We start from the raw sequence: 70,964 nt of genomic DNA, 5'->3' as shown, positions 1-70,964 counted from the left end.
GTGTGTGTTTTCAGTCGTCAATTTCCGTGAAGGGAAGGGCCCCGGGTGGGTGTTTTCAGTAAGTGTCAACTGACTCACTGGTCCAGCGTGACTAAGCGGCCACCTCATTCACTCCATGGTCACTGCCTTAGGAGGCGTTATTCTGACCACTAACAGGTAAGAAAGCTGGAGGATGGGGGAGAACTTAGCACTCCCCAGATCCCTCAGCCGGAAGCTTAGAGCTGGATCTCACTCCCCCAGCCCAGTCTGCAGAGGCAGAGTCTCAATGTCCTCACTCACGCCCCTCCATCCCTTCCAGGTGCTCCCCCTGGGCGGTGGCACATTCTGGCCAAGGGGAGCCAACACACAGCAGCCCTTTCAGAAGCACTCCAGGGGACCCCAACACACGGGGCCAAGGTCCTGGCTACCTCAGAACATCACTGTGTTTCTGAAGGGCTGGCTCAGGAGCAAAAAAGTAAATGACGGGCTTCCCTGGTGGCACAGTGGTTGAGAGTCCGCCTGCCGATGCAGCGGACACGGGTTCGTGCCCCGGTCCGGGAAGATCCCACGTGCCGCGGAGCAACTAAGCCCTTGCGCCATGGCCGCTGAGCCTGCGCGTCCGGAGCCTGTGCTCCACAACGGGAGAGGCCACAACAGTGAGAGGCCCGCGTACCGGAAAAAAAAAAAAAAAAAAAGTAAATGACATCAGTAGGATCTGGCAAAAGACTTTTTATAAATGAGAGCTTTTCCTTTCCACACCCACAGTCATTTCCATAGAGTTGCTTCAACTGATTCATTAAAAATATGGTTGTATTTTGGTATGATATGGTCTACAGTGTGAATCCTTTCCAATAAGCTCTTTGGTACAGATGCTGTGCACAGTTACATGGAAACCATGGTCAGCCTTAATATTGTTCTGGTTTTTTTAAACCTATTTGGGAGATGGGAGGGAAGAAGAGATTTTTATCCCAGGTTATAAAAAGTCAAAGAGAAGATCAGGCTCAAAGCAAAAATAGGCTCTTCCATTTAGGGAGGCTTCTGCCTGTACATCTGGGCAAGAAAGCTTGAAGGAGGTAAGGCTTGGGGAGCAAGACAGGTGCAGGTGCAAGCCTTGACTGAGATAATTAAAAGTAGCTTCTCTGGGTATGAAGGGAACCCTTCTTTACAGTTGATGGGAATGTAAACTGGTGCAGGCACTATGGAGAACAGTATGGAGGTTCCTTAAAGAACTAAAAATAGAGTTACTATATGATCCAGCAATCCCACTCCTGGGCATATATCGGGAGAAAACCATAATTTGAAAAGTTACATGCAGTTCAATGTTCATAGCAGCACTATTCACAATAACCAAGACATGGAAGCAACCTAAATGTCTATTGACAGATGAATGGATAAAGATGTGGTACATATATACACAACAGAACACTACTCAGCCATAAAAAAGAATGAAATAAAAAAAAAAAAAAAGAATGAAATAACGCCATTTGCAGCAACATGGATGGACCTAGAGATTATCCTACTAAGTGAAGTAAGTCAGAGAAAAACAAATATCATACGATATCATTTATATGTGGAATCTAAAATATGATACAGATGAACTTATTTACAAAACAGAAACAGACTCACAGACAGAGAAAACAAACTTATGGTTACCAAAGGGGGAAAGGCATGGGAGAAGGATAAATTCGGAGTTTGGGATTAGCAGCTACAAACTACTATATATAAACTAGATAAACAACAAGGACCTACTGTACAGCACAGGGAACTATATTCAGTATCTTGTAATAACCTATAATGAAAAAGAATACATATGTATAACTAAATATATGTGTGTGTGTGTATATATACATATGTCTGGATCACTTTACTGTACACCAGAAACTAACATAACATTGTAAATCAACTATACTTCCATTAAAAAAAAAAAAAAATCGGTTTCTCCTAGACCCAAACAGGGGTTCCTCATAGATAAAGGGAGGGTGTGATGGAGACAGGAGACAACATCTACTTTCTGATAATTATCCAGAACCTGTAACTGCAAATAAGTTCCAGAATCACCCTGTTAAAAAGAGAAGGATTTGGTGAGGCACTCTGAAAACAATGGAGTTGAGTAACAAGGAGAGTGAATGTGTTTCTATGCGATTGTTTATTCATTCAACAGTCACCGGCAGGATTTTAGGCACTGGGAATACAGCATCAACAAAACAGACAAAATCACATGCCCTTGTGAGCTGACGTCCTAGTGAAAGGAAAGAGACAATAAGCACATATAGAAATAAAATATCTGGTTCATTGGATGGCAATAAGGTTGGGACAGACTAGAGGATATAAAGGGTCACAAGTTTAAATAGGAGAGTCAGGGAGGGTCTCACTGAGGAGGTGACTTGAGACCTGAAGGAAACACAGGAGTGAGCCATGCAGTCTCCAGGGAAAGAGTATTCCAGGCACATGGAACAGAAGTTCAAAGGCCCTGTGGCAGAGGCATGCTTGGTGAGCTCAAGCAACAGTGAGGAGGCCTGCAGCTAGAGGGGCATGAGCCAGGGGATAATAGCAGATGAGTGCAGAGAGGTAGTAAGAGGTCAAGTCGCGCAGTACCTGGTGGCCATCTGAAGATCTTTGGCTTCTACTCTGAGGGAGATGGAAAGCCAGAGAAGTTTCTGGGCAGAGAATTGACATCATCCAACCTATGTTTTCACAGAATCGCTTTACTTGCTGTGTTAAGAATACAATGAGGTGGACTTCCCTGGCAGGTCTAGTGGTTAAGACTCTGCGCTTCCCCTGCCAGGGGCACGGGTTCAACCCCTGGCAGAGGAACTAAGATCCCACATGCCACGTGGCATGGCCAAAAAAAAAAAAAAAAAGAATACAATGAGGAGGATGAAGTTGGCAGCCAAGGATGGAAACAGAGACACCATTAGGAGAAATGTTCAAGGTTTGGACCAGGAGGCTAGCTGGGATGTGGTAAGAAGTAGCCAGATTGCAGATCTATTCTGAAGGTAGAGCCAGCAAGATTTGCTGATTAGTGGGGTGTGAGATGTGAAAGAAAGAGAAAAGGCAAGGATGACTGACAACTCCCAGGTTTTGACCTGAGCAGCTACGAGAGATGGGAAGACAGCAGACAAAGCAGGAGGTGCGGAGCAGGTGTGATGGATGGCAGGGGTTGGGACTGGGTTGGAGATCAGGAGAGACAACTATTACGAATGCAAAAGGAGACTCTCCCGCAGGCAGCTGCATATCTAGAAGTCAGGCCCGGAAATACACAGCAGAACATCCGTACGAAGTCAGTGTGGCTAGTGAGAGGGGAGAGACCCAGGCTGCGGCCAGGAGTCTGCAAGGTGAGGAGACGGAGGGGAAGGAAGAGCGGCCAGCAAGGGGGGATTTTTTTTTTAAAGAAGCAGCAGCAACGTGTTTTCATGCTGCCTTGAAAGATCGGTAGAGAGGGGAAAATTAATGATGTGGGAGAGAAAAGTGGAAAGGTGAGCAACAACTTTATTGGAGACCTCGTGCACGCGGGGACAAGTTGGCTCGAGATGAGAGCAGGGACACAATAACAGAAGGGAAGTCAGAGGACCTGGGCACAAGGCCGGTAACTGGTTTGAGGAGAAAGGAGGAGGTGTGAAATCATCATCCACTTCACGCTGAAATAAGAGTGAGGGGAAGCAGGAAAGACGGGTAATGGTCAGGCAGCATTTTGGGCCCCTCCTGAGAATAACGATCACGAATTTCAAGTGAGACCACTTAACCCAGGTGCAGAACAGGTAAAGAGATGGGGTGTGCTTTTGCCTAGTGACTGCAAAGGAACGAAGAGGGATCAAAGGAGACGAGGATTAGTGCAAGAGAATGATCATAACTTGACCTTGTATATCACATTATCAATCAAAGGTAGAGATTTGTTTAAATATGTGTGATTCATTTAAGAGTATGTTTTATACCATATGCATTCATTCATTCCTAACTAACTACGTGTATCCTTCCCGTGGTTACACACAACTGAAGAACGCCCAGTCTTGGGGCAGATGCACCTACAAAAAGATAGCGTGGTTCACCCTATTGGTGAGATTGGGGGTTTTTTGTTTGTATGTTTGTTTGTTTTGTTTTTAATTTTTATTATTTATTGGAGTATAGTTGATTAACAATGTTGTGATATTTTCAGGTATACAGGAAAGTGATTCAGTTATACCTATACATGTATCTATTCTTTTTCAAATTCTTTCCCCATTTAGGTTATTACAGAGTATTGAGCAGAGTTCCCTGTGCTATACAGTAGGTCCTTGTTGGTTATCTATGTTAAATACAGCAGTTGGGTTTTGAAGCCCTTGAGACCTGGATTTTAATCTCAGGCCTATTACAAACAAGTTGGGTGGCCAAGGGCAAGTTTCTTAGCCTCCAAGTTTCTTCATCTATAAAATGAGATGTGAATGTTTACCTCACAAGGTACATAAGGAAAGCACCAAGCATGCTGACTGACCCACAGTGAGCTCATAAGCTGTTAGGATGTCCAGGCTCCACATCTGAACAACTTTGGCCTGAGGTCCAAATGCGTCTCTCAATAGAAGACACGGACAGAACATGCTAAGACACGTGAATCCCTGGATCCAGTTCCTGAACTAAATTAGTGCATGTGGCGTGAACTTTAGCAAGTAAATTTTTTGTTCCATGCGGGTTGGTCCAGTGTTTCACAATGTCCCCTGAAGGCTCATGAGTCCGGGGGCTCGGGGAGGAGGGGCTGGCCCCCCTGCCCGAGGCTGGCCGGCGCAGCAGACCTTCATGCAAGGCCATGGGGGAGTCTCTGGAGTCCCCTGATCACACCGAGTGGTCCTTGTGGGCATGTTCACAACCTGAAGAAACAGCCGGAGCGTGGGCTGGGTGTGGAGCGTTAAGTGAAAAAGGAAGAAACAAATCGGCCTAGTTTTACACCAGGCAGAAGACACACAGAGTCAGTGATCTTAACGACACTGTCACAGCAGCCTTCCTGCCCAAGGCTCCACACTCAGGTGGTGCCCAAGAGGGAGTGGGATCCTTCTGCCCGTCTCTGGCCTCCCCACCCCGTTCGCCTCTCTCCCTTCTCCCTCCGAGAGGGTGCAGCTGCTAACAGCTGTCCAGCGGGAGGATTCAGGCCTCAGAACTGTCAGCCTCACGAAGACTGGGCCGCCCAGAGCCGCTTATAATCGCTCACAGCGAGGACGGAGTCGAACTTAAAATGACCTCATACATTTGGGAGATGGCGCAGAAGGGAAAGGAAGGAAAAGCAGCAAAGCCTGAACTGGAGAGTCTCCAGGGATGCTCTGTTTTGTTGTTTTAATGCCTAGTTTATTTTTTTATTTATTTATTTATTTGCGGTATGCGGGCCTCTCACTGTTGTGGCCTCTCCCGTTGCGGGGCACAGGCTCCGGACGCGCAGGCCCAGCGGCCATGGCTCACGGGCCCAGCCGCTTCGCGGCATGTGGGATCTTCCCGGTCCGGGGCACGAACCCGCGTCCCCTGCATCGGCAGGCGGACTCTCAACCACTGCGCCACCAGGGAGGCCCCCTAGTTTATTTTTAAAATCATTCCAAAATATATATTGAGACTGCACTCGGTATATATATTGAGCTCTGTGCAGACACTGAGGTCAGAAGCATAAAATTCATTCCCTCCCAGGAGCCAGCAATAGACAGCAAGACGTGAAATGTATAGAAAGGATGCAAGAAGAAGATAAAAAGAGAATTAAGGAGATGGAGAAGGAGCACAGCAGTGTACGGCGGGGTCCCAGGGAAAGGCTTCCTAGGGGCACAGGGCCGCTCTTCTAACGACGTGGGAGCCGGTCTGGTTTAAAGGTCTGCGTGTGTACCTCTTGGAGTTGGTCAGCTCTTGGTCGGGTCATTTGCATTCTGGCAGGGTCCGGCCTCTGTCATTATGGACAAGGACATCTGGAGTGGCTAGTCGTTTAACTTCTTACCTGAATGTTTCGACGTGGGCAAGACACAGCTTATCTCTCGCCCACCACCGGCAGCATCTCCAGTGGGGATGAATCCAGGTCTCCAGACCTAGCCTCATGCACAGGAAGTCAGACACGGGCAGCTGCCGAGACGCCTGCCCCAGAGCTGGCTGCACGTCACAGCCCAGAGGGCCATAAAAGCCCCTCCCACACACACACACCGTCAAAGCAGCCACAGCAACGTGAGGGGTACCCGTGGAAGGTGGGAAGAAGGGGGAAGGGGTCCATCTGTGAGACTCCGGTGCTCCCCACATATACTTTCTGAAGCAATGATCAGCCCTAGTCCAGAGGCTGAATTGTTTTTTAACAATCTTCCCCAAACTGTGTTATTATTTTAAAAATTATGAGAACAAGGCCTCCTAGAAGCAACATTTCCATTATTAAGCCCAGCTTTGCATCAGGAAGTATTTTCTTCCCAACTCTTGAGAACTAGGGGTCCACCAGGGGTGTGCATGTTAAAGGAAGTAGCTGTTCGCAGAGAAGCAATTGAGTGAAGAGCGTGTAGGTCTGGCCTTGAATAACTTCCCGGGAGGCAGCAGAAAGGGCCCTGTGCCAGGACCGTGTTCCCTCCTATCCCCTTCACCTGCTGCAGTGTGAATATTTTTAAAGGGAACAATACCTTTCACTTCACAATAACAGAGAAGACATAAAGGAGTTGCTTGAAAAGGGGTTTCATGGTAAGAAGGAATAGGCCGCATCTTGGTCCAGGACCAGTTCTGGTCCTAGTGTCACCTCCCACCAAGGAGAAAGTAGGGTCAAAGTACGCCCCTCCTTGTGCCGCCACTCTCGTCTCCGAGAACACGAGGGCCTTGGTCTCTTCAGATGCCCCTATAAGGCCTCATCGGATGGGAATGAGCTCTGAATTCTAGCCGGGCACCAGCTGCTTGGTGGTGGGTCTGGGTAACCCAGTGGTTATGGACACTGCCTGCCCGTTGTAACACCAGGGAGCTGTCAGAAGTCCCGATGCCTACATCCACCCCAGAGATGCCCATGAACTGGCCTGGGAGGCGGCCTTGGGTGTGTAGGTTTATAAAGCTCCCAGGTGACTCTAATGCACAGTCAAGGCTGAGAAGCATTGCGCTAAATCGGGAGTATCCACTCAGCAGGAACAGCTCCTTCTACACAGGCTTGGGTCAAGCACCTTCTGACTGGCAACCTAGGCTGCCATTAGAAGTACCTAGGAAGCTTTCAGAAAGTTTACTGTCTCAATCACATCCTAGTCACTTAAATCAGAACTACTGGAGCGGGACCCACACACCCTGGGTGACTCTAATGTACGGTCAAGGTTGTGAACCTGTGGAGTAGGAAGGAGATGCCTCGCCCTCCTGAGCTCCACCTGAGACCAGAGGCAGAGGCTGTGAGTGAGCAGAGGCTAAGGCCTTCTCAAGTCCTAAAATCTATGATTCTGTGGGAAATGGGCACTTTTCTGGCAAAGAGAACAAATCCTGCTAAAATTCTGGGCCAGGAACTATTGCTCTGGAGTTTGTAGGCTCCATCCCCCAAGATGGTCTGCAGAAGCAGGGCTACCCCTCTGCCCGTCAAGGCCCCCATCAATGCAGGGATGCGGTCTGCCAACAACTGCACCTTGTGTGCACCCTGGAAACCTGCCAGGCTATGCTGTACAGGGATAAACATGAAGGCACATTGATCCAAGCCCCTGAGGAACTGGTGGGCTAGATAATAAACGGATTACAGAGAAAGCAATATCACAGCCAACCAGCTTTTCCGGGAGGTGGGAGATGCCTACCAGTGTCCTTTACGTTGAAGATGTTTCATTCTTATCACTTCTAATAGAAATCCTTGCTTATGCAGTTCCCTTCTTCAACACAGTACTCTGGACATCACTGGACACTATCTTGATGGCCCACGGGAGCCATTATCAAGAAGCAGAGCTGTCACGTATGGTTACGTAAACTGTGCTTTGCACAACTTCCGGGGGCCCTACTTACCTCGAGGTCTCACCAGTTTTTACAGTTATTGCCCAGTTTTCTGGTAAATCACAACCAAGTGTCTTAAAGAAGCTGCCCCTTTTTCTCGCAGCTCCACCACCACGTGGAGTCAGTCACTTTCAAGACTGGATGGCTAACCTTGGGGTTCACCCACGGGAGAAGCCAGTGCACGCTGCAGCCTGGCGAGCTCACTCTTTTTCTCTTTCAGCCGTGCTCTTCCCTGCCGCCCACCGGCCAAAGAGATCCTCGTCGGTGCCCTTGAACCCCGTCCTGCAGAGCTCCCTGGAGGACGTAGAGCTGCTCTATGAGGTAGGCAGAGGGGAGAGTGGGCCACTCAAGTAACTCAAAAGGCATTGCTCCTTCTCTATATTTTTTGGAGAAGTGACCTGAGCCCCTGAAAATGAGTGACCTCTGTTGCCCGGGGAACTGGCCTAGACTTGTGTGTGGAGGTAGTGGAATCCTGCCCATCCCAGAGGAAAGTGTTCTTCGCACCCCCTTCTCCTTTCCCGCATGCTGTCCCAGGGAAGGTTGGCATTAGGGGTTTAGTCGAGGCAAAATTAGAGATTTAGGCTTGGCCCAGAGGCGCCTCTACCTGCACCCAAGCAACAGAGCGGGGCAATATTCCCCAGCCAGAGCTTTAAACCAGGACTCACCAGCAGTGCCCAGGCAATGCCAAACCTATCGTCTGAGTGGAGTTGTGTCTCAGTAACCTCATACTGTGACAGCCCCATTTTTGAATCTGGGGCCGCCCCAAAGGCTCTCTCCCTCTGCCTCTCATACCTCTGGCACCAAGACGCCATTTCTCCTCCAAACCACAGGTAAATTTACCCAAGGCCGCTTGGTTTGGTTCAGTGAAAAAATTCCAGGTTCGAGACCTAAGCTTTAGTTCTGGTTCTGCCGCCCATCAGCTATGTAACCTTGCATAAGCCACCATTTCTCCCTGGGCCTGAGTCTCCTCAGCTGTTAAATGAGGGACTCCAAAGATCGCCAAAGTTCCCCTCCTGTCTGGACGCCCTCTGACATCCTGCATGTACTAGAACTGTCTGACTAAGAAGGAGATAGCCTGCCATGGCCAAGCAGCTGAGCCAGGCAGAAGATTTCAAATCCTGCCTTGGGGAACAAACTGGAAAATGCATAGCCTCTGCCAGGTCATGAATATGGGAGTCAGAGCAAGAGACCTGTTTTAGGAAGATAACAGACAGTAGCATGCAGGATGGATTAGAGCCGGGGGAAGCCGGAGACAGAGGGGAGAGTTAGGACTCAGTCTAAATTGTACTGGTTAGGTTCCTGATATGAGCCTGGCACCGAGCAGGGGGTGCCTATGACAGACCTCACCCCTACTCTTAAAGAACAGTCAAGAAATGAGGACAAATCTCTGTAGCACACTTAATTCCTAGCACAATTCTCTGCATCCTTCTAATTCCCAGCTTCTGATTTTAAATTATCCAAAATAGTCAGTCTGCGCTTTAGAAGATCTTTGGTGGGTGGGAGGGAGGAAGGAGAGAAGGGGGTGATTCGGGACACTAGAAACAACAAAGTGTCCCTTAATTGTGGCTTTGTACCAGGCACAGTGATAGATGTCACTCATATTTGTCTTATTTACTCCTCACAATATCCCAGTGAAGTATTGTTGTTATTAATCATTCCACAGAGGAAGAAAAGGAGGCTGAGAGAAGTTAGGTGACTCATCCGAGGTTACACAGGTAGTGGGAAAGTCAGGACTCGGACCCAGGTCTCTTGATTCCAAAGCTCTTTGCAAGCCACCTCCCTACATGAACGCACGTGATCATGAATCCAGTGATGTCTTCAACAACGAATGCCTCATGCTTTTCCACACCCCATGTTTCCCCCCAGTTCCTTCTGGCTGAACTTGAGATCAGCCCTGACCTGAAGATCTCCATCAAGGACGAGGAGCTCTCCTCCCTGCGGAAGGCCTCGGACTTCCGCACCATCTGCAATGATGTGATCCCCAAGAGCATCCCAGACATCCGGCGGCTGAGCGCCAGCCTCTCCAACCACCCAGGCATCCTCAAGAAAGAGGACTTCGAAAGGACAGCGCTGACCCTGGCCTACACAGCCTATCGCACAGCCTCGTCCCAAGGGCATCAGAAGGATATCTGGGCCCAGTCCCTCCTTAGCCTTTTCCATGCCTTGAGGCATGACTTAATGCGGTCCTCATGTCCCAGAGCATCTCCCTGAGAGACTGGCTGGCACCAGGACCAGGGAGCAGGGACCAGCACACAGTAAACCAGAAATTCTTCATTCTCTACTCCATTTACAGAGACCAGCCACAAAACACATACCACCAACTCAGAGCAGCAAAGATAAAACAAGAAACACCGATGCTCTTTGCCCCTTGTAACTTCTTGACAAGCGTAAGACAGTGATTCATATCATAATGTGACCTGAGCTGGAAAAAAGGGCTGGAATGGTAATTCAAGATGCCTCCAGAGGCTGAATGTTTTGCCTGGTGAATTGCAGGAGTCTAAGATATGCTTTAACATTGAGTGACTGTAACACAAACACCCAAGAGTGAGGACAGAGCCAGGAGAGACATAACAGAAGTCTGGGCATGGTGGGAAAGTGGGGGACAGATTTCTTTGGTCCTAAGGGATCAGGGTGCTGGATTGAATGAACACCTTTCCAAAGTTCTGTAGTAAGATATAAAGAAACTAGAGCTATAGCCAAATAAATACATTGTTAACCAAGGACATACTTCTCAACTTTTCCAAAAGTCCCCAAAAAGAATCAGTCAGAAAATCAGTTATGACCTATATATCTAGACTCTTCTTTCCTGAAGGCTGGTCTAATGTAGAGGAGAAACATGAAGGGGGCCAACAGAAATGCTACTGTCATGCCTTGCCTTTTGAACAGAGAAACCAAGCTAATGCAGAGAGGGTCATCCTAACGAAAGAGGTGGCACCAGTGCCACGGCCTGCCTATCCTAATGCTAAAATTATTGAGCATCATCAGAGAGTTAAGTGCTCCAAACAAAAATGATTTTCAGATGACAGAATTTTACCCTTTCAAATGCCAAAACTTTCATTTTAGCAATACTGACTGGATATATATGAAAGCCAGTAAGGTTGAATTTAGTATCTTGGAAACATTCTAATGAAGGAGTTAGATGAGATGATCTCTAAGATTCCTCTACTTCTGAAATGTTCACAAGCATTTAACTAACTGTGAGATATCACAGGGAGGACACCTGGACCAGAGATGTCTCTGCTGGACTGTTTGTATCAACCTGAAAGGTCCCAGGCTTTCTTTTCTTTTTTTTTTTTTTTTTTTTTTTGCGGTACGTGGGCCTCTCACCGCTGTGGCCTCTCCCGGCGCGGAGCACAGGCTCCAGACGCACAGGCTCAGTGGCCATGGCTCACGGGCCCAGCCGCCCCAGCGACATGTGGGATCCTCCCGGACCGGGGCACGAACCCGTGTCCACTGCATTGGCAGGCAGACTCTCAACCACTGCGCCACCAGGGAAGCCCAGTCACGGGCTTCCCTAACTCTGAATCCGGTGTGAGTTTTTCTGTTGCCTTCCTCACTGTCAGGCGATAAAAGTAGCATTTTCTTTGCTACCAACATAACTCGCCCTTTGCAATTTGTTCTTTCTTACTGGGCATCGCCTGAAAAATAAGATAGCAAGTCTTGTTATAATTCCACATTAAATAAGAGTTAATAGATGAAGGTCCCTGCTAGGAGTAAAGCACCTGGGTCCTAATAAAGATTCCTCACAAGCTCAGAGATCTTTCCAGCTTCTCTGAGGTTTACAGCTGGGTTCTGGAGGCTAAAGCTGCAGGAAGTCTGATCTTTGAATAAACAAGGATTCACTGGGCTAAATTTTTTATTCTGAAATGGGAATTTAACAATTGTCCCTGAATGAAGACGAAAGCTGGTCTGGACTTCTTTAGGATCTTTGAATAAGTGAGCCTCGCCTAGCAGCCCACGCTGCATGATCTTTTGTAGTAACACCAGGATGCAGGAACAAGGTGTTTACCATCAGAGAAAAATCCCACTTTGCATCCCGATGTCCTCAGGCTCAGAGGACTAAGCCTCTCTGGTTCTCACTCCCTGTGGCTATATTGCTCTTTTACCTCCCTCAAATACAGACTCTGATATATGCTTTTGTGTTCGATTTTTCTCTTTCTAAGATTGCATGTTCTCTTTCATGCAGTCACTCCACTTGCCTCTTTCTTTTCATTGCACTTGGTGTCTCTGCTGTTCTGTCTTTGGGTCCGGTTCTGATTATCTTTATATCCATTCCTCAAGGCATCTCCCAGTTTCTCCTGCTTGACCTCTCGCTGCCTCTACTTGCCCGTACTCTGTTGCTCACTGACTCCTTTGGGGATCCCTGTCTGATTAAAACAAAGTCAAGACAGAGGTACAGACAAGTTTGGGATTGCCCAGAAAGCAGATAAGCCTCACGGCCTACCTTCAGTATTTGTGCTTTTCCTGGATGTGGGCTGGAGAGGGGGTCAGCAGGGCCTCAATCCTTAGACACTGGGCAATACTCTAACAGTCAGAGTCCTGCATACACCCTGGCGCTCCACCCCTATCAGAATGGATCTGAGAGCTTTCTTCTAGGCACCAGGAGGAAAGACCCACCCTTGTCGTCCCTGCCTACCATGTTAGGATACACATGCTCCCAGGGGTAGGAGATCCGTGAATGGGAGGGTGGTTCCCCGGACCAGTGATAGCAATGGTAGTTCATTCACCCTGCCACAAAAAATTAAAGGCACTTTTGTACTGATAAATTGGGTCCATACTTAGGTGGCAAGCAACTGAAAAAATAAAAGAAAGAAGGGCACAACCTTTTTAAAGACAAATGAAAATTTCATGTTTAGTAACTAGATACTTCAACACTATTTTAGGCTGAATACAAATGAATTGTTTACCCACAAAAAGTTTTATAGCACTGACTTCATTTACAGCAAAATCAAACATTCTCCTCACCACCACCACCCCAAAACCCGACTCTGCCCAGTGAGCAGTGAGGGAGTAGCCTGGACAGCAACGGACTCTCCCATTTTGCCTCATTAATGCCGCACCGTACACACCCCCATCACACCCCAGTCCCATTTTGTCGTATTTACTCAAAGAATAATTCAGAGTGTGACATAGCAGTGGAAGCTCGCCTGTGACTCAGTGGAACCCTTCTGCCATTTCTAGACTGCCGGGAAATTTTAGGATCTAAAAATTCTGGAAGTTTCCTCTATAGTCGGCATTCTCATGGCTACCTCTGGTGTCACTCAAGAGACACTGAAAAACATCTATATGCTGAAGCCTTCATAAAGGAGAATCACGTAAGTGGTAAATCACATAAGTGGTAAAGGCCAGAGCACTGGCCTAAAATTAAATGCTTGTTAAATGACTTTACATGGTGCCCCTGACTTTCCTAACCCATTTTAATATCTTTCATTTTTTTTACTGTGGTTAAAAAACACATCATATGAAAGTTACCATCCAAACCATTTCTAAGTGTACGGTACCGTAATGTTAACTACATGTACGCTGTTGTGTGACAGAGCTCCAGAACTTTTTCATCTTGCAAAAACGATACCTATGAAACCACAACTCCGCTTTTCCCTCTCCCCCCAGCCCCTGGCAACTACCATTCGACTTTCTGTTTCTAAGTGTTTGACTACTTTTGTTACCTCATATAGGTGGAATCTGTCTTACATTTCTTAAGCAATGTATAAAATTTCCTTAGGAAAATGTTTTCTTTATCTAAAAAGTGGATAGAGTCCTGAAGGAGAACTACTGGTCTTACTATGTCACTCACATAGTTTTATTTAACAAATATTCACTTATGGTGTAATAAAAATGTCATGATTGAGTTTCCAGGCTTAATGGAATCTTTATTATCTCATACTATCTCACCAAGGAATTTGAAGTGGCTCATGGGTTTAACAGAGAATGTTGACTTCCACAGCTGTTTACTTGTACCCTGCCTCTTTAATATTTGCCACCAAAACATCACACATGTGCTTTTGCCCATTCTGAGTTTCCAAATCATCCCAAAATGAGGACTGAATGTAGTAAATACAGTAGCCAGTCTTTAAAATGCACTTACAGAGATGAGTCATTGTAGCGCATCCTACAATGGCAAGAAAATTTCAAACTGGGTCGTCCACAGTTGCTCCTGCTTTAGAGGTCAAGAAGAACTGGTTTTCTAGAGTCACCTTTTTGGAGTCACTTTGCCTTTAGCCTGGGGATTATTTCCAACTGGCATAGCTGCAGACCCTAGAATGCCATTCCTTGCGTTCTGTGAATTCAAGTGAACGTGAATTTCATAACCCTTGACTCTGCTCAGCATCTCTCAGATGAAGGCAATGCTGCCAAGGACCACCAAATATAAAAGTTTGGGGGCTTTCTCTCTCTCTCTCTCTCTCTCTTTTTTTCTTTCTTCCTTGCCCCATATCCACATGACTTTTCAGAGAAAAGAGAATGCTTCTCCTGGCCTGTAAGCAGCAGAAATTCCAGCGTCCAAGGGCTGCAAAGGCCCTCTTCCTGCACCCATCCATTTTTTCCCTGCCCTCCCACCTCCTCCCTGCACACCAGCCAAAGGAAGCCTCCTGCTTCTTTTTTGGTAAAGAGCCTCAGAGAGGGACATTGGAACACCTACTCCAGCCAGAAAGACCACAGATGTCTGGGCTCCAAGGGCCTCTGAAATGAGACTGGCATCTAGATTTTTCCAGAGAGGCAGTACCCTTCCCATTCTCCCTAAAAGGGTCTGTGGTCTTTCTGACAGGCTAACATCCTCTGTTGACTCATGCTTTGTATTCACCCGGGTGCTGAAGCAAACAACTTTGCCACCAGGGAAATCTAAAAGACTTAATATTCTATACTCTGGGGTAAAGTTCTCCAGGATTAATATTTCATTTTCTCCCTGCCACCAGACATTTCATCTTCCCAAGGACTAGGTCAGCAAGTGGCCCTCCCAGAGAAAACTCAGGGTCCTATGCTTTGCAACGTTAAAGCAGTGCTTGAGGAAGTGGGATTCTGTTTACGGTGATGGTCATCACTCCAGCCCCTAGGATGTTTGAGAAACAAAAACAAGCTTTGCACATTGCTTAGGTTCTGCAGAATCAGCAGGCCCCTGCTGGGACCAATCCTGAACTGCCTTTGGAAGAGATACTGACTCATTCTTTCCAACGTGCTGATTGGCTGTGAGGAATGGGCGTGGCTACTGCCTCTGTCCTGCGTCCCATAGGTGAAGAAAAGTTAAGGTGGGCCTCCAGCAAGAGTTTGTCCCGTGACAAAAAGGAATGTCTTGGGGACTTTTTTTTTTCTGCTTTGGAGGCCCAGGCTCAAGGCAAATTATAATGGGAAACCAATTAGAAGGAGAGCAATTTGAACAGAGTTAAAGTGCCAGGTCCTGGGAGGAGAGACCAGCCCTATTTGAAGTCTCCATGGTCTGCTGACAAACTCGGGGGTTTGTTTTAAGGGAAGAGGGGGGACTAGATTTTTTAAGGAAAGGGGGTACAGCCAGCACAGGTAGAGAGCGAAAGTGGTACTGCCCAAAACAGGCCATCCGAGAGAGGAAAAATGTTGGAGGGCACAATAGACGGCAGCCGGACAGCTGCAGCAGAGGTGCAATCTTGATTGATTAAGGGGGCCTTTGCTGAGCTTTGGAATGAAGTTACTCCATTACTGATCAAGCAAAGAGAGAGCCATTATGCCCCCGTTTAGCATCCTTTCCCGCTTCCTTTTCGCTGGGCATGAAACTATGCTCACCAATCCCACCTAAAACCGAAGGCGAGGAGGCCGGCCTTCGTTGCAAACAGAGGCTCTACCTGCCCTCCTGTTCTGCTCTTAAGACGAGAGAGGACTCTTGGAAGCCGAGAAAGGTTGAAGGAGTGTTTCTGGAGGGAGGCGAGCGTCGCCAGCAGCACAGGCACTTGGCGGGCGCGGGCTCCAAGGGGAGGAGGTCCAGGATGGGCTTGCTGAAGGGCCTCCACCGAGCCAGGAAGCTGCTGCTCGTCATCTTCGTGCCGCTCCTCCTGCTACCTCTGCCCATGCTTCACCCCAGCAGCGTGAGTACCAGCCGGTCCCCTCCTGGGGCCAGGGGGTCAGGTGGGAGGTCAGAGGGGAGGTCGGTGGAGGGAGCGGGGTGCTCGTGCAGCGCCTCAGCATTCTTCTGTTGGTGTAAAGAAATGGAAATGCTTTCCTGGAGGAGGCTAACATACTTTCTGCCTAAAAACCGCCATTTTCATCCCTTCACCCCATTCCCAGTCCCCCAGCCCCACGGCCCCTGGCCAGGACTGAGATAAGAGGAAGGGCCGATGGCTGGAGTGGCTGATCTGTGTGACACAGAGCAGTGGGCCAGCCTGCTCGGGGGCAGGGGCCAGGCGGACACCCGATAAAGAGAAGGGCGCTCTGGAGAGCCGGTATTTGCCAGGAGTCAACATGTGACCGTCCATATGGGAGAGCAACTGGACATGCAGGAAGACCTCCCAGATGGGGGAGGGAGGGGACTGTGGACCCCAGCCTGAGGTGCACTGCGGTGGGGGTCCCCGGCCGGGCTCTTGTGCATCTAGCCAGGGTCTGTGGGTGACCACGGTGGGCTCTGATAACCAGGACTTGAAACTCTTAATCCCTCAAGTTCCTTCTGAACTTTAAGTTGAAAGCGCAGCTTGGCAGCCTGCCCTGGTCCCATGCATGTGGCCTTTTGATTATTTGTATCCTCTGTGTTTTCTTCTCTGTGCTCTTGATGGAGAGACAGCAAATGACTCGATAAAACAGAATAAGAGCCCCCAACTCTAGACTGTGGCCCAATTTTTTGTCCAGGTTTGTGTGAGCAGAAGAGCCTGGGCTCTGCTTCTGAGACCGTCATTTGCCTTCCTTGCCTTCCTCCAGCTCCTTTTCTCCCTGCCCCCCCCCCCTTCCTCCCAGTGGCTTTACCCCTTACCCTAGCTGGCACTACCCTTGAGACTTTAGGAAAAATAAGCTAAGAAAGGTTAATCTTGTTTGTGGGAGGGGAAGGGTGTCTTCCACTCAGCTCCCAGAGTAACTTCGTAACCAAGATTAAATTACACAGTTAAAGGGGATTAGGATGGTTTCTTAAAAACAAACTGGTTTAAATCTTTAGTAGAATAAAAACTCAGAGCACCAGGGAGCTGCTGATGAAAACCGGGCTGGGATTAGCAGACAGTGATTGGTGCTGAAGGTTTCCCGGCGTATGCACTAGTCCATTTCCGGCTTTGTCCCAGTAGGCTGATTTTCTTTCCTTTTCATGTTTTTGTTTTGTTTTACTGGGTGTCAGATGGGTTAAGGGAATGCCAACCAAGTGGCACCTGCTCTTCTCATTAGCAGCATCAGGCACCCCCCGCCCCGTGTCCCCTGAGTCAGCCCCATCTCTGGTGACCATGACTCTGGGGGGGTAGTGCTGCCATTTAATTCTGGGAGCCTGTCTTGGAGCTTCTCAGTTACCAATGACTAGTGAGAAGTATCCACATGAAGAAGAAGACAAAATAACAAATTACTGAAGTAGACAAAAAAAATCTATAAATGTGACAGAAGAGGGAGGTTGTGGAGAAAAAAGAAGAGAGGAGCGACAAGGGAGGAAAGGTAAACCTCTGCTCTGTTGAGGTCTATCAAAATTCTTGAACAGGTTTTTAAAGATGGACTCACTGAGAGCAAGAGACCTTGCCGTTCCTTGAACTAGCGCCTTCTGTCCAACTGAGCTTCACCTTAGGGCGGGGTTTCTCAACAGCCACACTAGTTACATTTGGGGGTGGGGGGAGAGGGTTCTCTGTTGTGATGGGAGGGCCGTGCTGTGCTGTGCATTGTAGCATGGTTAGCAGCATCCCTGGTCTCTACCCATCAGGCGCCAGCAGCACACAGGCACCCCCTGCAATTGTGACAGCCAAAAATGCTTCCAGATATTACCAAATATTCCCTGGGGGGCAAACTTGGCTCCAGGTGAGAACCAGTGCCTTAAGAAAAGAGAAATATGCTACCTCAGAGCTTCCCAGTCTGTGCTCATGGGTAGCCCTCGGGACAGGTAGATGGAGCCTGGGTGGCCAAAGCCCTCAGACCTGGATGCAGCCTGCTCACCACTCGCCCCAGTGTGCCCTGCAAAGATGATTCCTCCGTGTGTCCCAGTGTCAGTAAGATGCTTCTTCTCCTTCCTCTGCAATGACGCAGAAGCACCTTGAGGTCACAGTAGGCACAAACCACCACGGGGACTGGCTCTCATCTATTTGGCCCCCTTGCATCACACTTAGATTCTGATATTTAATCCTTAAGATCCCTAAATAGCCTTGTTTGTTCTGGGCTGGAACTGAGAGAAGTGATCTGGGCAAGAGCTCCTGGCCTGCGGTTCTGATGCTTCTTCAAAGTGACAAGCTGCAGCCGCATTTTAGGAAGGATTAGTGTGACCTCCCGTTTTTTCCTGCCCAGCTCTCTAAAGCCAGGGGCCCAGACTTGATTTCCCATACACAGAAGAGGAAGGTCAAGAGCGGGGCTTCTGCAGCTAAGCCCAGCTTCAGCATCCCGGTGGGATAAAAGTTACACCCAACTCCCAAGCTAAATTTTCAAAAGCCCTTCCAGTCATTTATGACACCAAATGACGTGACCTCAAGCTCCTTCCAGTGGAGTCTGAATGGTATTTCATCGGGGTGGTCAGACTGTAGGGAAAGAAGCAGATGCAAACATCAGTTAGTAGCAGGGTCAGGGAGCATCCGCTGTGGGGAAATGCCACTTTTGAACTCGCTCCTTTATTTGTCAACAGGAGCAAAAAAGAACTGACAACACTATCCCTTAAAGGCACTGCCCGAGTACACGCTATCCCTTAAAGGCACTGCCCGAGTACACACTATCCCTTAAAGGCACTGCCCGAGTATGCACCAATCCCTACATTCCTGCTGACCAGTGGCAGTGATAAGAGGCTGCGGGTTTCCAGAATATTTTCTCCAGTAGATAAGAGAGACCTGTTAGCCAGCAGAGGAGCCCAGTTCAGTTCACCAACACTGATTGAGCTACCTGCCAGACCACGGCCAGATGCAGGGACACAGGAGCCTGTAAACAAACTTCACAGAGTATTCTGGGTTATCTGAATATAAGCTTCCCTACTGAATTTTGAGACAGTTGAGAAGGGGCAAAAGGAAGTTTATGTAAATTCCATGGGTGTACTGAGTGCGAAGTAGAATGGAAAGGCTGTCTGAAGGTGGTCTCTTGGCCATTTTTCTAATGAAAGTCAGAAAGCTCTAAGGAAAGTTCAGATTAAAATGATGGTAGTTTATCCTGTTCTTAATACTGCTGGATGAAGGTGGCTTGGTGACTTCCTCCAGTAACTTATTCTAATTCCTAACAATAGTTACAATCAAAAAGTTTACCTTGGCTTACCCAAATCTCCTAATTCAAACCAAAATGATGCATGGTAGAAAGAAATAGCTCTTGCTCTCTCTCTCTCCCTTTTCTCTCCTTCCTTCGCTCCTGGACCTGTAATGACCAAGCCAAGAAAGACTGAAGCTTCTTTGTAAGGAATAAGGGCTTCTCAGTGAGGGAAAGACATTCTATCTCCTTTGCTTCAACTAGAAACAACACTTGCCATTCTGTCTCTTTCCCAGGAAGGAGATGGGAATAAGTGAGCTCAAGTGGGCTGAAGGGCTTTGAGCTCCTTTAGGTATTTTTATTTCTGCAGTAAACGGAACATTTCTCTAAACTGCATTCTTTTTCAAATGGAGCCCTTTTCCCCACCCCAGTATTGCTTCTGTTGTCTTATCAGCACTTCCAAAAGCTTTAACTTCTCTCTGATCTTTTGGCCCCAGAGGAAATCTCAGTGGGAGCTACAGTCAACAATTGTTGCGCCCAGTTCCCATTTCTCAACCCCCAACCCCATAATCCATGCGTATCAGGAGGGAACAAGGTTCCATCCAGCCAGGCTGGGTTAATCACTCCTGACGCCCCTCACTGATCGTGGCGACCTTTTGTAACTTTTGTGTAAGAGTTTGAGGACGCTTGTTCTGAACCCAAGGGAGAGATAAACAGAACAAGATTTGTCAGGTTCCTTGATCACCAGCCAGCCTCAGGGCAGGTCAGACCTGAGCGCAGTGGGTTTAGAACTAGGTATAAACGGAGGAGTCCACAGCCAGCTTGGATCTTCTATTCACTGGCCCTCCGGAGTCCATTGTTAAAACCCTTGGACAGTGACCTCTCCAAGAGTAAGCCAGTGACCTTTCTCACCACCATTAATCAGCACCATTCGGGGCAACCAGGATTACTGGAGCTAAGGTTAAGGAGGACTGATTTTTTATAAGAATGTTGTACTTATTTATTCTGTGCACCCCACGGTTGTACAACCAGCAAAGGGAGTGGGCTGGGGAAAACCCTGGTAAATTTCCAGGCCTTCCCTTCCAGATAGACAGCACTCTTACTCTCTTTGTCAGAAGGAAGTTTCCATGTACATCAGGCAGTAGAGTGTCCCAGACACTGGTTAGGGCACCGGTTCTCAACAAGGGATGATTCCCCCCGCCACCAACGGACATTTGGCAATGTCTAGAGACATTTTTGGTTGTCACAATTGGGGAGGTGCTACAGACATCTAGTGGGTAGAGGCCAGGGACGCCGCTAAACATTTGACAATGCGCAGGACAGCTCTCCCCCCCAACCCAGCAGCCCCAAACGGGCCAGTTTCAGAACTCACATGTGAATCCGTTACACAAATTAATCCCCACCTTCAGCTACCCCAAGAACCTCTGGTATCTGATCAATCTGACACCAAAATATCCTGCCTAGACCAAGTTAAAACTGTGAACTCCACCTTAGGTACATGATCTGGACACTGCAGTTAATTTCAGTCCCTACCCTGCTCAGTTTCAGGAACCAACCGAGCTGTGATAGCATAACAGTCCCGGTGGCCACCCTGCTGCAAACCAGTGCAAACCACGTGCAAGGCATCAGTCGCCCCAAGGAGCAGCCATAACTTCACCCACCAAAATATGATGACATGTATCCACCAAACTTCTCTGCCAAGTCCACCTTTGCACCTCCCAGAGCTGTGTTCCAGTGCCCACGTTTGAGTCCGTGTGCCTCCTGCCTCTGCCCTGGGTCTCTTTTGGATCCTTGGTGGCGGTGGCTGTCCCTGTGACCAACCACCCACTTTCCTCCCCTTCCAGGAGGCTGCGTGTGCTTACGTGTTGATCGTGACTGCTGTGTACTGGGTGTCCGAGGCGGTGCCTCTTGGAGCTGCAGCCCTGGTGCCTGCCTTCCTCTACCCGTTCTTTGGAGTCCTGCGATCCAGCGAGGTTAGACCATTAGCAGCCCTCTGCTCGGTCCCTGCTGGGCCAGTGAAAGAGGGCTCAAGGTGAAGGGAGACTCACAGAGCAGTTGGGGCGGGGGGGGGGGGCTTCTTTCACCCTCTGGGACAACCCACTAGCACTAAGCCTTTGCACCTGCTCTCCTGGACCCTGAGCTTCTTTCCTTCAACCCATGACCTTCATCTCTGTCAAACTGCCTCTTTCAGGAAGGCTTTTGGTTAATTACATCCAATTGTTCCTTCAGCCTGAAACCCTTTAGCAACTGTATGATTGGCACATTCAGCCAGACTGCTGTGATTCTTTCTCTGTTCTTCTGATTGTCCATTAAACTCTAAGCGCTCAAAGGCAGGAATCAGGCCTCCCAGGTCCTTGGAATCTCATGACGAAGCTGAGTCCGTATGGAGTAGGTGCTCAATAAATGCTTTGCCGACAGAGAAACTTACCGCGTTTCCCTGAGTCCTGACAATGTCTTCACTTTCTCTAAAAAACATTTCTGTCCCTTCTTCCCCAACTCAAGATTACTGCATATTCTTTCCCCGACTGCTGTCTACCTAGAATCTGTCCTCTGTTCACTCTCTCTCTCTATGGCATTCTTAAAATTCTAACAGAAATTGTCAACAGGAAGCCCAGGGTGGTGCCAGTGCAAACAGTTAAGCCTACCACAAATAGGAAAGAAGAAAATCACAGCCAGAAACCTGGAGCAAGATGAAGAACGGTCTTCATTCATTAACACCTGGTTCCATTTGGATTATCTCCTTATAGCACCTGGTCTCCGCTTAGGGTTTCTGAAGGAGATTGAATGGTAGAGGTTAGTTAAGGACAGAGGCACAGAAGAAAGAGGAAAGGGAACTAATGTTTGAATTCCTACTGAGAATCAGGCACTACACCAGAAGTGCTGTATTAGTTAATACTCCCGAGATGTCTACAAGGTAGATATTAATATTTCCATTCTACGGATGAGGAAAGAGTTTCACAGAGTTAAGAAACTTACCCAAGATCACAAAGTAGGAAATAGCAGAATTGGATTCAAACTCATACCTGTCAGGTTTCAAAGTCTATGCACTTGCTTACTGTACCATAAGAAAAACACTCCATAATGTATTATGTAGCTTCATGGTGAGTTAATACTAAGAACTGTACATCTCTTCACCTGTGTGATGTGAGGAAGGAATAATGAGCCTGGGTCCATGGGATGCCTTAACCATGGATAACAGAATTTTTTTTAAAGTCCGGAGATAAAAATTAGGCCATCCCCTAATTGCTGTACTTGACTACAAGTTAACAAGTTGTCCTTCTACTACATGGACTCAAATGGCTGGTTTTTGTTTGTTTGTTTTGGTTTGGGGCAGTTTGGTTTGGAGGCTGTTGGTACATTAGTTCCTTTGTTGCCATTTAGTAATCATAATAGCCTCAGACTCTCCAAAAAGGATAGCATCCCCAAAACCCTCAGCAGTGCTTTGATTCCTGGAGATGGGTCCAACACCAATATCCTGGGGACCCACATAAAAGCTAGCCTGGGACCTGAAGCACTAGGCAATCACTCCAATTATCCCCCTTCCTTTGTGGAAAGAGAACAGGTAGTCTGTCTGGGTCTGTGTGCATGCCTAAAGGAACAAGCACCAATATTACTTTTCTTTTTTTGTTTTTTAACATCTTTATTGGAGTATAATTGCCTTATAATGGTGTGTTAGTTTCTGCTTTATAACAAAGTGAATCAGTTATACATATACATATGTTCCCATATCTCTTCCCTCTTGCGTCTCCCTCCCTCCCACCCTCCCTATCCCACCCCTCCAGGTGGTCACAAAGCACCGAGCTGATCGCCCTGTGCTATGCGGCTGCTTCCCGCTAGCTATCTATTTTACGTTTGGTAGTGTAATATTACTTTTCTTAAGAGAAACATAAATGAACTTGTCTTGCAGATTTCTCTTTAAAATTGTGAAAGCGAAAGCCAATGAGTCGGGAGGTGAAAGTAGAGAGCAGAGGAAGAAGTGAAGTTATAGAAAGAATTGAAACTTAAGTAACATTTTTAAAGTGAGCTAACTATTCATTAAAAGACTAATATCTTTGTATTTCACTACAGGCAGCCCAAAAGCCAACAGTATGCCTTAGTCTTAAAGTAGATGATGTCTCTATTTCCCCAAGGGCCTCCTGCAGCGGAATCTTATAGACAGGTGGGCCAATCAGCCCCTCCACACACTAGGGATGTTGCTAGGCAACAGTTCATCCTAGGGCCTGCCCATCTGCACAGCCAGGAAGGCTCAACCTATAAGGAGTCTAGGGAGGCAGTTGTTTTCAAAGGCAACAGGACTTTGTAAGGAGAAAAAGAAGACTTTCCAGGGAGAGATTGGGTGTTGCTATTGCTGGAGCTGGAGGTGGAAAACACTGGAGAAGCCAGGGGCCAATTTTATCATTTGAGGTGAAAAACCCTACCCCATCTGTCTGATAAAGTGGCTTTGGTTGGTGATATTTAACAGCTGAGCTCCAGAGAGCAGTTTAGGCCAAATATAATCTGTTTAGCTAGCCTTTTAAACTCAGATTAAAGGACATGCCGATCAGGTAGACGACATGGGTTATAGCCCTTTGTGAGCCAGTTGACTTTGCAGACAGAGAAAATATCTGTTCCACAGCCACCGACTTCTCCCCTACACCAGCATGTGCCATGGCTCCCTGGGAAAAGCTAGGCTGGGGGTCTGCAGGCGCCCCCTACTCCAGACAAATCATCCACTTGTCACTCCCCAAACCCACCTTGTGCTTGCCCAGCTCCTTGCCGGGACTCAGGCCACTCTTCCACTTTGGAAAGTTCTCTCCAATTCCTTCAGCTTGTAAGATCCTACCCAATTACCCTGTTGGTTGAAGCCTTTCCAAAAACCTCAGCTAAAAGAGTTGTTCACTTCCCTTGGAGCCCCCTGATACCTCTGTCCTTTAAACGGTACATGAGATACATCAGATATAAACTTGCTGTGGACACGTCCTCTCTCCACCCAGATTTCACGCCCTCTAGGATTTACGATGTCTTATGCTTACAGGCCATTCTTGCACTAGCCCTTAGTTCACGTTTCTTGATTGCAATGTTTCTTGATGGTGTGTCAGTAGTGTACTCTCCATATGAAGGAAGGTATGTGAATAGGATCAGTGTGACCCTGAATCTGTGGCTTTTGTCCCTCAGGTTATTCAGTCAACATTCAGAAAAATATTTTGAGTGCTGTACCTACCATGTGCAATACAATATGGGATGTTACAGATACCTTGCAGGTGACAAAAATGAAAAAAATATATAATTTCTGGGACTTCCCTGGCGGCCCTGCTCCGAATGCAGGGGGCACGGGTTCAATTCCTGGTCTGGGAACTAAGATCCTACATGCTGTGTGGTGCAGCCAAAAAAAGAAAAAAAATTTTTTTAATATATCATTTCTGCACTCTTGATTCTCATAGCTAATGCTTTGGGTTCCCCCTAGGGCTGGATGTGTGCATATAAATGGTTAAATTGTACAGTGATGAATTGTCAGTCTGCAGGTATTAAGAGTTCACTGTGTGCAAAGCTTAGACTGTCTTCTATCAGCCGAACTCAGATGCTGAAAAGAGATAGAAAATGGTCAAAATGGCTCCTGACCTTGAGAAGTTTCTACTCTAGCAGAGAGAAAGTATAAACCACATGGAATAACACAGAAGACCCTATGCAGTAATGCCTTTTTTTCTGGCCTTGCAGACCCCAATTTACACAATTTCACATGAGGGAATGTTCTACATAAATGAAATTTACCCTGTCGTGTGCCCAAACTTTATATTGACCACTTTTTGACTGAGGTCTTTCCACAAAGCTTTATAATTTCCCTGGTCTTTTGAACAAATGTTGCTGAACATAAATTAACTTTTTCTTTGGAGCCTTCGATATTTCCAGGGATAACAATTTCTCAGTCAGAGAAATGTGGGCTGGACGACAGCACAGTTGAGTAACTTGAGTGCTGGTTGAATAGCTGAACCAAAAGAATCTGAGTAACATGTTGGCATCGCGCTGGAGAGAGAGAGCACAAATGGAAATAAGAAAGGCATGTTATCGGATTGCAGATGACTCAAAGCTAGATGGACTAGCTAATGTACAGTGACAGAATCAGTGCTGCCAGGAAGAGACAATGGACTGGAAGGGAAGTCCAGGCAAAATGAAGCTTAATAAGGATAAATGTTAGCAGTGTGTGTGAAAAAGATCTTTGGCTTTCAGCTGAGTATAGACGCAGTGGGAGTCAGCTCTCTGTCCAGGGTGGCCGCCAAAATGCCAAGCCTTTACCACATGTCAGGCGCAGTGGGAGGTCCTTTACAGGCACTGTATCTTTTAATCCTCTGTGAAGTGGCTATTATTTTTATCTTTGTTTTACAGAGGAGGAAACTGAAGTTCAGAGAGGTTAAGTAACTTACTCAAGGTGATACAGCTCGTAAGTAGTAGAGCCAGGACTTGAAGCCCGAATTGCCTGACCCCAGAACTTTCACCCTTAACGGCTAGCCAGGATGTACTGAAATCTGCTCAATTAATAAACGTATGTGTTCAGAGCAGGAAATTCTGGATAAGGAGCTCATTCAGAGGTAGGTAGCCAAGGTGTCTGAAATCTAGAAGCTAAGTCACATGAGGAATGAAGAAAAGCCTCAAGAGGGGCATGATTCCTGGCTTGTACAGCTCAACATACCAGGCTCAAAGGGTCAAACCAGAACCAGAGTCAAAGCACCATAAGGTAGATCCCCTCTCTGGGAGGGAAGACCCTGAAATGGGGGCCACACGTGGTCCTGGTGTTCCTGTCCCCAGAAGCACAAGCCAGATGACCACGTCAAGGATACTAGAGGTAGACTGTGTGCCTCGGGAGAGGGGCTGGGCTCTAAGGGCCCCTTGACTTTAGGATTCTATCGGCTTGTAAGCATCCAGCTTCTGCTCCCCTCTGCTGGTGTACAGAGCTCAGTCCTGTATTTCCGATTTGTTTTTAGGTCTGTTTTTTTGTTTTGCCTCCATTGTGACTCTCGTTACTGTCATCATATAGGCCTTGAAAGTCCTCTAAGCCTTTCTACTGTGTTGCCGTAGCTGGGGACAGTACCTGTGTCAATCAAGTGAGCTGAGATTCACTGTTTATAGGAGAATGGCATAGATGTGGGGACCAAGCAGCTCTCTGGGGAACTAAAGAGCATGGTTTGAACACTGGGATTTGTAAGGAGCCTCAGAGATGCCCAGGGTCAGGAACTACTTCTGGTAGAGATTACACCTGCTCTCTATCTACCCCCCCCAACACATGCACCCACGCGCGCACGCGCATACAGACACGCTCCTTCTGCTGTCTCAGTGGCCCTGCACTGCAGGCTTCTAGCAAGTCTAATTCAGATTCTAGCTCCTGCCAAGGCAAGAGAGGCAGCAAGGCAGCTCCAGCTGGAGAAACAAAACAGCCTCTACAGCCAAGTGATACTTGAGTCTGATGTCATGAAATCTGCTTCCCTGTTTGCTCTTGATCTTTCTGACCCACTGGATTCCTGACCAGTGCCTAGACCCTGACTTGCTGTGTGTAAACCTGGGGGCATTTCATATATCACCTTCCACTCTGCCTTTCTGGCCTCTACTCACTATGGAGGCTGACACCCCTACCTCCACGCCCCCAGCCACACATACAGGCCTGTGAGGATACAGGCTGAGCATCTGTGCCCAGCTACCCACCCTCACCCACAGCCATCCAGACACAGCCCAGAGCTGAGCGCACACCCAGGCCATACGTGGGCCCGATACCAGGAACCCACAGATCTTGCAGCCTTTTGAGGCCAAGCTGATGTTTCCATAGGAAGAGCTACAGGGCCAGATCATTCAGTCTTGAAGAAACTGGGGACACCTTATGAGTCAGCATTTCCAAGCTCTGCAGGAGCTGGGCTGACTTCGGGTCAGGTCAGCACCCATCTGGGTCTCTCTGCTTTAGACATCTCTGGGGTAGGGTTTACAAAGAATGTTTTTTAAGCAACAAAACCTTTCCTTTAAACTAAATCTTAGGAAAATCAATACATGAAGCAGATGGAAGGGGAAGTCCTACTTTGATTAGGCATGGGGGCCCAGAGCCCTGGCTGCCCGGGCCCTTCCCTCCCAATGCTTCACGGCCACCCTGTTCCCACAGCTGCCGCTGAAGTTTCAGAGGCAGTGAGTGGTTTGAAAACCTCTGTCCTCAGGGAATACAGACAGGTGGTTAGGAGGGTGTCTGAGCCCCCAGAGACTTACCAGCAGAAACAGCATTCCTGCCTCCAGGGAAAGGCGGACTTGGCTGCATTGCCAGGGTGGCGGTTGGAATGGTGTAGTGAGGGGCTTCAGCTCTGATGGGGGTTTAGCTCAGCCCAGGCATCCCATCCTGGGGTCGCAGCAAAATTGTTCAGATGAACCAAAAGAGCTTCAAAATAGGTCCGTTTCCAGAGACCACCACTGGTCTCCTGAGGGAATGCCACATTCCTGCCGCGTGAAGAGCCACAGCAACTTGCAAGGAGAGCCTAGGTGTGTCCAGCCAGCAGCAGCGTGCTGATTGGCTGCATTTCTGACGGGGCCCATACAACGCCACCAATGCCTACGTCAGGACACGTTCAGATCCACGCATTCTGCCAGTCTCTGGCTGCCACCACTATAAGCAAGGACACTGGCAATGTGGAGAGGGTCAGGATCCAAGTTGGGAGTAGGGTCGAACTGAGTTTGAATCCAGTTTTCTCACTGACCAGTCTTGAGCAAGTTGTGCGTTGACTGAAATAAAAGTTGCAAGTTGAGTTTTATTTGGGGAACTTACTGAGGACTATGGCCTGGGAGACACCCTCTTAGGTAACTGAGGTACTGCTCCTAAGAGGTAAGGTAGGAGCCAGGAAATATATGAATTTTTTTTTCCTGGAAAAACATGTAGTCAGACATCAAAAGACTACTGCTAATCACAACAGCCATTTCAAGTTAATGATTTTAGTGCTTTTCTATCTATGGGAAGAAGTAAGAATCTGGGGTCATTGAAATGATCCCTTAGATATGCATCTTAACTATTTAGGGCCAGTACCCAAAGTACAGAATGCTTCCTGTTTTTCTCCATCCTGAATTCCCCTCAGGGTACACGACTGCAGTGGCTAATGGCTTGATCCTTATAGAACTGGAATGGCGGGCAACATTCTTTTCTTTACGTGTGTAACCTCTCTAAACTTCCATTTTACTCATCTGGAAAATGAGAATAATAGGCATACCCACCTCGTGGGAAGCTGTGAGGATGTTAGACCTACCTGAGTGACAGATCACAGCACCCAGCTTATCTGCACGAATGATTCATTGGTCCATCTGTCTTCCTCTCTGACGATGGCCCTGTTCTTAGTGAGAAAAGCACTGAACTGAGATCAGCATCCAGATTTCCATTCTCCTCAAACTTCTAGGATTAAAGCCACAACTCCCCTCACCTTCCCATTTAAAAAAAAAAAAAAAACTTTGTAAAAAAAATTAAAACCTGACATATCCAGAGAGCAACAAATAATTCCGTGACCAAAGAGAGTGATGTTTTTAAAAGCTCATCACTAACAGATGTCACCTGCAATTTACTAACAATGAACTAGTTCGTTAAAAGACTACATTGGTCAACACTTCTGTCCTTGTGCCTCTCAATCCAGGCTGGGTTAGAAAACTCTTGAGATGTACTCACTCTTCACTTAAGAAAGTTTGGGGGAAACTTTGTCTTTTAGGTCCACCTTGCTCCTTCTTACTTCATTTCTTTCTCTTATTCCCCCACGTGGTCATGCTGGCATACCTGATTCCTAACCCTCTATCTCATCTTGAAGCGTTTCATCTTTTCACTTCTTTAACAATAATAATGGACCATTACTGAGCACTTCCTATGTGCCAGGCCTGTCTTGTATCATCTTACTTAAGGCCCATACGGATTCAATGTGTTGTGTATTACTACTTAAAAGGTTGAAATGATGGGGGAACAGGGGTTCAGTATTTGGTCCAAGAACATACAACTCATCTGTGGGGAGCAAGCATTTGAACCCAGGTTGAGTTCTTACTTGCTATCCTCTGCTCCACCTTTTCAGAGCGGCCTCCTTGAGCCCATCTCTTCTTAAACACAGTCCAGAAACATCTCTGCTCTCCAAACTTGGGGTTTGGGCACACTGAGAAAAACCACAGAGCAGAAATGCAGTAAAGGCGATAACACTGCCAACACAAATGTCACAAAATCCATGCAGTCTAGCCATGGGAGGAGCACTTGTTTTAGAATCTAATTTCTCTTTGCAAATAGTTCTAACAATTTTCATTATCTAGTTTCCCAACTCACAGAATATTAGTCTTGGAAATTAGATAGTGGGGAAAGGAATGCTCACGGCAAGTGTGAGGACGCAACACATTTTAGAAAACGATTAAAATAATCCTCAAGAATCCTGGAACTCCCAGAGGGGTTGTAAATAACCAAGGTTTTATTGTAAAGAAAAAAAAAATCAGTGGGCTAGAAAACTAACCAACAACACCATTGGACAGGATTTTATTGATTGCGCCTGGGCCCTCTCTGTATGCTAACAGCCTCAGACCAGGTCAGCCTCTGTGTGGACCACATAGTAACAGAAGAGCCACCAGGAACCCTGGCTGTCAATGTGGCGGGCCACGCTAGCTGGTTTGCATGTGTCATTTAATCTTCACAACAGCTTTACAGAAGATTGGGACTCATATAATCCTCATATATTTTTTTAGATGAGAGAAATGAAGCCCAGAGAGGTTGAATAACTTGCCCAGCATACAGCCGAGTCACAAACTACACCCAGGCTACATCACCAAACACTTGGCATCGCTTACAAGGGGGCAGGAAGGACACATGAACAGACCTGAGCACACCAAACACCAAATAAGAAAACATCACAGGGCCAATATCCTACCAAACCTGGGCCTGGGGCTTTCACTGGACCGGGCCCAGGTATTTGGGGCCAGTGTCAGGACTGTGAGTATGAAGAAAGATGAGGAATGTGGGCTGGCCCGTGCTGTCTGGGGTACCCAGAATTTCCCCTGGAGTTGAATTAGATGAGTGTTTCTACTTGGCCACCCTGAGTGGCATGTCGAATAGTAGCTTTAGATTCAGATGGACCTGGATTGATATCCCAACTCCACACCTCACACTGTGACCCTGGAAAAGTTCCTTAACGTCTCTGAGTCTGTTTCCTCACCTTAAGTGAGAAAGTGAATGCAAAATACATTTCTGGCATGTAAAAGGCACTCTACCACATGTTGGTTCCTTTCTCCTTGCCCTTGAGAGGAACCCCGAGAAAGTAGCCCCACCTCTTGTGCAGGCTCTGATCCCCCTAAAAGGCCATCACCAACTGGGGTCTATTAGGATATGTGCCATAGAGGCAGAAAACTAAAATGTTGTCAGTCAGTCCCCTGGGAAAGTACCTCAGTGGTAACACTGAGTCTTTAAAAGCTTCCCAGAGAGCCATGAGTCATGGGGCCAGTGGGGGACCATCACCCAGGAGGACAATGGTGTCTCAAGTCTTCTGTGGGTTCCTCTCCTTGGTAAACAGATGAAATTAAAACACCAATTCCACCACAAAGCTGCCTCTCAGCTGCCTAGGAACATGAGTGGGCAGTGAGGAAGGTCCTAGGCCCCCAGTTCAGCCAGCCCTCCCATCCCAGCAGTGCTACCACCTCCCACTAGGGGGCAGCACCTCCACCCACCGTCAGGGCCCGAGGCCTTCCTGTCCCTCCCAATGCGGACTCTGCGCCAGAGTCACAAGCCCAGCACAGCTTCTCTGCCCTCCGGGAGCATTACTGACAGTGTCCATGAGGACTGGGGTCGAGGACGAGGACTAGATTAACCAGAAGCAGAGGCTTCTTACCCCAGGAAATGGTCTCAGAGAGGAGAGATGACCCTTCTGTTGCACAGAACTCATCAACCAGACACAAGGAAATCTCTGTGGGGAAAAAGTGAGAAGGGAGAAATGGAGCAGGTTACCTTTTTGGGGCCTCTTATCTTACCAAGGTGTTCCGTGCAGAGTTTAAAACTCAAATAATACTGAAAAGGTCACAATGAAAAAAACAGCAGACTCCTTCCCCACCCCTCCCTCCACCAAATCCCACCTCCCCTGACCCAGAGTCAATAACTTAACTTTGTTAACTGCTTCTGGTATTAAGCTCCAAGGTCCTATATGATATTCTTATATTAATTCTTGAGTTATCACTTTTAGACATTATCAGTTGACTTCTGATTATAGCAGGTGAGGATTTTGTACTCTTACATCACCCAATTCTCCTCCCTCTACCTTCCCAGTACAGGCATATAATTCAATAATCAAAGTTTAACAGTATGATTATATAAGTTCTGTCTACTTCCAACACTGCAGATTTTACTATATTTGTATTTCCTTCCCTGTTCAGTTTTTATTTTTCTTGCAGTTAAAAATGTTCTTGTTTTCTCACTTTAAGACGATTTCTAAGTTAGGAGTTAAACTTTTCTATATCTTTTCCTCCCAACTTATATCATGGTTGCATTGTTGGGAACAACTCTCTTGTATGTGACAAGTATTTATTGAGCATCGACTTTTCCGTATTATCCTATTAGGTGCTAAGAGATACAGAAACAAGAGAGAGACACATAAAAAAATAAACAGTACAAGCACGAAGCAACAGTTCTAGCACTGCCCTATGTGCTCTGTGATGTGTAGAGTTAATAGTACCCACAAGGAATGTTCTGGAGTCAGAGGTTAGAGTCACAAGGAAGGTTTTCTGGACACCACCAGGCCTGAACTGGGCTTTGAAGTCTCATCAAAGTGGAGATAAGGAGAGAATGTTCCGAGAGAGGGAATCAACGAAGAGTTGGTCCTGGAGCCCAAACATAGGAAACACGTTTGAGCAGGACTAGGTCTCAATTACCTCGTCATTAAAAAGCAAGAAGAAGCAGCTGGTAACTGGTGCTACGGTTGTGTGAGAGAAAACGCCTAATCTTAGGAAATAAACACTGAAGTGTTTAGGGATAAAGGACCAAAATGTATATGACTTACCCTCAAGCGGTTCAGGAAAAAAAAACAAAAACCCATACACACAGTGGATGGCTATCTCTTGCACTATTATCATTTTGGAACCCTTTGGAACTCTGGAATTATTTGGAGTTAAAGAGTTATTCAAATATAAAGTTTTTTTTAAAGGTTTAAGGCAGGTTATAAAGACACCTTCAAGAACTCTGTCCTAAGGAAATAATCACATTTATATAAGCTGAAAATTATTCTTTGCTCCATTTGCAGCAAAGATAAGAAAAAAAGAAATCAACTTAAATATTCAACAAAAGGAAAACGGCTAAGTAAATTCTATGGTGCTTCATGCTGTCATTAGCATGAATTTTTTCAGCAAATTTAAGTCTCATAAGAAAATGATCAGGGTACAATGTCAAATGAAAAAAAGAAGCAGGATATAAACCAGTACATACTGTATAAATCCAATTATGTATCTATATAGACATTAAAAAATTGAAGAAAATATACCACAGTACTAACAGTAGTAGGATTAAGGGTAATTTTATCTTTAATTTTTCTATATTTTAAAGTTTTCCATAATGAACATGTATTAACTTTCCAATAAAAAAATGAACGTAATTTTCTAAAAAGCTAAAGAAAATGAGATTAGTTGACAAACCCAGAGTTATTTTCATAATTTTTAAGAATGAAGGTAAAATTGTAAATACGTTCATTCTTTGAAATCGTATTCATGTCACAGTGAGAATGGAGAAGAACATCCACCCTCCAGAGTTGCTGGCAGGATTAAATGAAATCTTTGTAAAGTGCATAGCACAGTACCTGCCCAAGGTAGTATGTATGTATGTACGTGTACATAAATTTTTTTAATTTAAAATTATATATATATGTAATATACAACAACTGGCTATTTTAATAACCCTCATCTCCCTGCTTTTTGCTTGCTAGCCTCCGGTTGAGCTTGAGTTTAGTCGGGCGGGGGCCAGGCCCCGGGTCGGGTAGGGGTGACCCGAGCTGGCCTCTGCAGGTGGCGGCCGAGTACTTCAAGAACACCACGCTGCTGCTGGTGGGTGTCATCTGCGTGGCGGCGGCTGTGGAGAAGTGGAACCTGCACAAGCGCATCGCTCTGCGCATGGTCCTGATGGCCGGAGCCAAGCCGGGCATGTAAGTCACACTTAGTGCATCCCCTCAGCTCCCAGTGGGCCCCCTGGACGGTCAGAGGGACGTCCACTTGAGGCTCTCTACCAGTGGGGATGGGAGGACACCAGGGCCTCAAGGCTCCCATCTCCCCCTCCAGTGAGAGGGCCTGTGACCATGGAATGGAGACTTGAGTGGGTGACTTTGGTGTCCTCTAATAACCTGAGTAACCTAGACTGCCGGGGCAGCAGGTTACAAGGGCTAAGGGGCTCATCTGGTAAAACAAGAGGGACCAACATAAATTGCTTCCCAACCTTTTTCCCTTGTATCAGGGAACAGGCTGGATGAGGAAGTGGTGTCTTCTCCTCTGTCATTTAAGGAGGCATGGAGGTTTCCTCCCATCCACCCTGAGTTCTTGTCGCCATTGGTTTAGACCAGAGGCCTGTCAAATGTGGCATCTGACCCGGCATCTGCAAGGCACTCAGGCCCTCAGCTGCTTCCTCTTTTCTCTCTGCTGTCAAGAAGGCCGCTCAGGAATGTGCAGGAAGGTCAGGATTGATGGTTTTGCGTGAACTCATTCCCGCTCTGTTGGATAACACTGCCCTTATCTTCCCTTTGGAATATCGTCCTCACCTCCTAGTTTACAACTTTCTTGCAACACTTTTTATGTAAGCTGCCCTGACTCTCCTGGGAGTCCAACAGAGCAGAAATAAATAATATGGTGTTAGTTTTCATCCCTAGTCATTAGATGAAGACATGTTATACTTAAAAAGACGTTCCTGTCTCCCACTTAACCACAGCCTAACTCAGGGCATAATCACTCAGTAATAACCTGAGATGTTGTACTCCACACTCGACCTCCTAGACACACAATGGCATTTTCCCACATCATGTTAAGGCTCGGCGGCTCTTTGAAACCCCCGGGTACTATCGTCAAGAATTTTTATCCCATTGCGTTTCTACTCATCTCTATTTACTGCACCCTCCAGCAAGTTTCCACCCACCACGGGGCCCTCTGTTTGCCGGTGCACGTCCAGGGCGAACAAACTCATGTCTCCATCAGCCTAAACAGAGACACCATCAGGGCTCTGGCACCTACCCGGTCATGATCCACAGGACAGCTGTGCTGGCCCCAAACTGTGAAAAGTCAATGATCCCACCTAAGGTGATCAACACGGGTAGTCTTTACGCTGGCTTCTCTTACGGAAATAAGAACTATATCTGTACAAACACACAGTGCATGTTTTCAAAGTCAAGGAGAACTCGAGAGTTATCTTTGTGTTTTCCCCCAAGTGTCAACTCATAGACGCAGCCTTGAAAAAGTGCACACAGTGCAATGGGACACTGCTGAGCCGTTGGGGGCTATGCTTTCAACGGTTGGTAGTGGGCGGAACTGTAAGCTCTGTCCGTTAGTCTCTATTTGGTCGCTAATAACTGCGGTGACTTGGCTGCAAAGCAAGGAATGGGATGGTACTCGTAGGACTGCTGGCTGCAAGGGCCGAGAAAAGAATTCCTTTATACACAAAAAACACACATCATCACCAAGCTAATGTCCACGGACGAGAGCAATCAGGAAGTCCATGCCCTGTGACCCTACCACCAAAGCTATTCTTTGCTTAAGCAAGGGCTTTTCTTTTTCTTTTTCTTTTTTTTTTTTGGCTGAGGCCACTAGCCCACGAAGTGTGATGCATTCATTCAACACATCTTTATTTAATGTTTACTCTGTACCAAGCCCTGGGAGTACAAAGCTGAACGTATGACATAAAACCCCCAGTTTCTGGATAAATGCCAGCACCAGCAGGCTTGCAGGAGGCCCCGAGGGAGCCCTGCGAGGTCGCAAGTTGCACCCGGGGAGGTGGGCATGCTGTGATGCTCCCCCTGCGCCTCCCTGCCTTCCAGGCTGCTGCTCTGCTTCATGTGCTGCACCACGCTGCTGTCCATGTGGCTCTCCAACACGTCCACCACCGCCATGGTCATGCCCATCGTGGAGGCCGTGCTGCAGGAGCTGGTCAGGGCCGAGGAGGAGCAGCTCGCGGCCGGCAGCTCCAGCGCCGAAGAGGCCGAGCCCATCAGTACAGTTTGCTAGAGTTCATCTCCCCTTTGCTCCTCCGCCCGAGTGACACTGCCCAGCTCTGCGCCTGCCCCCACTGACCCTCACCTGCGTCCCGCCTCTCGTCTCGCCTCTTCCCCTTCCTGGCCCCTTACCCCGTACCAGCCCTGTAACCTGAAGCTCCCCTGTGCCCCCCATTCCCAGCTCTTCCTTCCTGCCCTACTTAAAGCAGCCACCGCTGCTCCTTTCCCCCAAACGCTCAAGGATTACGACAAGACCCCAGGCCTGTCTGTGTCGCTGAGTCCCACTACGCCTTCCGAGCGGAGGGAAGGGGAGTCGTCAGGCACCAGGCCCAGCAGGAGCCCTGATGCCTTTGTTTCCTTATCCAGCCCCAGCCCAGAGCCCCTGCCCTTCAGGGTCAGGTCCAGACTCCACATCTCACTTCCTGCTTTCCTTTGCTACCGTAGATCTCGATGTAAACAACAGCCAACCTTCCCTGGAACTCATCTTTGTCAATGAAGAGTGAGTATGACCTCCCTCCTCCCAGACAGGGCCTCTTTCAGCTGCATGGGCCAAGCTCACATCTTGCCACACCACCACCTCCCCCCATCCCACTCTCCTCTCCATACCAGGGAGCCACTTGCCAAGATCCTGAGGGAACCTCCCTTAACCACCGGGTATCGCAGGGCTGAGGGAAGAGCGGAAAAGACTACACTGAATCTGAGGGAGTATGTGGACTATCTGTACATCTACCAAGTAGCATTTCAGCTAAATTGATGTCCCTCTTGGGAGAATAATATATTTAATCTATTAATGAAAAAAGGCTCACAGTTTAGATGTCACTGGAGATTCTTAGAGAATCACAAAGTATTTTTTAGATATTAGATGTGGTCTTACTAGATTCGGTCTTATTAGATATGGCAAAGAAAAACTAGGTGGCAGGTAGGGGATTCGAGGACAGTTGGTGAGACAGCCATGTGCTGATGAAAAAAGCAGCTTTTAGAAAAGGAGAAATATCGCCTCAAACACCCATGTGGGGTAGATCCATTAACAGCTGATTTCTTTTGGAGATCTAATATCAAAATGTGGTCTTCAAGGAATACTGGGATGAATAGGACATTTGGGAAGTTGGATTTGTACTAGAGCTCAGTTTTGCGATTTGCTCTTTTCACTGAAAAATGGAGAACTCACACTGAGTGAGACCAGCACGATGTGAAGGGACAGAGGCAGAAGGGTGCCATCAGCTTATCTTCCTCCCGTCACTGGCTCCAATCATAATATACTGGACTTTCCTCCCCAGCCCTGACCATATCTTAGGCAAATCCTATAGCTCTTCTGGTTCCTTTCAGATATTAGAGTGATCTCGTTTTTAGATACTCGGCAGTCTAGTCCAGACTCATAGCAAAATTTCAATCCCTCGTCGGAAGCTTCTCCCCGCCTCCTCTCACGCTCTCACCCAACCCCCCTTCAGCCCAGGCCTGCAAGATAAGAGGTAGAAGTGAGCAGGTGAGACAACTGACTTTTCTCTTACTCTTCCCCCACACTCCTTCCTCTCCCCTCACCAACTCTCTGCGTCTGAATTCTCCAGGGTCAGGGCAGAGGCTGTAGCGAGCAGGAAAGATAAAGGGGCAAAGAGGGTCTTGGCTGGAGGTATTCCAGAGTGCGGTCAGTGCCCTGAGATTCAGGCCCCAACTCTTTTACACGTCGGGCACTTACCTTCAGGGTCTTCGGAGTGTCCCCTTGAGGCCACCTCTGCAGAGCCTGGGCCTCATGGCACGAGGTGCTCTTGGGTGACCGCTTGGGCTCCCTCGGTTCTGTGCTCTGGTGGCTTGCTCCCCAGCCTCTTTATTTTGGGGACGCCTCTGGCCTCTCGGGCAGGGCCTTTTCAAGGTGGCAGTAGCCCAGCCACCTTCCCTGTGCCGCCCCCAATGAAGACCACTGGTCATTGAGGGCACAGCCTGCTCCCAGTGCAGCGGGCCTTTTCTCCTCACTCTGGCCTCTTGGGCAGCACACACTGGCCTCTTGCCTTTGTTCTTTTCTGGATGAAAATACATGTCCCCAAACTCCAAAGCCAAAGCCCAAGTTGTCCCGGACTTCCTCAGCGGCATGCAGGGGGGATCCAGGGCTGCCACGGTGTGAGGCTGGCGGTCTTCTTTCACGCCAGCACCTCCCATGCTGTCTGAGGGGTTCCATGCCAGCCTCCTCACCCGATTTGGGAAGGAAGGCGGGGAAACATCACAATACTCCCCCCAGCCTAAAGACTCTCTCCCGTGAATGCTTCCGGAGCCCCGTCAACGCCTTATCCTTCCCTGATAGAGCCTGGAGGTGGGTGACGACCCCAGGACCCCACTTCCTGCACGTGTGTCCAGCCCCTCTCACTGGCCTTCCCAGCAGCTGAGCTCATAGCACCCACTGTCCTCAGAACTAGGACAGACCAGAAACATGCATTTAGTGCTCAGTGTAAGTCCGTAATGCTGGTAGTTAAATCCCCACCTTCCTCTCTCCTCAAGGCAAAGACTGGGGACCAGTAAGAGTGGGAGGGACTCAGCACACGCGTTGCCTGCCACCCTCTGAGGTGCAGCTGCTGATGAGAAATTCACCCCCATCTTCTTGCTCTCACATGCTTTTTACCATGTGTGGCCCTGGCCCTCCCTGCTCCTGTCACCTTAGATAAGCATTTCATGTTTCTCCTTCTAGAAAGTGAGCCAGTGAGAACAAGGTCAGGGGCCCAGGCTCTCCAGGCAGAGACAGAGACAGGTTCCTCTCTGGCACCACCACTTAGCACCCGGTGCCCTCGGGAAGTTAGTAACCTCTCTCTGCCTAGTTTCCTACTCTGTAAATGCAGGTGGTGATACCCGCCCCTTAGATCTGTCGTGAGGATTAAAGCCCATATTTGAGTGATCAGCACCTAACAAGCACTCCATGTTAGCTATTATTAGGAGTCTCGGTTTCCCTCCAAAGGAAACGCCCTGCCCCTGTTCCCACAAATCCTTACCACATCTCTGGAAGGTGAGATTTCGTCTTCTTCTAGGTGTAGCCTAGAACACCTGAGTCTAGAAGGGTCACTAATACCAAACACCATGGGGGAGAATTCCCATCTCATCAAGTCTGGGCCACTGTTGTTTTTCCCACTTCCTTTGCTTTCTTCCAGCACGTCGAATGCAGACTTCAGTTCTCTGATGCAGAACAAGGTATGGCCCTGGGTTTCTTCTGTGCTTTGAGATACCTGAAAGACCCTCAAGATAACTCAGGGCCAGAGAAGCCTGGCAGCTTATCGAGGGCCCAGCAGCCTTCTCTGATGTGAGGGCACAGAGGTGCTCCCCTGAGCCTGGATGCGTGAGGCTTTGGGCAGTTCTGAGCCCCAGCCCTGAGTACTGGGCTTAGCTTCACAAAGGACAGGTTAACCTTTCCTCGCGTAAACCCAATAATCAGCCATCCAGATATTCAGGAGCCACGTATTCAGCCTCAGGATCCCTTTCAGGAGGGATTTGTTTACAAAAATCTTATTATAAAAAGGGGACACGTTTATAGGGGAAAGCCAAGTTTGCCTGCACACTCTACGTGGCCTCACCCCCTTGCCCAGGGCTGGTTTTACATCTCTTCTTACCTCAGTCCCAATGGATGGGCTTTGATCCGTCCAAACTGTGGACTTGGTTGTGTGCGCTTTTTTTTTCATGTTCTTTGTGTTAAAGAAAAATGAAGGGTTCTTCGTTAGCTAATGAAGTTCTAGAAAGCCAAGCTCTCCCATAAGGACAGAGCCATGTTTTTCCAAGTTTCAAAAGCCTCTTCAAATGGGGAACCTGCAAGAAGGAGGCAGGCACAGTAGGGGTGGCTCTCTACCACCTGCTCGCCCTGCTTCTGGTCTCCGAGTCCCACAGGGAGGGGGCGTGGGTGCCCCCAGGTGATCAGGTGGCTTCTTCAGGCCCCACAGTCTCCTCGTGATAGTGTGACGGTCTGTGTCCCGACAGAACCTGAATGGCGTGCCTGCCATCACCAGCTCCGCCAGAACAGCAAACCACCAGGACAAGAAGCAGCACGCATCTCAGGTAATGGAACTGCACCGCCTCATCCTGTTTCCTACATGAAGTGCCTTGAGCTTCCCAAGGGGCCCTGCTCGTGAAGCTGTGAGGGTGTCAGGCTAGCGGGCTGTCGCCAGGCACACTTCATCCATCTGTGTGTCTGGCCTGCGTGTGCCACGGAGATAAGACATCCCACTCACTGTTGACTTTGGCAAGTCATTCCACTGTCTGAGCCCCAGTTTCTTCAGCTATAAAAACTGAGACTTGGTCTAGATCAGAGGTGTTCAAACTACTCCTCAAAGGTGCTTCAGGGGCACTGCAAATATTTTATTCGAGTATCCTGAGATTTTAAGGCAACTGCTTTTCTGTTCCCTGATTTTCCTGGTACTTTATCACTGAAACAAAATGCAGAAGTACAATGGACGTCGAAGAGGTGGTGTTAAATTGCAACCGTTATTTATAGCCCTTGATTTCAAATTTTTGTGTTCATCAAAATCATCTCAATTATGTAACACCCGTATCATCATAAATAAATGCCATTGTTTATTAAACACCAAGCGCTGGGCTGAGCATTTGCTCTCTAGTCTTGGCTCAGAGAGGGAGCAACTTTGAACTCCATTTTGACAGAGACGCAGAGAGATGAAATCATGTACCCAAGGCCTCAGAGCTAGTGAGAGGAGAACCTCGATTCAAATCCAAGTCTCCCTGACCCTACGTGTATAATTTCAGTTAAAAAATAGATGTTTGCCCATTAAATGCTACATTTGTTTTCTCTATTGGAGGTCCATGTAAATTTTCATTAGGAGAAAGGATTGTGGAAAACCACTGGACCAGAGAATCTCTGAGGTCTCCCCCAGCTCTTATAATCAATGAATCTTTTAGGAAAATGTGGTGGGATCCAGCCTTTTCCGGGCCCTCCTAGGCAGATGGGGCAGTGGTTACGGGCTTTGAGAAATGTGGCAGGGTGGTCTCTTCCCCTTGGTTTTCCTATGACCTGGCCTGCTGACATTTGTACCAGGCTACTCCTAGTTTCACAATTTGGGGCCAGGCCTGGCAGGACAGAGGGGCACTTGCTTCTTTAGTCCACAGTTAGACCAGAGGTCAGCAACCGCTGACCCTGAAAAGCCGTCACATGGACCACGCAGGGCCTGAGAGGACCATGGCCAGGCTGAGGTTTATATGCTGACCCTGAAAGGCCGTCACATGGACCACGCAGGGCCTGAAAGGACCATGGCCAGGCTGAGGTTTATATGCAAGGGGGAGGGGAAAGCGGGAAGGAAAAGCCAATAGGCAAGAAGGGAAAAAGTGAGAAAGAAGGGAGGAGAGAATCACACACTTTGACTCTCCGCCCAGTGAAAGCTGGACTCTTTCTATAATGCAAAGCTTATTTTTCAGTCATCTCCCAACCAGGACTGTATTTTAATTCCACGTAGAATAACTACCTTCTATTTGGTATTTAGACACAAACTGGAGAGCAGTCAGTTTTACTGGAATTCAAGCGAAAAACAGAATGTGCTGTTAATACCCATAACAAAAATAATAATAGCTTACCATTTGTTAAATGCCAGGAAGTGTTCCAAGTGCTTTCCATGTACTTTTCAAAACAATCTGGCAGAGAAAATAGGATTTTCCCCATTTTACAGAAACTGCAGCTGAGATGGGGCTGCCCAAGTTGGTAAAAGGTAGAACTGGGACTGGGATTTGTTTTTCTGACACCCAAGCTTTCCACTGCACAATGGTGCCCCTGTTTTTCATGCTTTGTGTGCCAGACAGCCCAAGCTGGGTTGGAGAAATTCACTGATTTTCCTTTGGTAGGAAAAGCCACCAGTCCTAACCCCCAGCCCCAGGACCCAGGAACTCAAAAGAAAGTACAAGTCCCAGCATGACCAAATGATCTGCAAATGCCTCTCTCTGAGCATCTCTTACGCCGCCACCATTGGGGGCCTGACCACCATCATTGGCACCTCCACCAGCCTCATTTTCTTGGAACACTTCAATAAGTAAGTAATTCACTCGGTCAACAAATATTTACTAACCACCCACTGTGTGTCAGGGACAGAACCAGGTGCTGAGTATACCACAGAAGATCGAACCAGAGCAGTTTCTGTACTAAGAGGGAAAAAAGATGATCAAGTCATTACAGTTAAATGTGACAAGAAGGGTGGGATTCTGCTGGGGGAGCCCTGCTGAGGGACCCCACCCACTCTAGAGGGAGGAAATTACTTCCCAAAGAGGTGACGATGAAAGTGGAGACGTGTAGGCCAAGCTGGAGTTAACTAGATGAAGGGAGATCTTCCAGACAAAGAAAACAGTGTAGTAGGCTCAGAGGCAAGAGAGCAGAGCACGTAAAAGAAAATGACAGAGGGCAAAAGGAGGCCAGGGAGGTGGATGCGCAGATCACAGAGGGCCTTGCAGGGCCCACTAAGGAACTTGGACTTCGTCCGAAAGGCCGTGAGAAGCCTTTGAAGAATTTTAGGCAGGGAGTGAGGTTATCATATTTACAGTTTTGAAAACTCATTCTGGATTTTAAAAATGGACAATGGTTTGGAACAGAAAAGGCAGGCAGCAGGAAGATAATCCAGGGCATGGCTACAGATGCCCAGGAGAGAGCTGATGGTGGCCTGGGCAGCAGTGGGAGGAGAAATGGCCAGATCTGAGCAACATTCAGAGGGAGACTCGACCGGCCTGGGTAGGGTTAGGAAGAGCCTGAGAGAGGGAAAGCCCAAGTCTCATTGTCAGGCTTGGGGCTGCAGCAGCTGGGGAAACAGAGTTGCCCTTGACGTAAATGAGGGGAAAGACGAGGAAATGTTGATACAGAGGTTGAGATGACCAGGTGGACACCTGGGCTGGGGCCACAGCTCTGCCCAATGATGAACAAGTAGTCCACCAGATAACCTCCTTGGCCCCCTAAGACCAAGGAGGCCCCCTAAGCAGTGGATGTTGATAACAGATTTGGAGATTCCAAGCCATGGTTCTCCTGTGGGCAAAGTTCACATCTAGAACCTTCACGAGGCTCTAGAGACCGAAGTTCTCCAGAATTGATGCCTTGTGTCCCCCAGTCAAAACACATTCCTTGGGGGCTTCCCTCATGGTGCAGTGGTGAAGAATCTGCCTGCTGATGCAGGGGACACGGGTTTGAGCCCTGGGCCCGGAAGATCCCACATGCCACGGAGCAACTAAGCCCGTACTCCAAAACTACTGAGCCTGCGCTCTAGAGCCCCTGAGCCACAACTACTGAGCCCATGTGCTACAACTACTGAAGCCCATACGCCTAGAGCCCGTGCTCCACAACAAGAGAAGCCACCGCAATGAGAAGCCCACGCACCGCAACGAAGTATAGCCCCCGCGTGCCGCAACTAGAGAAAGCCTGTGCGCAGCAATGAAGACCCAACGCAGCCAAATATAAATTAAATAAATAAATTAAAAAAAAAACATTCCTTCAGTGACTTTATAAACAAAGTACATCAGATTGCCTCCTCTATTCTGTTATCTTGAAATCCAGATCAGAATCTCTACATAAATTAAGAGCAAACAGATCCAGAGTGATTCTCCTGAGTGCAAAGTATATACACTTCAGTGGTATCGATTTTGGTTGCTTGGATGCTTTTTTAGCTTATTTCATAATTCTTGGCAGGGCTCAGTACAGTTGCAGCTGCCAAGTGAGTTCTAGATAATGTTTTACCATATTTTTATCATTATCTCTACCATTAGCTCTGCTCTGTCTTCTTAAGGACCATTTAGCTTATTACCCCGAAATACCAAATGGAAATCCACCCTTTTCCAATCACTGACCTGGTTCTTTCCCCTCCAGCCAGTATCCAGCAGCAGAAGTGGTCAACTTCGGCACCTGGTTCCTCTTCAGCTTCCCCATCTCCCTCATCATGCTGGTGGTCAGCTGGTTCTGGATGCACTGGCTGTTCCTGGGCTGCAAGTGAGTCCCAGGGCCCTGCCAGCAAGGCTCTCCTGTCCATCCAGGGCCATGGCACAAGCCCTCGAGGGTGCCATCCAACAGGGAGCTGCCAAGTAACCACAGAGGGTGCCCGGAGGATGCAGTGGACTAGATGAGGAGTCGGGCATCACGTCTTCCAGACACTCTGAACATACATGGACTCTGCACTTCACTATGAGCTCTGCAATGAAATGTTCTTAATTTCAACCAACTGGTCAGGGGAAGTGCTGGATTCATAAAGAGTCTGAATCGGAGAGTGTTTAATGTAGTTCCATACAGAGTAATTTGAACTAATTTCTAAAGAAATGATGCCAAGGACTTCCCTGGTGGCGCAGTGGTTGAGAGTCCTCCTGCTGATGCAGGGGACACGGGTTCGTGCCCCAGTCTGGGAAGATCCCACATGCCGCAGAGCGGCTGGGCCCGTGAGCCATGGCCGCTGAGCCTGCGCGTCCGGAGCCAGTGAGAGGCCCGCGAACCACAAAAAAAAAAAAAAAAGAAATGATGCCAAGTAGAAGTTCCCTTAGGCTTAATTTTATAGACATGACTGATTTATACTTAGTAGCTGTATGAAATATGCTCATATCCCTCAAAATAATATTAGACATTCCTCGTGCAATATTATTTCTAATATTAATTTGCTTAGCCAGCCTTTTACCCATTACGGATGCTTACTCCAAATTTGATCAGCTCCGAACACATAAAGGGAAGATGTATATGATGTTTTGCTATTAGTCCGGAGACCCAACATTCCCATTGCTCAGGGAATGTTCTCTGAGTTGACTTTTTTTTTTTAATAACTCAGAGACAATTGTCAAATCAAAGATAACTGTATACTTCTATGCCTCCAGTGTTGCTAATTGAAAAGTAACACCCACTTTCACCCCAGACAAGCCTTGTCTCTAGACAGATACACATGCACGCACCTATGTGTGTATGCAACACACAAATATATAAGCATCTATACACATATGCCGCGTCACATCGATTCTCACTTATGTAAAGGACGAGTGTGTAGAGACTTCCCTGGTGGTCCAGTGGTTAAGACTCTGCACTTCCAATGCAGGGGGTGCGGGTTCCATCCCCGGTTGGGGAACTAGGATCCCACATGCTGCATGGAGTGGCCAAATTTAATTAATTAATTAATTAAAAAACCCAACTGGGCAAAAAAATTAAAAAGACAAGTGTGTAGAAACAACCTCACACAAGTACACTGGCACAAGTCCATGAGACATGACTTTATATTTCTATGCCAGAGATATACCCGAAAGGCTGGGGAGAAGGCTGATGAGAGGCTGTGTAACTTGGCAGATCAAGAGATCAAGTCGCGTGATAGGTGGGGCGAGTGGAGAGAAGCGCCATCACAGCCAGCCAGCCAGTAGTTTAGTATTTGCTTAAGACCTGTTCTCCTCCGGGCCTCAGAAGTGTGCTTCCTTTATTCTTTTGCTCATTCTCCCATCTCAGTTTTAAAGAGACCTGCTCTCTGAGTAAGAAGAAGAAGACCAAAAGGGAGGAGTTATCAGAGAAGAGGATCCAAGAGGAATATGAAAAGCTGGGAGCCATTACGTAAGAATCAGCCCTTCACCCTCTCTCCTTCCCCAGGAGAAAGTGTGGCAGGTAAAGTGTGCACAGAAGCAGGCTTGTTCTCAGCGGTCCCTTGAGCTGGGGGAACTTTCCTCAACTATGAATCTAGGTATTTAGAGGTGCTACTTAATGCCAAAGTCAAGCTGGCCCAGACTCTAAGGGCCACCCTTCCCCTCTGCTGTATTCCAAGTCCAAGTGGTTAAGCAGTAGCTGCGTTTTAGGTCTCCACTATTGGAGCTCTGCATACAGGAGCATCCCAAAGCAAAGTTTGAAAGCTAACAGAAACTTCCCAGTTCCTGGAGTGGGTCTGTTTTCTTTTATAGCTACCCGGAAATGGTGACTGGATTTTTCTTCATCCTGATGACGGTGCTGTGGTTTACCCGGGAGCCTGGCTTTGTTCCTGGTTGGGATTCCTTCTTTGAAAAGTAAAGGATATTGTCTCTGAGAACAACCCGCTCGCTAACCCAATCCCTTCAGGCAGTACCCGCCGGTGTCCCCTCCCAGATTCTTCGGGATAGTCGTGAACCCAGGAAGCACTTTGTTCCCTTGAAAGTCCCCCTTTTTTAGGGAAGCTGCAGTGTGGAGTCAGGAAGAAAATAGTCTTTGGAGTCTGAGTCCAGGCTTGGGATCAAGAGCTGCCACTTACCATCCACATGACCTTGGTCTTGTTACTTAAGCTCTTGGAACCTCAATTGTTATGAGAGTTAAAGGAGAATATGTCTGTAGAGTAAAACACCACCTGTAAAGACCATGGCCATCGTGGCCGAGGCCTGTCCCATCCCTACATATTCCCGAGGGCCAGGGCCACAGGCCACAAGCTCTCAGTGCCAGCTAGTGACCCTCCCAGGAAAGAGAACTCATCTTTTTCTAGTCTCCTTTATCTAAATAACTCCTGACCACTCCTTTTAATAGGTCCATAAATTCACACTAAGACATCTACCCTAACCAGGCCCTGCCTCCAGACATTAACTGTTGCCCATTAAATCCACCACCGGACAGCATGGCAGCAACTGGCAAGAAGGAAGGTTGATGTCCCCTCTAGACTAGGTCAAGAGAGGCACTGTGTTCAGACAGGCTGTCCTGAGACACTGTGTTACCCCTGGGCTTCCTGACCCTCTCCCCAGCTTTTCTTGTCTCTTCGCCAGGAAGGGCTACCGCACTGACGCCACAGTCTCTGTCTTCCTTGGCTTCCTCCTCTTCCTGATTCCCGCGAAGAAGCCTTGCTTCGGGAAAAAGAACGATGGTGAGAGGAGTTCAAGAGAAGAAGTTGGGGCTGGCTCTGGCCAAATAATGGTCGAAGTCAGAATTTTGGGAGGAGCCTTACCAAAGCCCTTCCAACTCCTCCCAGAATAGCAGAGTATCCTCTGGTTCATCAATTAGGCCCCTGTCTCCACAAATCACACCCATTAGGGTTCATCTGGCTCTGCCTCGCTGTCTACCTGTGATCCAGGGGAAGACCAGGAGCCCTCACCGGGGACGGAGCCCATGATCACGTGGAAGGACTTCCAGAAGACCATGCCCTGGGAGATTGTCATTCTGGTGGGAGGAGGCTATGCTCTGGCTTCTGGCAGCAAGGTAACCCTTGAATCTGTTCTTATTGGGTCCAATGTTTTTCCAGCAGCTTGACCTAATGAGTCATTATGGTGCCGGGAAGGAAGATTCAAAGGCGCTGAGAGGTGAATGTTCACCCAAGTCACTGGGAAGGGAAGCAGTTCAGCCAGGAATGGACATCCTGTCCCGCCTTCTAAGCTGGCACTACTGGGAACAGAGTTACAGATAGCTGTGCCACAGTCACGGCACACAGGCATTCACACCTCACTTATGGGCCCACACTGCTACAAGCAAAAGATGTACTGGACTTTGTAGGCATGTCCTTCTGGAGTTTTGACAGTGGTGATAGGTGTAAGGTGTAAGGGCCCAGAGATGCTCCAGATTGACTCACAGCAACTTGTGAGTCCATATGCATATGGACTCCATATGCATATATTGAGACCCTTTGGAGAATGTATGCTAAAGCAGATGTAAATGCCCCCCACTTCCTGACTGGGAGGATTCGGGATGAGATCTTTTAAAGGGGGCTGGTGGGAAATAGTTGATTTTCCTAGATTGTTAGCCCTTCCTGAAATAAACAGTCCTAAGAATCAAGCAGGTTAGGGGTCTCCCTGTTTTCTTCCTCTAGCTCGTCTATCTACGTTCACCCATTCTAAACTTGGCTCACTTTTCACTGCCCATTCATTGTGGGCCTAAATGCTTTCTGCATCAGTAACAAAGTCACAGAATCCTCCACTTGGAAGGAGCCATGGAGCGACACTGAGTCCCATCTTCCCACTCAAATAGAGATTTCCCTCCAGGACACCTCCAGTGACAGGGCAAGCCCTGCACAGCCAACAGAGAATATTGTTCTTTACTTTCAGTTCAGGTCTTCTGGATGTCTTCCACTCTTTGTTCTGGCTTTCTTCTCAGGAACCCTCTCCTCTCCTGTAATAATTATTAAAACAACAAAGACAATCAGGTCCCTTGAGATCATTTTTTTCTTCCAACTAAAACTCCCTAGTTCCTTTAACCATTCCTCATAGTAGTGACCCCTTACCATGCTGGTCTTTCTCCTTAGGACCACTTTGCCTTTGCTCAAACACAGTCCAGGGGTGGTCGGTCTAGTGCAGGGTAGAATAGTTAATTACCCAAGCCCCATCCTGTATCTTTATGGAAGCTTTTATAAGGCTTCATTGTCATTCATGTCAATATTTGTATTGAAACTGCAGTCAACTAAAACGCTTCATTCTTTTCATCGTTAGCCACTATTAAGCTTCAAGTCCTTCAACCAACCCTGTATATATGCTGTCAATATTTTTGATTCCAAGTTCACAATATCATATTTATCTTTGTTGAATTTCAGTGGTTAGTTTTGGTCTCTGAGCCTAGCCTGGCAAGATCTTTTTTTTTTTCTTTTTTAACCAAAATTGTGCATGTATAGTTGGTATAACTGTAGAACCTACTGACTACTACTTTAATAATATAATTCAGGTACAATATGTGTGATTCCTACTGAATTTCAAATAATTTCAGTCTTAACATTAGTGAGGAAAATCCAATAAAAAATGTTTTCATACCAAGGGTTTAAAAAATTAAGGTTTCCTTTGTTGTGGTTTTTTCCCTAACTTTGCAGTCTAATTTACCAGTTTATTTCATTATAGTATCAACTAGTTGTTCTGAAAAAAAAAATTGCCATTATTTCACTTTACTTACAAGTACTATGTGGAAAACATGATAAATAAAAATCCATTTCTTTATAAAATATACTGTTTCCACTCAGCTAACTGCTCTCCCTCCCCTCTCTTTGTCCAGAGAGCAAAGTTTAATGTGTCACAAGAGATAACAATTACAGAGTTCCTGTAGGCCTCGAGACTCTGCACCCACCATTAATTGAGGTAGTCCCCACATACTGGATTTATAGCTCTCGGTCAGTTGAGAAAAAAGAAAGGGAAGTGGTCCAAGGTAAAAATGGCTACATGAGAGAATTCTGAAGCCCTTTGGTCATCAGTCGTCTATGAGCATGTCATGAAGTGGCCAGGGTGCTGTGGAGATCAAATGAGGTTTTGATGAACTTGGAAAAGAGGAGAAAGGGTGGCCTGCTGACAGTGTAGTAAGGCAGTCTTTAACAGTAGAACATGAGTAGGGCTTACAGCTTGAGGAATCATAAAATGTCTCACCTTGCTTTCTGCCCTACTGCCCATTTCTTTATTGCATTTGCAATCTAGAGGGTAAATAGGAAAAGTCAGAGCTTGTCAACCACAGAAGGGAGAGGAGGGAGGGTGGGGAGAGCTGGTGAAGGCATATGGCAACCTGGGGTTTTTTAAGAACATAAACTCATTTGTGCCCTTCATTTTTAGGGGAGGGGGAGAGCCCTCATCATTGGCAGTTTTTAGGGGAGGGGGAGAGCCCTCATCATTGGCAGATGAACATCTTCCAACCTAATGAATTATTCCAAATGGGAATATGCCTTTATATCGTGTTGCCAAAAAGCATGGGCAGATGGTAGATCCTGATGTCAGCCATGATGAGATTTGAACCTAACACAGGTTGAGACTGAATGACTTTCTAGGCCAGTGATGTGGCACCTTCCCCACTACGTGGAGATAGAACTGTAATCCCTCTCTCCTTCATTACTCATGTAAAACTTCTAATGTTCAGTCTTGCCCATTCAAGGCCCCCAAAACCAGAGGAAAGGTTACTATCCAAACATGTTGATAATTTTTCCCATTTCACGGGTGATAAAATAAGAGAAATAGATTTCAAAAGCAGGATTAAGGATTACACTTGGCAATCTGTGTAAAGGGCATTGTTGACTGAATGCACAGCATGAGACTGTCAGAGGCTGGAGAAAGAGTAACAAGTTTGAAGTTGAGGGGCTCATCACCCCAAAGATCTCCAATCCCTGCCAAGTCATATCAGGGCTAAGGAGGATCTCAGCAAGTAGAGGCTCTCCATGCCCTGTGACAATGACTGACCAGGAGGCCCTAATTAGACTGAAGGGTGTACAATCATTTAAAAAAAAAAAGAATTTGCTGGGCTACATAGTGATCTAACCATAAAAAATCAGGAATGCCTGTGGGTCCAGTCTGCCTGAAAACAGGGAAGCAAATTAGATGGCTCCTGGTGGTCCCTTTCAGCCCCTCACCATCCCTGACCTTCTGGAGGCTAAGAATTCCACTGGGAGTGGCCTTTCCCGCTTTCTTCTCACTGCATCACCTTGTCTCCTGCAGAGCTCCGGCCTTTCCACGTGGATCGGGCACCAGATGTTGTCTCTGAGTAGCCTCCCACCGTGGGCCGTCACCCTGCTGGCGTGCATCCTGGTGTCCATTGTCACAGAGTTTGTGAGCAATCCGGCCACCATCACCATCTTCCTGCCCATCCTGTGCAGTCTGGTGAGTAGAGCAGGGTTCCCAGATATCCAGACCGGCTACCACAGGAACAGACAGGGGCAGGCCCGGGCCCAGGGGCAGTTCCACAGCTGGACTCTCTCTTCTGGTCATTGCCACAGCCTTCACTGATTGGTGTTCAAGCCATAGTTTGATAAATGAAGTCCATTTCAAATAGTAACTGATAAGTAAATAGATAATTAATAACAGCAAGAGTTCTAGAAACCCTTTTCCAAAGGACTAGGCTTAGTTTAGGGGCAGCCCTGAATGGAAACAAGAGTGGACAAGATAACCTTAAAACCCTAGGATTCTAATTCCCCACAATCATCATCAACCTTTCTCTCCTAAGATGAGACCTAACAGGAGGGCGGGAGAAATAGCTACAGAAAATGGAGGCAAAATGCTCCCAGAAGTACTCTCGGCTGCAGAGACCAAAACCACAACTCTGTCATCAGCGCCTCCACCCAGCTTCTCTGTCCAGGAGATTCTGAGAATTATGAGCAATGCCAGCCTCATTCCACGGTCTCAGAACAATTTGTTATTAATGGAATAGGGGAGGGAGCAACTGCCAGATCTCAGCCTGGCTAAGCAGCCCCACAGGTAATGCACCAAACAAAATGCTGCCTCTGTCCCATTCTGTGAGGTGGAACCTGTAAAAAGAAGGCTCCTTCTCATTGCCAACAAGATAATGTCTTCCTGCTCCTTCTAACCCCAACTCCTCCCGGCCACTCTGCTCATTGCTCAGACGACTCCCTCCAACTTCTCCCTTCCGTCACCCTGCCTGTGCGGGCATGGGAATGCACTTAGTTAAAACTTGGCAGCATTGAGGGTAAGACCACGGGCTCACGTCCCATGTAAGGCAATTATCTTACCTAGGAAAAAAAAAGCTTAATTCTGCACCCCAAGAGCGAGAGATGCCTACTCCAGTCAAAGCAGCTTATTCATGAGATTTGTGTTTGAAGAATTTCTCAGCTAAAGAATCAAATTTTAAAACCACTTCCTTAGACCAGCACCAAGAAATGAAACATCCCTTCTGGGAAGTAACTTGGAGCCCGTGTTTCCATGGGAAGTGAGTGAGCAGCGGGAACCCGTCCAAGTAGCCCAGCACTACATGCTTTTGAGGGTGTGATTTAACTGCCCCCAGCACATGGTGTCCAGCCAAGGTTAGCCAACACGGCCATCATTTAAAGCACATTCATGAGAGTAAGCACAGGAAATGCAAGTCTAATCTCAAGGCTAATGGTTCTGTGAATTCTCTCTTCTCCTAGTCCGAAACGCTGCACATAAATCCACTCTACACCCTGATCCCAGTCACCATGTGCATCTCCTTTGCAGTGATGCTGCCAGTGGGAAACCCCCCTAACGCCATCGTCTTCAGCTATGGGCACTGCCAGATTAAAGATATGGTGAGTCGCGGGTGTCCTCTTCCTGCCAGGCCCACCTGCCATGAGGACACGGCTGACTGGCCCCACGGCCTTCTCAAGTTTATTATTTTGTAAGCGGTGCCCTTGACCTGTCATAGCTCAGTCTGCTGTGGCAGAAAGAACGGTCCTGGTAAAAGGTTTCTGTATGGTCCATGCCCACCAAGAATAGCAAAAACGTGCTCTTCCCAAAATCCTAATCTGGGAGAAAGTGGGAATGTGGACAGAAAAAGCTGGGACAGACACGGGATGTGACCCAGTTCCAGAAGGTAAGAGCTTGTTCTAGGCTTTGCCTCAGTTTCTTCATTGGACTGTGGGGATATTCACTCAGAGTTGCTGGTTTATTCACAGAAGGTTAAGTCTGAGACATTGCATGAACCTAGGGTGATAAGAACAGGATCCTTCTATTCAACTCTCTCCCCCAAGCAAGGAACCCCCGATGCAGCAACTACAAAATGAAGCACTCAGCTCATTTCTTAGTTTTCAGCGAGGCTCACGAGAGACGGCTCTGAGGGCACATTCTGCCGCCGATTCTAGCATGCAGCACATCCACTCTCCACCCCTCAACCTATGCGCACTGCTGTGCTTTTTAATACCCAGGGCTGACGGGGCTGGGAAAGGAGGAAAGAACTAATACAGATGACTGGGCCAGGCTGACTGAAACCCGGCCGCTTCACCCTTGCTGAGGGCCTATTTACTTTTCACTCACATCCAAACTTGATCTCAGCAGCCCTGTAAATATCAAATGAAGAAAAGGAAGAGCTTCAGGCTGGGAGCAGATATTCAGATCCTTTCTACTTTCAAACTGCTCAGCTGAGTCATCTGTATTACTTCAGGGAAGAGAGGTCACAGCCACCCCTCTGTCCCCCTCAGATCTTACTACACAACCCTGTCTGCCCCTACTGAGCTCTGCCCCAACGCCCCTGTCCCCACGAAGACCACCCCCGCCGCTTCTCCCCGGCCCGCTCCCTCTGCCATGTGCTTCCCCTGATCACCCCTGCCTTCTACCCTGGAATCCAGTGATCAGAGACAGTCTTTTTTTTTTTAACATCTTTATTGGAGTATAATTGCTTTACAATGGTGTGTTAGTTTCTGCTTTGTAACAGTGAATCAGTTTTATATATATACATATGTTCCCATATCTCTTCCCTCTTGCGTCTCCCTCCCTCCTACCCTCCCTATCCCACCCCTCTAGGTGGTCACAGAGCACCCAGCTGATCTCCCTGTGCTGTGTGGCTGCTTCCCACTAGCTATCTATTTTACATTTGGTAGTGTATATATGTCCACGCCTCTCTCTTACTTCGTCCCAGCTTACCCTTTCCCCTCCCCATGTCCTCAAGCCCATTCTCTACCATCTGTGTCTTTATTCCTGTCCTGCACCTAGGTTCTTCAGAACCATTTTTTTTTTTAGATTCCATATATATGCGTTAGCATACAGTATTTTTCTCTTTCTGACTTACTTCACTCTGTATGACAGACTCTAGGTCCATCCACCTCACTACAAATAACTCAATTTCATTTCTTTTTATGGCTGAGTAATATTCCATTGTATATATGTGCCACATCTTCTTTATCCATTCATCTGTTGATGGACACTTAGGGTTGCTTCCATGTCCTGGCTATTGTAAACAGAGCTTCAGTGAACATTGTGGTACATGTCTCTTTTTGAATTATGGTTTTCTCAGGGTTTATGCCCAGTAGTGGGATTGCTGGGTCATATAGTTCTATTTTTAGTTTTTTAAGGAACCTCCATACTGTTCCCCATAGCGGCTGTATCAATTTACCTTCCCACTAACAGTTCAAGAGGGTTCCCTTTTCTCCACACCCTCTCCAGCATCTATGGTTTGTAGATTTTTTGATGATGGCCATTCTGACTGCTGTGAGGTGATACCCTCGTTGTAGTTTTGATTTGCATTTCTCTAACGATTAGTGATGTTGAGCATCCTTTCATGTGTTTGTTGGCAATCTGTATATCTTCTTTGGAGAAATGTCTATTTAGGTCTTCTGCCCATTTTTGGATTGGGTTGTTTTTTTGATATTGAGCTGCAAGAGCTGCTTGTATATTTTGGAGATTAATCCTTTGTCAGTTGCTTCGTTTGCAAATATTCTCTCCTATTCTGAGGGTTGTCTTTTGGTCTTGTTTATGGTTTCCTTTGCTGTGCAAAAGCTTTTAAGTTTCAGTAGGTCCCATCTGTTTATGTTTGTTTTTATTTCCATTTCTCTAGGAGGTGGGTCAAAAAGGATCTTGCTGTAATTTATGTCATAGAGTGTTCTGCCTATGTTTTCCTCTAAGAAGAAAGAGTCATTTTTAAAGGCACTGGATGATGAGCAGTGAGCCGGTCCTGGGTTCTATTCCCAGCCTGGGCACCGACTAAAGACTTCAGTTTCCTCACCTGCTAAGTGAGGAGGTTCAAACTAGATGCTCTATGTGGTCCCTTTCAGCTCTAAAACGGCCTTAATTTAGCTCCTTTAGAACCTGCCTCCTCTCATCTGCTAGGAAACATGGTCAGTTCTCCAGGCCAAAAGGCCCAGGAGGCCAGGGTGATTAATAAGTCCAGGCCCTGAGCCAGAAGGCAGAAAGGCACATCTAGTCATTGGCTTAGAACAATTTCCTGGCATTCATTTTTCCCTTGCAACTTTCCCAACTCAGTCCCAGCTAGTGGACTTGTGGTGACACGCTGTATACTTGGTCATCACCTGGTAGGATGCCAGCCATCCTTACTGTACACTTTTCCAAATGGCCCTGGCTCTGCCATCCCTCACGTCCCCTTCCGCCTGGTAGTGTCAATGCCATGACAGAAATGGAAGGGGTCAGAGCTGTGGAGGTGACATTCCCTCAGGAGAAAGCAGCAAAGGCCCCATGCCAGCCAGGGTGCCTGTGTCACCTTCCTGTGGAAGGGCTGGTGGGAAGGCAGCTGACCTGTTGCCCCAGGTGAACCTAAGGTACACTACTTCCATGAGCTGTTCCTTGGGGGAAAAAAGGTAACAGTCATAGAATACAGGCTCTCCTATGAGTCGTATGTATGTGTCAGCACATTAAAGGCTCTGAGAGGTTCCTGCTTTACAAGCTCTGTTTAATCTTGATGAACACATTCCCTATTATGTAGCTACAGAACCCTTTTTTTAGCGTAACTTAACATCCCAAGATCTGGTGTTCCAAGTACATAGCTTCTAGGCCTCCACGTAATAGCGAGAGTGCTACAAACACAGAGAAGGTTCTAACGGCCGTCTCCCAGCCCCAAGTCCTCCCTGCTCTCCTGTCCTCAACAGTCCTGTGCCCCCTACGAGGCACCACTAGGGCACCCCAGGCAGTGACTGGAACAAATCGGGGCCAAGCAGGTGGGCTGTGATCACATCGGGGGTGAGGTTCAGGCAGGGGACACAGGAGGGGAGCATCTGGGGATCTGTGCTGCTGCCTGCTCACAGTGACTAGTCTGTGTGTCCTGCTGCTTTGTCTCCTGCAGGTGAAGGCTGGTCTGGGGGTCAATGTCATTGGCCTGGTGATAGTGATGGTGGCCATCAATACATGGGGAATTAGCCTCTTCCACCTGGACACTTTTCCCGCCTGGGCTAAGGTCAGTAACATCACTGATCAGGCCTAACACAAGTGGGCAAATGGCCCAACCAAAGGAGCTGCCAGCACCCGGCAGAATCTGACCAACAGGCCAAGCAAACCACCAGGAGTGCAAAACCCCCAGCAGAAGATTCCGCCAGCTACCACCTCGAGTGAATTGCAGGGAGCCTCCAACAACCAAATGCACAGGCTCGGATGTTAGTGTCTTCTGCTCTGCCCTCCTTCCTTAGCACCACAGCTCAAGGAAACCTAAAACCGTTCTCACTTCCTTGTATCTAGTCTCTCCAATCAGCTCTTTCTGAAGACAGGAAGAAACAAAAGTCTGTCTTTGTTGCCCCTCAGAGGCTAATCCTCACAAACTGACTAGTCTCACTGGGTTTGATGTTATTCTTAATTTCTCGATCCGTTTTAGGAGTAGAAGGAGAAATCCAAATCATCCTACCTATGCACAGAGAGTGACACCAGTGACTGCTCTTTGGGGGAAAATCTCACCTACAACTTGAGACCTAATGTTGCCTCCTTTCTCTCAAGTGTTTCTATCGTAAGTTTTCTCCACAAAAAGGCAGTTCTTAGTAAGTCCTCTTTGTGGCAATCAGTACTCTTTTATCACTACTCTGATTCCTTTTTAAGTGTCTCTCTTCAATGGCTTCTCTATACCTTGGCACCAAATTCCTGTAAAGAAATAGTCCCCTTCAGGAAGAGGCTGGTGCTGTTCTCTCTAAGGAAAAGGAAGTAGAGAAAGAAGACACATTGAGATTAGTGTCTCTCTCTTCACTCATCACTAACCATCAATACCACCGTGCTGGTTAAGTGTCGGGAGGGAGAAAAAACGTTCATACTTGTCTTATTAAGGAGGCCGAAACTGTGATTAAGACCATAGCATTATTAATGATATTTGATGGACTTTCTTCTGGAGGTAATAAGTAGTTCGTCCCTGAGAAGACAAGCACAGAAAGGTCCAAACACATCAGTCACTTTCTACAAGTTAATGAGCCTCTTGAGGGGAGGGGAGATGTCTTACGTCTCCTAAAGTCCCCAACAACTTATATAGTAAACTGTACCTGCTCAATAAACGTTTCCTTTGAGAAAAATCACTTTGGAAATCCAGGCCTCCTCCTTCCTCCTGTACTATACACCCTTTCCCCCAAGACAGAGGTCCTTGCTATAGGACTGGATGAAGCTCCCAGGCCCTCCAGTCTTCAGGCATTACACATTTCTGATTTCTACCATCAGTTACTTGCTAAATACACCTTATGGGAAAAGGAGGACCCCATAGTTGCTGCACTTCTTGAACTGATTTTAAGTTAGTATTGATAACACGTGCAGTTTTCCCATAATAATTAATCAATAAGTTACTCCCTTAGTTTACCAAGTATCTGTGAGTTATAAAATTCTTTTGTACCAAACTTGCACCAGGTTTAATCAGGAATATTACTGCTTCTGCCAATTAGCTTAAGCCAAATTATCTGGCCACTTATAAAAGTGAATGAGCCCATGTGAAATACCAGTATTAGGTACACTACGTCTGGTTTGACGAAGCCAGATCACTACAGTCACGTGGCTTTAAAATGTTCAGGGAGCGGGGGGGCTTCCCTGGTGGCACAGTGGTTGAGAGTCCACCTGCCGATGCAGGGGACACGGGTTCGTGCCCCAGTCCAGGAAGATCCCACATGCCGCGGAGCGGCTGAGCCCGTGAACCATGGCCTGTGAGCCTGTGCATCCGGAGCCTGTGCTCCGCAATGGGAGAGGCCACAACAGTGAGAGGCCCGCATACAGCAAAAAAAAAAGTTCAGGGGCTTCTCTGGTGGCGCAGTGGTTGAGAGTCCGCCTGCCGATACAGGGGACACGGGTTCATGCCCCGGTCCGGGAGGATCCCACATGCCACGGAGTGGCTGGGCCCGTGAGCCATGGCCGCTGAGCCTGCGCGTCCGGAGCCTGTGCTCTGCAACGGGAGAGGCCACAACAGTGAGAGGCCCGCGTACCGGAAAAAAAAAAAAAATGTTCAGAAGAGTTAGAATGTCACTCCTAATGTCAGGGCAGCCAAATCCTCGAATGTCCGACCTATTACGGAACCTAGACACCAAGCCTTTAAGTCAGACAATAAGACAAAGGCACAGATAAGATGATTCTGGGAGTATAAATAAGTAAAAAGAGAAAGAAAAGTTGACTTAGAATCATTGGCCCCTGTTCAGCTATTTGAGACCCTGACTCACTCCGAAAGGGAAAGCAGTGGAGCCCCCCTGCAGCTGCTGCCAGGTCCGCCAGTCAGCTAAGCAGCCAGCTCAGAAAGGGTGTTTATTTTGGTCTGGTCAGTAGCCTGAACAGCACTGTTCTCTCCCCAGACCACAGATTCAGGCCAAAGAATACTGCTCATTCCAGATATGACTAACAAATGGTCAGCTATGACTAACAATTCTTTGTCTTCTAAAATCACTCTGCTGTTGGACAGGAACTACAATAATAGCTGTACTTACTAGTCTGGTCTCTTGCAAATATATTAAATTTGATTTTATCTTCTCGTATCACAACTCTACACGGGCAGAAAAGCTATAAGTGATCATCTTATACCAGGTCATTTTATAGATGATGAAACTGAGAAACACTAAGTAGAGTTGCATCTTATTCTCGATTATACATCAAATTTGCTTAAAGTTGTCTCTCAAATTCCTTTAAGTCACCCATGAAGTACAGGGTATACTATCTTTTATGTTAGTATTTACATGAAAAAGACACACATGCCATCTTAGGAAGTAAAAAATAGCTAGTTTTTCCTCCATTGTCAAAATAGAACCCTGTTTATTTAGCTGAGCCCAAATAAAGCAGGTGGCTTTAGGACCCTGTTTGAAAAATACATCTGAACACTAGAATCACCCTCATGCACTGCTGAGATATCCAAACCATTAAAAGAGAAAGGGAACTGACAGCACCCGAGGGCACAGGGAGCCGTCCTGGGGCTGTGCTCAAAGAATGATCGTGGAGCACGCTGCCCGCACTATTTACAGGGCACCTTCTGCTTGGCCCAATCCTGTACAGCTGTACAGCTAAGAACCAGGCAACCTCACTGCACTTTTCCTAAGCAGGCGCAGAACTCAGAGCAGGCGCAGAACTCAGATTTTGCAATGTCCCACCCTGCCCCATGCACTTTCCACGAATCTTCACCGTTGGGTCGTTTCTCTCCCAGTGCCTCAAAACATGCCATCCGCTAGGTCTTCAGTACTTGACTATGTTGCACCCAGATTTAGGAAAGGTATAAACTGAACATTGGAAAATCCAAGTCTCACAGACTCCCTATTAAGACCAGGCAAGGTCTCAATATATTTCCCCTTCACCGCCCTGTTCCTTTCCATAAGGCAAGGCCCTAAAAGTCAGTAGGGAGAGAAGAACTCATTCATCTGTGTAAGGCATGGAAATGGTACGTGCAAAGTCCCTAGCCGGGAAGCTGAAGGAAAGCCTCATATGCTCCAGTACGGTATATAGTGTTGCTTCAGGAGGAGTAACAGAAAAAGCATTTAAAATGTGAGAGAGCTCCGCAGAAAAACAAACATCAGCATTAGTACCTAGGGAGTGAACTGCCCAGTGGAAGTGAAAACATGATGCATGTTACATGCTCCATGAACCCGTTAAGTACAGACGACTGGAAAACCCACACATCCTAACTTTTCTCTAGAGTCACACAAATGAAAATTGAGTAAATGAGTTAGAAAGAAGAGGCTTCCCTGATGGCGCAGTGGTTAAGAATCCACCTGCCAATGCAGGGGACACAGGTTCGAGCCCTAGTCCGGGAAGATTTCACATGCCATGGAGCAACTAAGCCCGTGTGCCATAACTACTGAGCCCATAAGCCACAACTACTGAGCCCGCGTGCCACAGCTACTGAAGCCTACGCGCCCACGTGCTCAACAAGAGTAGCCACTGCAATGAGAAGCCCACGCACCACAACGAAGGGTAGCCCCCGCTCACCACAACTAGAAAAAGCCCGTGCAGCAGTGAAGACCCAATGCAGCCATAATTTTTTTTTTAAAGTTCACTATGAGTTAGAAAGAAGGAAATAAAATTGTCCCTTTAAATCAAAACTGCTTAACTGTATAAAACACTAAATCAGAAGAGACATCTAAAGACATCAACTGGTAACTTCAACTCATAAAATACAGTGCCTTTTAACAATTTTAAGTGAAGTTCTTTTGTTTTTTTCTCTCCCTTTGGTTTTTTTTTTTGTTTGGGAGGGTTACAGTTTAAGAATAAGCTTTCCAGTTCAATGTATTTTTTAGGTTCCCAACATAAACCCTGAAGTCTTATTTTTCACACATGAGTAACCTTCAGTAGAATTTTATGTAACTCTTAAGGTCAGGTGTAGCAAAAAGTTTCCTTAAGTCACATCAGCAGTTGTTTTCAAACTTTTTTAAAAGAAAAAAAGGCATGTCTTGCAATGGTTCTTCCCATCCCTCCACTGCTTTGTAAGGCAAGGGCCTCTACAAAACACCCAGGAAATGTACCTTTCAGTGCCACAATCACAATAACCACACCCCTTAAAAGCCATGATGGGGCTTCCCTGGTGGTGCAGTGGTTGAGAGTCCGCCTGCCGATGCAGGGGACACAGGTTCGTGCCCCGGTCCGGGAAGATCCCACATGCCGCGGAGCGGCTGGGCCCGTGAGCCATGGCCGCTGAGCCTGCAAGTCTGGAGCCTGTGCTCCGCAGTGGGAGAGGCCACAACAGTGAGAGGCCCGCGTACCGAAAAAAAAAAAAAAAAAAAAAAAAAGCCATGATGGTTCTGGGTTCCTCCAACAATATATCTCAGTGAAGATAATCCTGCCTGAGAACTCCGAGCTCCTTTTCACTCCTGCAAGAACCTAAAACTAGGAGAGGGGCTCTGAATGGTGACCAGGAAGTCAGCCTGCGTTCACTGTGTAGCAGTTTACACGGTGAAGGTGATTTGCTGGGTGGCTCCCACTGGCAGAAATGATCCTGTCATCGAGGTGTCACTCCTGAGGGAAGCTCCAAGTCCAAACGAGCTTTGTTTACAATATATAATTATAGAGACCTAATTTTCCAACGTCCAAGTGACCCTCAAAGAAGCCACTCTGGGAGAACACACGCACAAATAACAATGCTCCACGGCTGATAACAAGGGATGCCTCTTTGGAAACAGTTTTCCAAGCTTGTGGCATTTTGAATACCCTCAAGGATGGTAAACCTCTAGCCTTCGAGGATTTGGTCGTTCAAGATCAAACCTTGTAAGCCAGGTGGTATGATCAAGGTGCATACTATAGATTTTCATCAACAAAGAGAGTGACCATAGAATAATGACAAATTTTGCACAGTTCATAAACTGGCTCCAAAAGTGAGTGCAGAAAAAGTATTCTGACCAAAAGCAACATATTTGGACTAATATCTACTATTTATTGGACAATTTGCAAAGCAATGTGCTACACATCACATACATTATTTCTACTGTTTCTCATGGAAGCCCTGTGAGGTAGGTATTGTATCCACATCTTACAGAGAACACAACAGTTTCAGAAAAACAAGCTGCTTGCCCCTGATCACATTGCAAGGGAGAAGCCAACCATAATATGATCCTAACCTGTCTCACGCACCAGTACAACCTGCAGGGACAAAACTTATCTCCATGTATGAAAGATCCATGTTTCCAAAGAGAAGCAGAATCACTTTATTTTATAATCACATTTAGTATCAGTGGCATCACTGTCTGAAAAAAACAGTCTCTAAACCATTCTTCCAGTTTACTAATTCTGCTAAAATGTCTTCAGAAATGGCATCATCAGTGAAGCTGCCCAACAAGCCCTCTGGAACCAAACACCCAGTGAAATGGGCCTTTATTTATATTTAGTGCAAAATACTCTTCCAGGACTTTAGCTTGGAGCTATCCCCCTGCAGAGATATGTATAATAACGTTAGGTTCAAGGTCATCACTGTAATAGCAACAGACAGGAAACAACCTAAATGTTCCTCAGGAGCAGATTAAATAAATTATGGTATATTCATTCAGTAGAACCTTATGTAGCCAAAAAAAGGAAAGTTTCTTTGTTCCTTACCTACTGATACGGAATGACCTCCACTGGGGAAAACACTGTATATAGTTTGTTATCATTTGTATAAAAACCCCCATGTACATGTGTTTGTTCAGGCACAAAATCTTTCGCAAAAGGATACAGGAAACTAGCGAGTGCCTGACTCCAGGGAGAAGAACGAGGAGCTGAGGGACAACACAGATCACTTTGTACTGACCCAGGGGAAAAGTTAGGTATTTAAACTTTTTTATCAATTAAAAAAAATTATGGACTGATTATACACTTGAAAAATTACAAGAGTAATTTACGGTTGCAGAAAGAAAAACACAAGAAGTCTTCTTATGAGAATCACTATAAAGTTATAATTTAAATATTTTTTAATGTAAAAAGGCATAAAATTTCCTTTATAGACAACTTCTCATTTATCTACCATGTAATGTCAAATGTGCCTGTAATCCCATAAAATAAGTATGATTCTTATGAGAGAACAGAGCCAGATCAAATGCATCATTAGGAAAAAACATGCATACTAGACTATGAATTCTACTGAGGACAAAGGCCATTACTTTAAATACTTTTCAATTCTCCAGTTCCTGACAGGGTTCTCAGAACAGAGTTTCTTGGTTAATGAATAGCAAATTGATTTACTGGTTAAATTAGCAACTATGGAGCTTCCTGACAACAACATAAAATTAGTGGATAACTCACCAGAAACTGGCTTCTAGATTTTCATTTTAATTACTATTTTGAAACAACATAATTTAGTACCAAAGGTTTAAACACCCAATATAATTTCTAGACTGTGAAATCAGCATTATTTATATCTCATCAGCTATACAAAACTCATCAATTTTTCTTTTGAAAACGGTAGTACAAACCCCAAAGAATAAGGGAGAGACTACTAATTAAAGGTCACGTTTACTAATCTAGCACCATAATTCCATTCTCAGGACCTCCCAAGTGGCTGGAAGGAGGAAGGGAAGAAGTGAGGATGTTGGAAAAGTAAGGGCTGTTCTTAACTTGTGGCCCCATTTGTGCTGTAAGGCAATGCAGGGTCTAGCAAAGAAGAAAACTGCTGAGGCTGGAGATGAAAACAAAAGCTTTTGGTTCAGATGGTAAAGGAGGCCCTCAAGAACAGTAGAATCAGTTTATCCAGGAGGCAGTGCTGGAGTCACCCTCATGAACTAGGGGGTTTCTTCTTGGCATCCACGTCCTTTTTAATTTCTTCAAGTTTTTTAGCCAGGTTTGGTATCTTTAAAGAGAAAAGAGATTATTATCATTTCTCATCTACCTAATCAATATTTTTTCATTTCTCTTCCTCTAAAGATAAATGGATTTTTTACTTTTCCTCTAAAATAAACCTGCTCAACAGTGGTCTTTCTTGGCCTCATAACTGCCTAAGAAGGATACCAAAAGATGTAAGTTAAAGTAGGCTCCCTCCCCAAAAGCCAGAACCTGACTTCTACTTTTATATACCCACTCAGCCCCTCAATCTAGTGCCAAGTAAAAGTTGTACATATAAACAATAAATGTGACATAAATTAACAAGCACCTGCCTAGAAAACCACATGACTCAGGTGAAGGTTGACAAAGGGAATTCCCTTTATCACACTAAAAGCTTCACTATAAAACAAATCAAAAGTTAATATCATGTTTCCCTTCCATATCTCTTTAAAATAAGCATTACCTTTTAGGATCCCCATTCATGGGCATTTGTGTCACCTGATTTTCAACTTCCCCATCTGTAAAGTGAAGCTAATACAACTCCCTACTTCACAAAACACTGTTCTCCTTAAATGTGCTGCACTATATGAATCCACCTCCAAAGTACTCAGTCATCTCTACTACTGGGTAGGGTGCTGAAAAGATTATCCAATTTAAGTATCACTTGATTTTCCATAGAACTGTAAGAATCTAACAGTGTTACTCTATGCTAACAAACCCAGCTCATCAGGATCACCACGAGACCACCTAAACTGATGGGATTTTTGCACTCCTATGGTGACAGGTGCTTCTGTGAGTTCTGTTATTTTTTCAAACAGTGGAAAAATCTTTCTACAAAATTCAGGACTTTTTCCTCAGACCTATGGACCTTGTTTGCTGGAAGGCATACCTTACTTCAGCAAACACAAGTCACTATGTATTAGCTACGTGAAATCAAGGAAGACGTGAATATGGTCACTTACGTCATAGTTCTGAGCCAGATACATTCCCACCACGTTGCCAAGAGTAAATCCAAGCTGTAAGGATAGAACAGGAAGAGTCACACTGGAGACGGAGCTCTGTGCTACCCGATACCACACCAGACTACATGGATAATATTCTCCTAAGGAGCGCAGGACAGTTATAAGACCCCGGCGTCCAGGCTAGGGCCGTGCATAGCATGAAATTCACATCTTTCTTCTATAAAATAAACTCAGAAATATCCTCCCAAAAGGTTAAAGAGTACACGAAAGAATATACAGTAGCACTAAACACATCGACCTTATAAATATTTGGCTGTAAGTTCTAGAAACTCAAGCCAAAATTCCGATTTTTGCTGTTAAAAGCCAGTTTATTTATTTTTATGGTTTTGAGATTTTTTATTTCTTGCTACATCAAGTAAAAAGTATTCAATTTTAAAAAGCATTCGGCTAAATCGTAGGATCTTAGAAAATGAAGGGACCTTCACAGTTCAATCTCTTCATATTTCAAGAGGCACCTGAGGCCTAGGACATGGCCATTCATAACAGGAGCACAGGACAACCTAAATTAGATTCACACTCAAACACTAAAATATACAGTGAGATAAAGCAGGAAGCTGACATGCAACTGAGACAGCACATGGTTTAGCACTCTGCCCTGGATGGAGTCTAATGGGCAGGGCACTTAAGACCTGCAGAGAACACAGGTCCCCTAACCATCTCTTAATCAGTGACAAGAGAGACAGGCACGATTTTTAGAGAACTATAAGTGTTTATGCCACTGGGTGACTCTTCCTGAACAAAACCTGTTTCATGAAAATTTAAAGCACTCCCTTCACACCAAAAGAGTTTCAAAGTTCCTTAAGATTGGAGTCTCAATGATGATCTATAATTTCCTGGGTTTTTTTCCCCCAATAATAAAAAATCTCCAACTGAACGCCTAACTTCTAATGTTATAAATGTGAACTGGCATCTGATTTTTTTATCATTTTCTTTAATCAGTGTCACTCCTATTCAATACACAGCAGAGGTTAACAGAGAAAAACAAAGCGCAGCACTTAACACTAATGGTCATATGTGGTGTGGTCAAATCGTCTTCAAGTTGGAGAACAGAGAACAAGTTGGAGAACAGAGAACAAGTTGGAGAAATTCAGAACACAGCTGGATCCTTAATAAGTTTTAAGCTTACTAAGCTTTAAACACCAAAAGCATAATTTAAATAGGTTTGTTGTAAGTTAAGAAGCATAAAAGAGGCTATCAAGTCTAACCATAGACCATCTTCTGATCATTTGATTAATCAAACATATCTTGTGAATATTTTTACCAATGTGCACCAAGAAGCAAAATGATTTTTTTCACTCCTATGGGTTGAAACCAGGCAGTAAGAGGTTTTCCAAATCCAGAAAGAGTATTAAATTTGCTTAAAAGAAGAGGGGAAGGGCTTCCCTGGTGGCGCAGTGGTTGAGAGTCCGCCTGCCAATGCAGGGGACACGGGTTCGTGCCCCGGTCCAGGAAGATCCCACATGCCGCAGAGCGGCTGGGCCCATGAGCCGTGGCCACTGAGCCTGCGTGTCTGGAGTCTGTGCTCCGCAACGGGAGAGGCCACAACAGTGAGAGGCCCACGTACCGCAAAAAAAAAAAAAGAAGAGGGGAAAAAATCATCTAAGAATGTTAGCTCTAACACCAAACAGAAAGAACAGAGGGTTGAAAAATTTCAAGAAAAATAAATTAGAGTTCTGGTTCTACCACTGTCTAGCTGTGTACTTTTAGGCATGACACTTAACCTCCTTGGCGCTTTGCTGATCTGAGTTTCCTGATTTCTAAAACATTATACTAACAATGCTCCTTCTAGCTCCAACATTCTAGGATTCTTGGTTCTTACCACGTGTGTCTCAAAATAAATATGGCATATCTAATGTGTCTTCATTTTGGCAATTCCACGAAGCATCAGGGCACATGAAAAAAATAGCAGTTATTTTAAAACACAAAACAAAAACCATGGGTCTCTAGACAAGTCATATCCAATTCCAGTTTCAGAATATTGCTAGGTCTACCAATGGGATATTGTAAAATTACATAAACAACATGAGAGAAATGGACACATGAAGAGAAATGTGAGGAAAATGCATGACACCAGAAAAGCATTTATATGTTGTTCATGGGATACTCAATAGACAAGTTTAGACAGGTAAAAAATTTTAATCTGAATAAATAAAGGATCTCAAAAAATAAAATCTAAATCTGAGGAACAGGGACTCATTAGTCTGAGAAGTTAGACTGGAACCAGAGTATAAAACGTCTCGAATGAGTCTGAAGCCTCTCTGCAGGCCAAGAATGCTTAACCTCCTCCAGGCCAAGACCTGGAAGCCTCCTCAGTGGTCCATCCGGATGGCTGGATGCTATCACCATGGTCTTCCTCCACATCACAGGGTCCCCCCATAGTACTCCCTGCAGACAAGACAGTGCAGAAGGAAGGGAAATGCCTTCTTCCCAAGCTCAACACTAAATACGTCACTATTATGTCCTCTCTGCCATCATTTTGAAACTTTAGGAATACATAGCTTCTTCTCACAAACATATTGGGGACAATAAATGGTAAAACACCAGAAGTTTGGGGACTGAGGAGTGACATGAGCGAAGTAATGTAAAGGACAAACAGGTGAGAAGAAATCTGAAAAAAATCCTCCCACATACATCTGGCCTCCAAAGGTTTTGATTAAAGGATTACAGTCCCTTATATCCTGAAAATCAATTTCATATCCAGCCCTGTGAAAAGATTATAAAATGGTCTCTATCTTAAAGAATTTATATGATGTATAGACAGAAAAGCCACATATAAGTAAAATAGTTATATAACAAGAGAAAGCAGCACCCAGCACAGGATCTTGAATGTAATACATGCATGAAAAACCAGAACTGAGTCATGAATTAAGTAACAAAATGAGTGACACAGAAGTGATTCTTTTAAGAAACCATACCTGAAAGAGATCGGTGTACCTCAACTTGTTATTAAAGGCTCTAAAGATGCTGAGGAAGTGTTAAAATTTAAACTGGAAAGGGACGTGACTGTAGAGAATCAAGGTACAAGATAGGAATGACAATGTGATGACCTGAATAAAAGAAATAGGCCCAATTAGAAAAGTGGATTTGAAAAAAAAAAAAAAAGAAAAGTGGATTTGAACTAAAAACTGGAGAGAAATACTAGTACAGAGAGCTGGGCAGGGCTAGCTGGTGGACTTCAAAAAACAAGCAATGGAGTTTAGTTCATTTACAAAACGGTGGGGAGCCACTGACTGCTCTTTACCAGCAGCAACGTGATGAAAGCCCTGCTTTGTAAGCACTCACCTGACAGCTGTTCCCAAAAAAGGCCGAAAAAATACAGATTAGAGAAGGCACACGGGATAGCAAGCAAACACGAATGAATTGTTTTTCTTCTTTAAAATCAATGAAGATCAATGGAATAGAATAAAGGGTCCAGGAATAAACCCTTACATTTATGGTCATATGATTTTCAACAAGGGTGCTAAGACATCCAATGGGGAAAGAATGCTGGGACAACTGGATATCCACATGCAAAAGAATGAAGTTGGACCCCTACTTTACATCATAAACAAAACTTAACTCAAAATGGATCAAAGACCTAAATGTAAGACTTAAAACTGTAAATCTCTTAGGAGAAAACATACGAGTAAATCTTCATGATCTTGGGGTAGGCGATGGTTTCTTAGATATGACACCAAAAGCACAAGTAACAAAAGAAAAAAATAGATAAATTTGATTTTATCAAAATTTAAAACATTTGTGTTTCAAAGAATACCAACAAGAGGGCTTCCCTGGTGGTGCAGTGGTTGGGAGTCCGCCTGCCAATGCAGGGGACACAGGTTTGTGCCCCGGTCCAGGAAGATCCCACATGCCGCGGAGCGGCTAGGCCCGTGAGCCATGGCCGCTCAGCCTGTGCGTCCGGAGTCTGTGCTCCGCAACAGGAGAGGCCACAACAGTGAGAGGCCCATGTACCACAAAGAAAAAAAAAAGAATACCAACAAGAAAGTGAAGCGAACCCACAGAATGAAATAAATATGTGTAAATCATATATCTGATAAGGGACTTGTACCCAGAATACATAAGGAATTCTTATGAGTGAATGATAAAAAGGCAACCCAATTTTAAAACAAGCAAAGGATTTGAATAGACACTTCTCCAAAGAAGATATACAAATAAACGGCCAACAAACACATGAAAACATCATTAGTCATTAAGGAAATGCAGATCAAAACCACAATGAGGTGTCTCATCGCACCCACTAGGGCAACTTAAATCCAAAAGATGTATAAGTGTTGGCAAGGATATGGAGAACCTTCATACATTGCTGGTGGGAATGTAAAATGATGTAGCCACTTTGGAAAAGTCTTGCAAATCCTCAAAAAGCTGTGCACAGAATTACCATCTGACGCAGCAATTCCACTTTAGGGTATATGACCAAGAAAACTGAAACATGTACCTACACAAAAACTACATAAATGTTCATAGCAAGATTATTCATAATAGCCAAAAGGTGGAAACAACCCAAATGCCCATCAACTGGTCAATGAATTAACAAAATGTGGCATATTCACACAATGTAATAATAATCAACCATAAAAAGGAATGAAGTCCTGATTCATGCTACAACATGGATAAACCTTGAAAACATTAAGCCAAGTGAGAGGCAGTCAGAAAAGACCACGTATTGTATGATTTAACTTAAAGGAAATGTCCAGAATAGGCAAATCCAGAGAGAAGACACAAAATCAATTAGTGGTTGTCCAGGGTTAGGTGTGAGAGGAATGAGAAATGAATGCTAATGGTATGGAGTTTCTTTGTGGGGGGCAATAAAATATTAGATATAAAAATTAGATAGTGGTGATGCTTGCACAACTCTGTGAACATACTGAAAAAACACTAAATCCTACTAAATCCACTAAATCCTTAAATGGGTGAATTGTATGATGTGTGAACTAACTGTATCTCAAAACTATTAAAAAAAAAAAACAGTAAGATTTGGGACCTCCAGGGCTTCCCTGGTGGCACAGTGGTTGAGAATCTGCCTGCCAATACAGGGGACACGGGTTCGAGCCTTGGTCTGGGAAGATCCCACATGCCGCAGAGCAACTAAGCCCGTGCACCACAGCTACTGAGCCTGTGCTCTAAAGCCTGCGAGCCACAACTACTGAGCCCATGTGCCACATCTACTGAGCCCACGTGCCACAACTACTGAAGTCCGCGTGCCTAGAGCCCATGCTCCACAACAAGAGAAGCCACTGCAATGAGAAGCCCATGCACCACAACAAAGAGCAGCCCCCGCTCGCTGCAACTAGAGAAAGCCCACGCACAGCAACAAAGACCCAACACAGCCAAAAATAAAATTATAAATTTATTTTTAAAAAATGTCCATGTGTGTTACAATGTGTAAGAATACTGGAAAGCACTGAGGTGCAGTATCCAAAAGCCGAGGGAGGAGGGATTAAAGAGGTGATTAAGAGTACCAGGTGCTGCTGCTCTGAGAGATAAGAAAAGCAATACATTACCCCAGTAACAGTACAACAGGCAGTGTACACAAGCCACGAGCAGTGCCCATCATATCAGGTTTCCCTTTAAAAGCTTCAAAAGTTTCCTTACACCAAACTGGCTAAACCATGCTGCGATTAAGGATGCTACTGCAGTACAAGCAAGGGGAAAGACGCAGCAGGACCACAGGAGCAAGTTTCGATATAGGGATGATGGGCAAATATTTTAATCCAAGGAGAAATGAACAACATCTGAGTCCTTACTGTCATTGTTTCAAGTACTTTAATGTATTAACTCATTTTTAATCCTCACAATAAAACCATGAAGTAGGCTCCCATTTTCAGATGTGGAAACTGAAGCATAAAGAATTTAAATAAGTTGCCCAAGTTCCCATTGCTTAAAAATGATAATTCAAAGGCAGGAGTCTGATTCTGGAATCTGACCTCTTAAGCACTAGGACATGATGGCTGGTCACAGGTTAAAAGCTCGAGGAGATCTCAGGGATCACCTACATCAACCCCATTGTTTTATAGATGAAATGGCTGAAAGCAAGGAGAAAGATTCGCCCAAGTTCAAATGAGCTGGTAAATCATTTGACAGAGTTAGAATCAAGGTAAAGTTATGCTATTACTTCTTTCAACAAATGCAATGAGGAGGTGGGAGAATATCCGTGTTACTTCTGAGCTAGGAATTTAATGAATGGCTTCGGTATCTCTCCTTAAATGCCGAGAATTCTGAATTTGCATATCAGTCACATCCATATTCATACACAGCAAAAGTTTATTTCAAAACCAAATAAAGTCACTCTGCAAAGGTACTTAGAAAGTTAAGTGTAAATGAATTCATGTGCTTCCTCCCAGTTATCAATGAGCTACGGCTGTACCAGAGACTCAATTACATCATCTCACACTTCGGGGCTGACATTGTTTTTAACCTGAGTGTTTCCTACAACCATATGGCAGTAATTATTTCTATTGACTCCTAAGCTAATACCCAGTTAGGACACTGGAGAAACTTCCAGAAGCAGAGGTGTAGCCATGTCTTGTTTAGGCAGTTTATGTCAAGGATACTCTCTTTCCGGCCTAGAGATTGAAAAATTAATTACCATCTCAAAAAGGACAGAGGGGCACTTTTTCTTCTTTAAACTCTTTCATAAAGAACGTAACATTTGGGAAAGTATCTCATCCCAAGAGCACTCAATTTCCATCGGTCACCTGGAAGGTATTAGAATACCTGCCTCTTACCAGAATCAGAATTTAAACATCCAGTTTTGAAGGCGCGAAAACCCGGAAGAAAGACTTTCACCTGGAAGTTTGGCAAGTCCTCCTGAAACCTTCAACCAGGCAATCTTTGAAACACATGGGGCTTTGCCAGAAAACCCGCTTTTAACTGAAAGACCCATGAAAAATAATTTGTTTACTCATGGTAAGAGTCGTTTTACCCTAGAGTGAGCATTTTGGAAAAATTATTTGTACACCAGGGCCTGACTCAGGCCAGCAACCAGCCATCCTCCGTCTGGAAGCTATAAAAGGTCTGATGAGGGCTCCCCAGGCCTCTAATTCTGGCGGTTTACTCCTTTAGAGTTTATTCCTGGCCCTCCAACGTTTTCAAAGACGCCAACCAGCAGGGCTCTAAGTCGACGGGATATGTGTCTACGTCAGGGGGTGGCAGCGCAGAAAAAGTCATTAAGGACCCCGGGAGCCTTAACTCGAGGAATACACAAAGCACGCGGGCACGTCACAGAAGAGCTTTGAAAACGCACGCTCTGACCCCTCAAAAGTTTTAGGGACTTGAAGGGAGGCAGAAAAATGCCGGCCAAAGGATTTGGGTGAGGCAGAAACAAAACCCCGCAGCCCACCCCGCCAGGCGACTAGCAGGCGCGGGGGGCAGCGGGACCCGAGGGACCCACGCCCAGGGCTCCCAGCTCGCTCCTCGGCAGCTCCACTCACCAGGAACTGGAGCATAATGTCGGCAAGGAAAACTCGTAGGTCAGCTGCAGCTCCGTAGGCCGTCCGAGAGTGCCTCCTCCGGCGCGACGGGCGGAGCCCGCGGCCGACTTCCGGTTCACGCCCCGCTCCGCCCCTTTGGCACCTTCCGCCTCGCCTCGCCTCAGCCGGAAGCGGCTCCTGGCGCCCCCTGCCGAAGCTCCTCGGGATCACCTCCTGAACTCACCGCCCGGCGCGAGCGGGCGGGGCCGGCTAGGAGCAAGTCCCAAGCCCCAAGCCGGGCTTGCATTAGCTTTGAACATTCAGATTCCAGGGCCCAGTCCTCAAATCCCGCTTCTGTAAAGCTGGGTCGGGGCCCAGGAATCTATATTATTAACCGGCATCACCACACTTACGATGCACAGCCAGTCTTAGAACTCCCTGGCCTAGAAGGATCACAGGAGGCGGTGGTTCCCATCCCCACGTGCAAAGCG

General features: G+C 46.4%; 3 protein-coding genes across 3 annotated transcripts in view; 2 read left to right on the top strand and 1 right to left on the bottom strand.

The window, feature by feature from the left end:
- FAM180A (family with sequence similarity 180 member A) overlaps window positions 1-10,104 on the top strand; it is a 12,664-nt gene extending 2,560 nt beyond the window's left edge. The window contains exons 2-3 of the mRNA XM_065883586.1: window positions 8,114-8,214; window positions 9,760-10,104. Coding sequence (XP_065739658.1) covers window positions 8,114-8,214; window positions 9,760-10,104 — 446 coding nt within the window. The remainder of the gene's footprint in view (window positions 1-8,113; window positions 8,215-9,759) is intronic.
- Window positions 10,105-15,740: 5,636 nt separating this feature from the next.
- On the top strand, window positions 15,741-55,877 carry SLC13A4 (solute carrier family 13 member 4). The gene is made up of 16 exons (XM_065883421.1): window positions 15,741-15,941; window positions 21,027-21,155; window positions 33,166-33,302; window positions 35,175-35,347; window positions 35,793-35,847; window positions 38,477-38,516; window positions 39,294-39,371; window positions 41,160-41,344; window positions 43,156-43,275; window positions 44,755-44,856; window positions 45,198-45,299; window positions 46,020-46,117; window positions 46,325-46,449; window positions 49,638-49,799; window positions 51,062-51,199; window positions 54,679-55,877. Exons 1-16 carry the CDS (start codon window positions 15,843-15,845, stop codon window positions 54,814-54,816), a joined length of 1,881 nt encoding a protein of 626 aa, XP_065739493.1. The 5' UTR covers window positions 15,741-15,842; the 3' UTR covers window positions 54,817-55,877.
- A 6,118-nt stretch (window positions 55,878-61,995) lies between these two features.
- Window positions 61,996-70,509, bottom strand: STMP1 (short transmembrane mitochondrial protein 1). Its single transcript, XM_065884387.1, has 3 exons — window positions 70,495-70,509; window positions 63,005-63,058; window positions 61,996-62,070 (listed from the first exon to the last, which is right to left on the bottom strand). Exons 1-3 carry the CDS (start codon window positions 70,507-70,509, stop codon window positions 61,996-61,998), a joined length of 144 nt encoding a protein of 47 aa, XP_065740459.1.
- Between the last annotated feature and the right edge of the window lie 455 nt (window positions 70,510-70,964).

The sequence above is a fragment of the Phocoena phocoena genome, chromosome 9, assembly GCF_963924675.1.
Source record: "Phocoena phocoena chromosome 9, mPhoPho1.1, whole genome shotgun sequence".
NCBI lineage: Eukaryota > Metazoa > Chordata > Mammalia > Artiodactyla > Phocoenidae > Phocoena > Phocoena phocoena.
This window is presented reverse-complemented; position numbering and strand designations above follow the sequence as displayed.

What these genes read in the sequence shown, in the direction of transcription:
- SLC13A4 (XM_065883421.1), top strand. Translation starts at nt 15,843, where the DNA reads ATGGGCTTGCTGAAGGGCCTCCACCGAGCCAGGAAGCTGCTGCTCGTC. An exon ending in GTTCTCTGATGCAGAACAAG is followed by an intron (nt 38,517 to 39,293) that starts GTATGGCCCTGG and finishes GTGTCCCGACAG; the next exon opens with AACCTGAATGGCGTGCCTGC. An exon ending in TGGGATTCCTTCTTTGAAAA is followed by an intron (nt 45,300 to 46,019) that starts GTAAAGGATATT and finishes TCTCTTCGCCAG; the next exon opens with GAAGGGCTACCGCACTGACG.
- STMP1 (XM_065884387.1), bottom strand. An exon ending in ATCTGGCTCAGAACTATGAC is followed by an intron (nt 62,071 to 63,004) that starts GTAAGTGACCAT and finishes TTCTCTTTAAAG; the next exon opens with ATACCAAACCTGGCTAAAAA.